Below are 72,089 nucleotides of genomic sequence, written 5' to 3'. Positions count from 1 at the left end.
TGATTTTGTAACTTAGTAGTTATTGTAGTTGACCATGGTCAACATTGATGGTAAACAACATCGGATTGGCATTTTAACAATTCTGATAGGTTTGGTTGGGGTCCCGAGTGACTCGAGGTCGTTTTGGCACTTATTGTGAAAAATTAAAAATTTGAAGTTACGAACTCTGAAATCTTTGAGTTTTGATGTGTGATTCTTGATTCTTGATGTTCATTTGGTATTTTGAGCTTACAAACAAGTTCATATAAAGTTTATATACTTGTGTGAATGTTTGGAGCGGAGCACGGTGGCTCGAGTGAGTTTTGGAGTGGTTTCCAGCTATTTTTACATAATTTGCAGCAACTGTTGTGCTGGTGGTGCATTGTGCATCGCGAACGCGTAGCTAGTCTTGCGTTCGTGAAGGGGAAATTGGGGAAGGAGTGATTAACACTACGTGATCTAGGGCGATTTCACTGTCACTACCTAAAAATCCCACATTTACGTTCGTGATGGCACCTAGTCTCTACGACTAGGTAAGTCTATCACACAACAACATCTGACAAGATATAACAATTTAATATTAAATAAAATTGAGTACAATGGCCCAAAACAAAGCCAATATCATAATACAACTTTCATAATCCCAAAACCCGGTAATACAAAGTCATAAGCTCTACGGAGAGTACACAAGACATTCCAAAATACAATACTATTTTGGATTAAAATCAAGCAGTAGCATAAATAAAGTAAGATGGTGACTCTGAGGCCTGCGAACGGAATGGTAAGAATACCTTGAAGTCTCCAACTGCACAGGTACAAATCTCAAAACCAACACTATCTGAAGTACCTGGATCTGCACAAACAAAATGTGCAGAAGCGTAGTATGAGTATCCCACGGCGGTACCTAGTATGTATCAAGACTAACCTCGATGCAGTAGTGATGAGGTAAGTCAAGACACTCACTAGACACAAAATCTGTGCAAGATATTAGCATAAAGCTAACAGTGGAAAGATAATCACATAAAGCTAACAATAGAAAGATTATTAATATAAAACGAACAATGGAATAATAGAAATAACAAATGGCAACAAGAAGTAAATAGGTAATAAAGAAACAAAATAATCAAAACACAGTTAAGGTATGAATAAAATCAATTAAAGAAACAAGTCGTTCCAACACAACATATAGTATTCATTGATCTAGAGAAGGCCTATGATGAAGTCCTAAGAGAGGTTTTATGGAGATGTATGGAGGCTAGCGGTGTCTCGGTGGCTTACATTAGGGTGATTAAGGACATGTACGAGGGAGTGAAGACTCAGGTGAGGATTGCGAAAGGAGACTCGGATCATTTTCCATGAAGATGGGGTTACATCAGGGATCGACTCTTTGCCCATTTTTGTTTGCCTTAGTGTTAGATGTGCTGACATGACACATACAAGAGGAAGTGCCATGGTGTATGCTATTTGCTTATGATATAGTTTTGATTGATGAGACGCGGGGAGGAGTTAACGCTAGGTTGGAAGTTTGGAGACAGACGCTAGAGTCTTAAGGTTTCAAACTAAGTAGGTAAACAAACGGAGTACTTAGAGTGCAAGTTCAGCGATTGGATGCATGAAGAAGAATTGGAAGTGAAGATTGGTAATCAATTCATACCCAAAAGAGATAGTTTCAAGTATCTTGGGTCTATTATTCAAGGAAACGAGAAGATTGACAAGGATGTTATTCAACGTGTTAGAGCGGGGTGGATGAGATGGAAGCTCGCCTCGAGGGTTTTGTGTGATAAGAATGTGCCATATGGACTTAAGGGCAAGTTTTATAGAGTGGTGGTTAGACAGAATATGTTGTATGGGACTGAGTGCAGGCCCGTGAAGAAGTCCCATGTCCAGAAGATGAAAGTAGCTAAAATGAGGATGTTGAGATGGATGTGTTGGCATACCAAGAAGGAAAGGATTAGGAATGAAGTTATTAGGAACAAGGTAGAGTGGAATCTATAGAGGACAAGTTGCGGGAATTGAGGTTGAGATGGTTCGGACATGTGAAAAGGAGAAACATAGATGCTCCGGTTAGGAGGTATGAGGGGTTGTCCATGGCGGGTTTTAGGAAGGGAAGGGGTAGGCCTAAGAAGTATTGGAGAGAGGTAATTAGGCAGGACATGTCGTTACTTCAGCTTAACGAGGATATGACCCACAATAGGAATATGTGGAGGTCGATGATTAGGGTTGTAGTTTGACAGATAGTTGTGTGCTCCTCCTAGGCTTACTAGTAGTACAAGGATTATTTTTGTATTATCTTATCATGGATCTTTATTATTACATGTTGTGTCATTCGCGCTCGTTATCATATTACATTGTTGTTACCATTGGTTGCTACTTGGCTACTTTATCTTATCTCCACTTTTCCCTAAGCCGAGGGTCTATCGAAAATAATCTCCCTATCTTTATAAGGTAGGGGTAAGGTCTGCGTACACACTACCCTCCCAAGACCCCATTTATGGGATTACATTGGGTTTGTTGTTGTTGTTGTTGTTGTTAAGTCGTTCCAACACATGATTTACAACAAGAACTACACCGAGGCACCACACCTCATAATCACTAATCATTAGCCACAATCACGAATCTTACACACATGGCACATCATGCCAACATTATCAATCACCTTCGCACGGAAAATATCTCATGCCACAACATAAGTCTCACTCGCATGACAAAGTCCATGTGCCACCACGTACGTCGTATCTGTGTCAATTGCCAATAATATGTCCAAAGGATTAATTTAATTAAAGTAAGTCATGATGACAATTTAAATAAAGTACGTGTCAAATGAGATGATGAGTTTATTTTAGGAATCAAAAAGTAAAATAAAGTAAAATTTATACAAAGTAGAGCATCAAATGAGATGATGAGTTTAGTTTAAGAATCAGATAAGGTAAGGTAAAATGACAAGTTAAATAAAGTAAAGCATCGAAGAAGGTAACGAGTTCAATTTAATAATCAGTTAAAGTAAAGCGTGATAACAATTTAAATATAGTAAAGCGCTGAGTGAGATAATGAGTTTATCTTAAGAGTCAAATAAAGTAAATCATGATAGCAATTTCTTTATTTAAAACTGTTATATTACCAACAACTCAATAGAATATGAGATAATGACTCCACGCAAGTAAATTCATCTTGACAACAAATTCACCAAGTAACAACGGAGGCACAAATTAGCACATAAATACAACATAACAAATCACGACAAATGCATGATTCACACCAGAAATCACAATCGTTCCGACACAATAATAACAACAAGAGTTGCCTCGAGGTACCACACCTCATAATAACAATACACAAGTCACAAATCACAAATCACAAATCTTTCATATATCGCCGTGTGAGCCTTGCATTTATTTTAAAAATATTTTTTCGAAATAGCTTCACGCGGTTTACCCCTCTTATCTCGCCGCATGTGCTTCAAATGAAGTAATTCCCCTTTCTAGCATTACGCGCATAAATTCCCCTTATCCCGCCGCATGCACATCAATATCACCACCCTTATACCGCCGCATGCGCATCTCATCACAACACAATAATTAACTCGCACCACATGTTACCATATGCCACAACATTTCCACAACAACAATACCAATTCCAAAACATTTCTCGAACCACATTACTAATGCAACAATAATACATAGCCCACTTCTCAACAACAAGGTATACAAGTCTCAACGATAACACAAGAAAACAGAAGAATAAACTAAATCATGAAAGATATTCCATGAAATAACAACTACAAATAAATTCATAAGAAGAAACTCAATAATGAAAGATAATCCATGTATTAACAACTTCAATTAAATGCATACAAGAATAAACCCAGCAATGAAAGTTAAAACATGCAGTAACAACTTCAATTGAATACATGAAAATAAACTCAACAATGAAATATATAAAATGTAATAACAACTTCAATTAATGCATATAAGTAACCTAAGAGTCTAAATCGGATAATTTTCACATATAAACCTGTGTAGACACTCGTCAGCTCATGTACACGTCTTTTACATAATTTAAATAGTGCAATTAGACCAAATCCTATGAGGAAGTTTTCCCCACACAAAGTTACTCTCAAAAATAGCTTTTCCGTTAATCAACACTCAAAAATAGCTTTTCCCTAAAAATTCATCTCCGCACAGCTCAAATCTAATAAAAACGACTTAATATCATCAAACAATGCAAGAGAAACTAATCATTAATGAAGTCATGATCTTTACACAATTTCTCAAAAGTCAACCCCTAGCTCGCCCGGTCAAAACCCGAGTTCAAGAGTAGATCTCAACTACCCATTACCCTAGGAGTCCATATATGTATTTCGTTTTCAAATCCGAGTCCAATTCGACTCTCAAATCCCAAATTTTTATTTTTCAAAACATAGACAAAATTTACCAAAACTTCTCTTCGGATTCCATGGATTAGAGGTTAAATCTCACAACTAATCATGTAATATAATTGAAAATTGATCAAAATCACTTACCCAATAGTTGTACGTGAAAATCCCTCCTCAAAATCGCCTCCTATCGAGTCTAGGGTTCTAAAATATGATAAATGAGCTAAGTCCCGAAATTCCTCTATTTTGATTAGCCGCAGAAGTCGCAAATACGAACCCTCGCAAATGCAGCGTTTGATGAATTCAAGGAAAAGTCACAAATGCGACCCTGACTTTGCATTTGAAAAGCCAGGCCCTTCGCAAAAGTGATTGTGTGATCGCAAATGCGATCAAGCCAGTCCAGGTCCCCCCATCGCAAATGCGAACCATCCAGAGCCAGTAAGCCTTGCAATTCAGTTCCCACTTCGCCAATGCGAGGTCCATAAATGCGAACGGTGTCTCACATTTGAGAGACCTGAGGCTCCAACAATGAACCAGCAAAGATGAAGCAGCTCGAAAACACTCTGAAACACGTTCAAAACTCACCTGAGCCCTCGAGGCACTACACCAAGAATACAAACAAGTCCAAAAATATCATACGAACTTGCTCACGCGATTAGAATATCAACATAACATCCGGAACTACGAATCAGACATCAAAACACATGAAATTTCACAATGAATTCATGAATCGCTAGAAAAACAACCAAGCGTCTAATTCCTATCAAACCAACTCGGAATGACACCAAATTTTGCAGACAAGTTCCAAACAACAAACTTGCCTATTCTAAGTTCCGAAACCAAAATGTGAATCCGATACCCATAAAGTCAACCTACGGTCAAACTTAAGGAAGTTCTAAACCTCCAAATTGCCAACTTTTGGTAGAACACGCTAAATTAACTTAGGAACCTACGAATTTAAATCCGGGCATATGCCTAGGTCCAAAATCACCATCAGGACCTAACGGAACTGTCAAAACTTTGACCCGAGATCAAATACGCAAAAGTCAAACTTGGTCAACTCTTCTAACTTAAAGCTTCTAAAACGAGAATCATTCTTCCAAATCAATCCTGAATCGCTCGAAAACCGAAACCAACCATACACACAAGTATACATAATATGAATCTTCTTAAGACCTTACATTACCGAACTGAATAAAATGCTCAAAATGATTGGCCGGGTCGTTACATTCTCCCCCACTTAAACATATGTTCGTCCTCGAACGTGCCAAGAGTCGTCCCAAAACCATCAAATCATTGTATATACTCACCATGCCCATACCTATAGGTGATCTCATGTCACCCCAATCCATATAAGTCTCACAATACAATCTAACTGCAGACTTTTCTTGAACGTTAGCTCACAACCCTTACAGCCCAATCTCCAACTTCTGAAATTCATTATAAGACCCGATTCTCGCATTTATACGTTGTACAAGTCTGAAAAATCCGTGCCAATCCATAACCATATCCCAAGACATAACCACACGATATACCACATAGCTCAAATATGCATAGCAATAACTTCCGACCACAATAGCTGCTCAATAATAAATCCGGTACCGGCAACAAACCTCATATCAACTAAAACCTTATTCTGAACCTTTGTAAACTAATGATGAAAGAAACACGCATATACTCATAGCCACTCATCAAATCAACAAGTCATGGAGCTCTCTTGCCCAACAAGAACCATAGCCAAAAATCGAAGCTGACTAGTGACACTATTCTTCCAAACATACATTAATCAAATCCGATGGTACTCATTTCAGGTCCAACAACCTCACCTCACCCAATATAAACTGCTCTACCAACATGCCACACCAATCCTACCTAGGACCACATATCATGTAATCGGTGCACCAATTAAACAACAACTCGAATGTACCTATTGATGGAAAAAGAATCAAATGAGAAAACTGTCCCACAAGCTCAACGGGTATCACCACAAGGTGCAATGCCATCAATCCATTACACCAGGAGAAACCAAAACACACGAAACAAACACAAAAGCTCACATCCCATCATAATGCCGATATGATACGTGACCCAATCCAAATACCGGTCCCCATGCGACATCTCGAGCCATGATGCTCATAATCCATAGCCATATGCATATCAACAGCAAACACGCGAAGTGCACGACCATAACCATGGAAAACGGATAACACAATGTACCACAAACTGGAAAACAATAACCAAGGAGCAGTCAACCATGCAACACCCCAAGAGACATTCGCTCAAATTTCGCCATAAGGCCCAAACAGTATCGCATCATGTGTGTAAATAGTCAACAATCTCACAACTCATCGTGGCATAGAAGAGTAACACATGGAACACATCAGAACATGAATAAGATCCACTCCAACCGATATCACACCCTTCCATAATAACTGTGCTAAGTAGACAAATTCGACCCGATATAGAACACACATTCTCGTATGGCCTACCAGTGGCCTCCAAATCAATTTTGATCCTCCCGAAATAAGTAGATAATCTCAGAAAATCCCACAATAACATATCCAAAGGACACACACTCAGTCATCAACCTCTTAACATACCTTTACCATTCACAACCATGGAACAATCTGTCTTCGAGAACCCTCTTAGTCTTCAAATCCCTACAATTCCAGAATCTCCATATTCGATCCCAACTACACTACTTAAATAACTGACACATTCCTCATACACGATCATCCAACGAGATATACTTACATAATCCTTTTGTGCCACATAGCAAAACCTGAACATCAGCGACCGATCAATCAAGAGATTACAGTAATACTGGTTAGGCATCCACAAATCAAAGCACAATGCGCCTTTTGGAGTGTGCACATTTCTCAGGTGGTATAAAATAATGCTAGCATTTTTCTAAACATCTTAAATCATCCCTGCTATCAAGAACTCATGACCCCATACAGGAAAAAATCGTAACACGCAACATGTTCTTATGCCGGTAGCAGACATCGGGCTCAATCCGTAGTCGACACTATCAAGAACTCTTCAAACCCCGTCTGCACATAGCCAAGCTATCAGAACTGACTTTACCCAACTCAACCATGCCACGCAAGCCGCCAAACCCAAGAGTATTGCCATAAAACACCGATAAAGCATCACCACACCAAAGGAACCAATAACCTTTATTACTATGCTGACCCATTTCTTCGAATCCTTCTCGACTTGCCTTCATGTTAATACTTCTCCTTGTCGGTACACTAATATCCTAAACCAAATCTCACTGCAATAGATCCTAGCATAAACCATGTCGTCCCAAAGCCCATAAACTACTGTATTTTCTCTGAAACACCTAATAATATTGCAGCCGAGATACCCACTCTGAAGAGACCTTCTGTGAATCTGAAGTTATTTCTCTAACCCCTATGATACTGAAATGTAGAATTAATAAAGACACAGAAATACCGCAAGTCTCAGCACTAACCCATGTAAATTTCAGATCTTAGCCATTTACAATTCCGGGGAACCCTCAAATACCACATATATACCTCGGACTAGAACTAAAATAACACATGGCCATGCAATCTGATCTCCGATAGCAAACTCCCCCACTTGGGGCGAAGCCATAGGGCATAACATTTGATGATACACAATACCAACCTTCATAAGCTCGCCTAGCACCCATTATAAGATACCTCAAATCATCTATTAAACGCATATCCATCCTCGTGACAGCCACGCCCACTTCCTCAAGTTCCTTGAATGATAATATGTACCTTCCACTAAATAGAAGTCCCATACAAAACACATAACCTCTAATACCACCGATTAGCCTCAAATCAACATTCCCCCAAGACCCTACCACGATCACAACAACTAGGAAATCAATTAAATCTTTACAAGCTCATACTTACCAACCAGATACCAGAACCCACTGCATCCTACACATGAATAACTGAAATATCTACCAATACATCAGTATCCTCAGTCTGGACAACACCTCGAGACAATGATCAAGCATCCATATCCCCTTTATAGCCCATCCGTAACATCATAAACTATCGGTACATAGATGATACCGAGTGTGCAACATCATATATGAGTGGATGTAAGGGAATATAAGATATATGCTTCAATCTGAATCAACGGCATACGATAAGGAATGAAAGAAGTGGAATTTTCTAATAGATCTTTAGCCTCTCGAAGATAAGTATATATGTCTTTGTATTGATCCGTAAGACTCTACTAAACTTGCTTATGACTCGTAGAACCTAGAGCTCTGAGGCCAACTTGTCACGATCCAAAAATCCCACCATTAGGATTATGATAGCACATAGTCTCTACGACTAGGTAAGCCTATCACACAACAACATCAGATAAGATATAATAATTTAATATTAAATAAAATTGAGGACAATGGCCCAAAATATAGCCAATATCATAATACAACTTTCACAATACCAAAACTCGGTAATACATAGTCATAATATAATGACCCGACTGGTCGTTTTGAGCTTTTGCATTCAGTTCGGTGGTTTGAGGTCATGCAAAAATAAAAGGTGTACTATGACTTGCGTGTATCGTTAGTTTCAATTTTCAAGTTGTTCGGGATTGATTTGGAAGAATGATTCTCATTTTTAAATTTTTAAGTTGGAAGAGTTGACCAAGTTTGACTTTGTATATTTGATCTCGGTTCAGAATTTTGATGGTTCCGTAAAGTCCGTATAGTGATTTCGTACTTGGGTGTATGCCCGAATTTGCATTTGGATGTTTCTAGAAGGTTTTGGCACTAACTGGCAAAAATTGGAAATGTTGAAGGTTTGGAAGGTTGATAGGTTTGACCGAGAGTTAACCTTGTGGATATCTTATTCGGGTTGCAGTTCTAGAAATTGGTATAGGTTCGTTGTCTCGTTTGAAACTTGCATGCAAAATTTTAGGCCATTCCGAATTGATTTGATATGGTTCGGCATGAGTTTTAGAAGTTGAAAGTTCATTAGTTCATTAAGCTTGATTTAATGTGCGATTCGTGATTCAGATGTTATTATGTGTGATTTGATGCCTCGAGTAGGTCCGTGTTATGTTTCGGAACTTGTTAGTATGCTCAGATGGGGTCCCAGGGGCCTCGGGTGTGTTTCGATGGGCTACGAGCCATCTCTTCATATTTTTTGAAGTTGCTAGTTTTTCTGATGTCTCCGATTCATCGTGTTTGCGGAAGGATGTTCCCGATTGCGATGTGCACTGTGGGTGGCTAGGAATTTGCACATCGCAGTCGCAAGACTACAGTCTCGTTCGCGGAGCCTCTGGGGAGATGTTCATTGCATTCGCATTTGTTGCCTCGCGATCGCGTAGAGGCAGAGCTAGGGGGGCAGAGATTGGCTTTCACGTTCGCGTACCAGACCTCACATTCTCATAGGCTAGTTTTGCTAGGAGTCACGACGTGAGCTTCTGGCAGTGTTCGCCTAGTGTGATTTTGGGCAGCTGGTGATTTTATCTTCGCGATCGCGAAGAGGGTCCCGCGATCGCGAAGAGGAACCCCTGGACAGACTTATAAGTACTCTATTTTGAGGTCTTTTGTTATTTTATCACTTTTTAATTAGAGATCTCGCTTTTGGGCGATTTTGGAGGAGATTTTCACGATTTGGATTGGGGTAAGTATTCTTGACCCCGATTTAGTTATATTTCATGATTCCATCCTTGTGTTTTTCATGTAATTTATGATTTGAATTGGAGAAATTGGGGTAGTAAAATCTTTTCTAAAACATAAATTGATGATTTGAAAGCTGATTTGAGGTCATAATTTGATGATTTTGGTATGGTTGGACTCGTATCGGAATGAGTGTTCGGGTTTTGTGAGTTTTGTTTGGTTCCGAGGTACGGTCCCGGGGTTGACTTTTTGGTTTTCATTAAATATTGAAGCTTTATTATCCAGAATTATTTCCTATAGCTTTTATTTATGTTATTAAGTTATTTTAGCTAGATTCGGCTCGTCCGAAGATTGTTTCACATGGGAAGGGCTTCTTAGAGTATTGATTTAGCTTCTTTGAGGTAAGTATCTTGCCTAACTTTATGTGGGGGAAACTACCCCGAAGGATTTGGTTTAATTGCACTATTTGGATTGTATGAAAGACGTGTACATGAGGTGACGAGTATGTACACGGTCTTATGTGTGGAAATTGACCGTATTAGACTCTTAGGCTTCTTATATGCTTTAATTGAATTTGTAATTACATGTTCTACATTCCATTGTCTAGTTTATTCTTATATACTTTAATTGAAGTTGTTAGTACATGTTCTATCTTTTGTTGTCGAGTTACTCTTATATGTATTTAATTGAGGTTGTTATTACATATCATGCCTTTCATAGTTAGGTTTATTCTTAAGCAAGTAATTGAAGTTGAAGTTATTGAGAGCTATTAACCTATTTTAGTTGAAGGGTTTATTTTATGGAGTATCTTTCATTATTGTGTTGTTTCCCGTTTCATTCTATTAGAATTGAGGTTCTTATACATATTGTGGTTGAGCCACGGGCTATCTATTTTGGTTATATTTGTATTGTTGTTTTGGTAATGTTCTGGCCTATAGACACGTGTGGTACGAGTTGATATGTCGTGTTATTGTAATTTTGGCAAATGTGGATTTGTTGTATGGATTGATTGTTGCTATGCAGACCATAAGGGTGGTATCTCACTGTTGTTGATTGTGCGGAGTGATACAAGAGGCTATTGATGTACTGTCTGGGAGGAGTGATACCAGTGGCTATTGATATATTGTCTGGGCAGAATCATACGGGTGGCTATTGTGTTAATTTTTTAGGCGGAGCGATACGGGTGGCTATTGTATTATTGTCAACGCGGTGGGATAAGGGTGGCTATGTGAGGGATGATATGTGATGGCCTCGGGGCATATTATTGATGATATTCGTTTGGTGGTGTGACTTTCTTGTGTGTGTCATGCATATTACGCAATTTGTTGTGTTGTTTCCAATGTGCTACTCGATGTCACAGATATTACTTGTTGACTTGATCTGTGATAGTACACTTGCACATGCATACACTGCAAAATGCCATTTATACCAGTACAGGAGTATGATATTTGATGATCATTGACCATGTACATGCTTTCTCGTATATTTGCTTTCTCTGCGGTATAGCTGGACTGGTAGCCTTTGATCACACCGGGTGGTTTGTGTTATTGAGCTTGTGACCCTGCCGGACAGATTGTGATATTGAACCTGTGACCATACCGGGCGGGTTGTGATATAGAGCATGTGACCACACCGAGTGGATTGTGATAGTGAGCCTGTGACCATGTCGGGTGGATTGAGATATTGGCACATGAGTTTTTCGTGCAATACGTGAGTTGTCCATGCGGTTGTGATTAATAATGTGGCATGAGGTACCATGTGTATATGATATGTCATTTGGGACTGGTGATTTGTGGTTATGAGGTGTGGTACCTCGGGGTGGTTTTGTTGTAAACCTTGTGTGAGAACGACTTGATTATTGTCATTAGTTTTACTTAATTTATTTTACTGGTACTTTAAATGTGTTATGATTACTTTACTGTTTTATCACATGTTTATTTTCTTGTTGCTATTTTACTGATCCTTACTTCCATTATTAGCTTTATACTGATATTCTGCACATGTTACTATGTCTAGTAGGTATCTTGACTTGCATCTCATCACTACTCCACTAAGGTTAGTCTTGATATTTATTGGGTACCGACCATGGTTAACTCATACTACACTTTTATATATTTTTATGCAGATTCGGGTACCGGAGATAACGGACTCAGGCAGAGTTAGTTTCTTGATCGCGAGGATTAATGGTAGAGCTGCTTGGTCGTCGTAGTTCCTTAAAATCCTTTCTTTTACATTTATACTGTCAAATTCCTATCCGAACAGTATTGTATTTCTAGACATCTGTATGTATTCAGCTAGAGTTCGTGACTCTGTACTACCTAGTCTTGGGAATTATAGTGGTTATCACCGTGTTGGCATGTATCACTTTTAAATTTCTTATTTATATTAAATTCCGCTTTATAATATCATGTTTAATTGGTTTCAATGTTGTATTGATCGACTTACCTAATTTTAGAAACTAGGTACCATCACGATCCTTAAAGTGGGATTTGGGTCACGACAAGTTGGTATTAGAGCTCTAAGTTCATAGGTTCTACGAGTCACGAGCAAGTTTAGTAGAGTCTGGCGGATCGGTACGGAGACGTTTGTACTTATCTTTGAGAGGCTACGGAACTATTAGAAAATTTCACTTCTTTCATTCCTTATCGTACAACATTGATTCGGCTTGAAGCGTATATCTTATATTACTTTGCATCCACTCGCATATGATGTTGCGCACTCAGTATCAACTATGTACTAATTATTTATGATACAACGAATGGGCTATTGGGGGGGGGGGCTATGGATGCTCGATCATTGTCTCGGGGTGTTGTCCACTGAGAACGTGGATGTATTGGTAGATCTTTCAGTTGTTCATGTGTGGGGTGTGTTGACATCCAATTTTGTCCCTCCTTTCTTTTAAACTATTTCTTTAGCTTCTAATATCACTAATAATGTAAGAATAGTTATATCATCATCATCATCATCATTATTATTATTATTATTATTATTATTATTATTATTATTATTATTATTATTATTATTTATTACGTGTAATAGAATATCATTTTCCTTTATTTAATAAAATAGTAATATTTCTTTGACTCTACAGTTCACAAATATGATAGCATTTTATTTAACAATTACTATAATTTTAAATATAGTGATATTGAAATACCTCATAATTATTTTAAATACTATCAGTTATAACTTTATCAAGGCATATCTCATAATTTAACCATCCAATTAATATTAATATTAGTATTATATGGTATGGAATTAGCTTAATCTTTTACTAGAAGCATAAAAGAAACGATACAAGAAAGAAGGAAAAGGCCGAGCAATTCGGCCTAATTAAAGGCCTGAACCATTGAAGCTTAGCTGTCCATTTCGCTACAAGGCCCAATTACCAATCCGTCGGTCAAATTTCGTTCTAGCCTTTGCAACCCAAAACAAAAGACCCAAACCCCATAATATCTCATCAGTAGATGACGCCCCTTTCTCTCTTATTTTATTTGACAAAGTTCCATCTCCTTTCTTTCCATGGGCAGATTTTGTCCCTTCCATTTTTGTGAAATTCCTTGCTTTAATGTCTTAACTTTCAGAATCACATCTGCCATGGAGATTCGGTCAACACAAGAAGCCAAGATTCTTTTTTTTCAGAAGGTCAGATTCGGCCTCTGTATCAAGGATTCGGATCCGTTGAACGGATACTTTCTTTTTCCTCTCATCTGAATTTCTCAAACAGCTTTTGAAATTCAAACGGCTAGTGATTCCTAAAAATCCCGCCCAAGCCAAGAAACCTAATACTTTCGCCTATAAATACTCACTTTTGGATCCATTTTTAGCATAACTCTTAGCCGCCGCTCGATGCCTCATAAAAGCTACTGCTCTCATTTGTTCTTATAATTTTGCCTTGCCAAAAATCTTCTCTTTTCTTTTGTCTCTTGATTCTGTTGGTTTTAAATACAACAGAGGTGCTGCATTTTTTTGTTGACCGTTGCATCGTTTAACAGTCATCCGAGTTAGCAAGTTCGAGGTCGCAGTGTAGATCCTAAGCCAACGCCTCAGTTCGCTGCCCTAAAATAGGTCAGTGATTTTTCTCCGATCTTTTCGATTCCGTAGTTCTAAGCATGTTTATATCTGCACATATTGGAAAAAATGTTGTTACTTCCCTTTCGTTTCTTTTTCGACATTTGAAGTGCTTCTTATTAACCTCTGATGTAATTAATTTGAGCCATCATTCTGTGTTCGTTGTTTGTTAGGAATCATGAGTTAAGTATTCTTAGTTGTTGTCAATATATTAGAAACCATGTTTAGAACTTCTGCATTTTAAACTAAAGCGTTAATTGATAGCATGCCCATATGTATGCACAACTACGTTCTGATTATCACCTTTAAAATGGTTAAGACGCGAGTGTTTGAACTTATAATAATCGTTGTAAAAGTATAGGATACGGTTGTCTGTTCCATGAGATTGAAGCTGATTAAGGCAGTAGTCATCATCACGTCTATTTAATTAGATGCTATGTCCTAAGAATTCAGTTAAGTCTTAATGTTAACTAACTATATAAATTCTATATGCTCTTTCGAGTCTGATATATGAAACCCTACGCATTTGTTTAAAGTATTGGTAGTTTGAAACAAGTTGTCAGTGACATCTCGCTATTCAGTCATGCCTATAGGATTTATATAATACTACTAAATCTGATATTAACAAATAATGAGTGCTTGCAGTTTAGCTCTAAATGTTATAGAAAGTTTTCTTTGTGATATAAATGGGGTATAGGTGTAGTATTATTCATGTAATTAATCAGGTGTTTGAAAGAATTGTATGGGTTTACATTGAGTCTGCATTCTGTCCTCCTGGTCATTTATTTGTGGATATGTTGTATCAGGTTGAGAGAATTTGCTGTTCTAGCTTAAGTAATTAAATGTTATATAGAGTTGCAGTAGTTTGTTCTGATTGTTTGGAAGCATGTTAAATTAGCACGTATGTAAATGGGTACCTTTAAGACTTCTTAGTGGTAGGAATCATGTCCAGCTCTTTCCTTGGAAGTATTTTGGATAAATACAAGTAATTCCAAATGCATTCCTTCTTCGTTTAATTACCACTAACATTGGCAGTATGTATCCTATGTGAAGTTTTAAAATTTGTTTCAGATCTCTATAATCCTTAGAACACTCACCTTTAGTCAACTATTCAACGTTTTGCTTTGCTATTTTATTTTTCGTGCATATTAAGGGTTAAGCTCTCTTCTAATTCCACCCTTTACTTTATTTGTCTTTGCATGTCATGCTGGAGTTACAAAGAGTCTCAAAGTGAGACTCTCCACCACCATCACACGGAGTCAGTCACATTCCATCTTCTAGAGTCACCGGATAGCAAGAAAAACAAGCGAAATGCTCGTCTTTCTTATCTTCTCTTTCTTTTACGATTGTTTTATTTAATTTCTTGATGTCTGCTGATTTATTTGATTTGTGTTAATCTCACGCTTAACATGGGTTTGAAGATTGAGTCTATTTAATTATTTAGGATCTTCTTTTTTAGCTAGCAAACAGAGTACCTATTTTATCATTATTTTACCATATACTCTCTTCGTTTCAATTTACGTGAACCTATTTCCTTTTTAGTTCATGCCAAAAAAAATGACCCTCTTTCCTTATTTGAAAACAATTTACCTTTATGCAATTATTTATAGCCACACAAAATATTTGTGCCTCATTTTACATCACAAGTTCAAAAGTCTTTCTCTCTTTTCTTAAACTTCGTGTCCAGTCAAATGGGAACACATAAATTGAAACGGAGGGAGTAGTGTTTACCTCAACTTCTAACACTTCAATACAGTAATTTGACACTTTCACAAGTCGTTAAAATGAAGTCTTTCAAAAGATCCCGTTAACATCCTTTCTAACATCATTAAGTTGAGATTTTATAAAGTCCAAATGAAAATTGCTTTTCTTTTAACAAGTAGGAAGACTTGTCTCCAACCGTTCTTCCTTTGAGAATGATTTTAAATTATTGCTTTTATCATGTCAAAATTGATCTATTAAATATTCTCCTCAAAATCATCAGATTTTTTAATGGACTTAAATATTTTCCATAAGGTATAAGTAGCTAAGTTCCATAGAAGTTGGCCAATGCTGAAATCGAATACTCTCTTATTTTTCAACCGAGTTACAGTTAGCTATATACATTAATACTTTAGCATAATGTTTTTTATTAATTAACCTAAGTTTGGCCGGTTAACCGTATTTAATGGATCATATAGAGTGCTTAATACCTTCTCTATAAGATTAACTAGAACCCTTACCCATAGTCTAAAATTTAAGTAGACCATAAAATAGAGATAACTTTAAGCATTATTTAGCTAAAATTGGTGTCCTAATTCACCTTTAAAATAATTAGGTGGCAACTCTCTTTTTAATGAATTAAACCTCTAGAATTTCCTATAGGTTATATTCTAATTTGACCCAGTTAAAATGGGGTAAAATAGGGTGTAGTGGGTTATGGTATTTGGTTGGAGAGTACGAGCTTGAGAGGATTTGATTGATTGTCTCATTGTGGTAATCGTGGTAGGGTCATGGGAGAATGTTGATTTAAGGTTGGTCAACGGTATTAGAGGTTATGTGTTTTGTATGGGACTTCTATTCTATGGAAGGTACATATTATCATTCAAGGCACTTGAGGAGGCAAGCTTGACTGTCACGAGGTTAGATATGCGATTAATAAATGATTTGGGGTATCTTATGATTGGTTCTATATGAGCATATGGTATTGTGGATCATCAGATGTTGTGTCCTATGGCTTCACGCCAAGTAGGGGAGTCTGTTATCCACGATCAGATTATGTGGTTATGTTTTATAGTAGTGTTGGTCTGAGGTATATATGTGGTATGAGAGGATTCCCCGAAATTGCATATGGCTAAGATCTGAGGTTTGCATGGGTTTGTGCTGAGACTTGCAGTATTTTTGTGCCATTGTTAATTCTATATTTCAGTATACGGGGATGTTAGAGAAACAACTTCAGATTCACAGAAGGTCCCTTCAGAATGGGTATCCCAGTTGCGTCATTATTGGGTGCTTTAGAGGAAATATAGCGGTTTGTGGGCATTCAGAGATTATCTACTTATATTAGGAGGATCATAATTGATTTTGAGGCCGTGGGTAGGCCTAACTAGAATGTGTGTTCTACATCGAGTCAGATTTGTTTACTTAACACAGCTATTGTTGAGGGCGGTGTCATCGGTTAGAGTTGATCTTATTTGTGTTCTGCTGTGTTCCATGTATTATTACTCTTCTATGCCACGATGATTTGTGAGATTGTTGACTATCTACGCAAATAATGCGGTTGTGTTTGGGCCTTGTAGTGGAATTCGAGCGAGATGACTCTTGAGGTATGGAATCGTTGATTGCTCCTTGGTCACACATTTCATGTGTTTGTTGTTGATTTGTGTATGGTTGTTGATTTTGAACATTATGGTTCGTGGTATTTCATGTGGACCGGTGTTTGAATAGGGTCACGCATTGCAGTAAAGTTATGTTGGGATATGATCCTTTGTGTGTTAATTTTGTATGTTTTAGCTCTCCTTTGTGTGATGGGTTCATAGCGTTGCGCTTGTGGTGGTACCTGTTGAGCTTGCGGGATGATTCTCTCATTTGATCTATTTTCCGTTATTGGGTACATTTGCGTTGTGGCTTTAGGTGGTATTGGTGTGGCATGTTGTAGAGCAGCTTGTATTTAATGAGATGAGGTTATTAGACCTGGAACGAGTGCTATCGTATTTGATCACGGTATGTTTGGAAGAATAATGTCATTAGTCTGCTCAAAATTTGGCAATGGTTCTTATCGGGCGAGAGAGCTTCACGACTTGTTGATCTGATGTTTGGTTATGAGAAGCGTGTTTCTTTTATCATCGGCAGTGTACGAAGGTTTAGAACAAGGTTTTGTTCAATATGAAATTTGTTACCTGTACCAGGTTTGTTTTTGGGCAGCTATTGTGGTCAGATGTTGTGGCTATGAGTACCTTATGAAGTATATCATGTCACATCTCAGGTTATGGTTATGGCTTGATACAACTTGTTCAGACTTATACAGTGGGTCTACATGTTAGACTCGGGTCTTGTAAATGAATTCTAGATGTTAGGGATTGGGTTCTACGGTTTATGGACTAAGGATGAAGTAAGGATCTTCAGTTAGGTTGAGTTGTCAGTATTATATGGATTGGGGTGTCGTGGGATCACCCATGGGTATGTGTATAGTGAGGTTGTATAGTGATTTGATGGCTTTGGAACGACTCTTGGCACGTTCGAGGATGAACGTATGTTTAAGTGGGGGAGAATGTAACTACCCGACTGGTCGTTTTGAGCTTTTGCATTCAGTTCAATGGTTTGAGGTAATGAGTAGCTTCATATAGTATATTATGACTTGCATGCATGGTCGGTTTTGGTTTTCGAGTTGTTCGGGATTGATTTGGAAGAATGATGCTAATTTTTGAATCTTTAAGTTGGAAGAGTCGGCCAAGTTTGACTTTTGAGTATTTGATCTCGGGTTGGGGTTTTGAAGGTTCCGTAAGGTCTAGATCGTGATTTTGGACTTGGGCGTATGCCTTGATTTGCATTTGGATGTTTGTAGAAGGCTTTGGCACTAATTGGCGAAAATTGGAAATGTTGAAGATTTGGAAGGTTGATAGGTTTGACTGAGAGTTGACCTTGTAGATATCGGGTTCGGATTACGGTTTCGGGAATTGGTATATGTCTGTTGTGTCATTTGGAACTTGCATGCAAAATTTGAGGTCATTCCGAGTTGATTTAATATGGTTAGGCATGCGTTTTAGAAGTTGAAAGTTCATTAGTTCATTAAGCTTGATTCGATGTGCGATTCGTGGTTCAAATATTATTATGTGTGATTTGAGGCCTCGAGTAGGTCAGTGTTATATTTTGAAACTTGTTGGTATGTTCGGACGGGGTGTCGGGGGCCTCGGGTGTGTTTCGAATGGGCTACGGGCCATCTCTTCATGTTTTGGAATTGCTGTTTTTTTTATGTCTGCAGTTCATCTCGTTCACGGAAGGATGTTCGCGATCGTGATGTGTACTGTGGGTGGCTAGGAATTTTCACATCGTGTTCGCAAGACTACAGTCGCGTCCACGGAGCCTCAGGGAAGATGTTCATCGCCTTCGCGTTCATGTTCGCTGCCTTGCGATCGTGTAGATGCAGAGTTGGATGGGCGCCGGAGATTGGCTTTCGCGTTCGCGTACCAGACCTCTTGTTCGCGAGGCTAATTTTGTTAGGGGTCACATTTCGCGAGCTTCTGACCACGTTCGCGTAGTGTGATTTTGGGCAGCTGATGATTTCGTGAAGAGGGTCCCGTGATCGCGAAGAGGAACCCCTGGGCAGAGTTATAAGTACTCTATTTCGAGAGCTTTTGTTATTTTATCACTTTTTGAGTTAAAGAACTCGGGTTTGGGCGATTTTGGAGGGGATTTTCACGATTTGGATCGGGGCAAGTATTCTTGACCCGGATTTAGTTATATTTCATGATTCCATCCTTGTTTTTATCATTTAATTGATGATTTGAATTGGAGAAATTGAGGATTTTAGTAAAAACGTTTCTAAAACATAAATTGATGATTTGAAGGCAGATTTTGAGGTCGGGATTGGATGATTTTGGTATGGTTGCACTCGTATCGGAATGGGTATTCAGATTTTGTGAGTTTTGTCGAGTTGCAAGGTGCGAGCTCGAGGTTGACTTTTTGATTTTCAATAAAGATCGAAGCTTTATTATCCAGAATTATTTCCTATGGCTTTTATTTATGATATTAAGTTATTTTGGCTAGATTCGAGCCGTCCTTCACACGGGAAGGGCTTCTTAGAGTATTAATTTAGCTTTGTTGAGGTAAGTGTCTTGCCTACCTTTGCGTGGGCGAAACTACCTCGTAGAATTTGGTTTAATTGCACTATTTGGATTGTGTGGAAGACGTGTACATGAGGTGACGAGCATGTACACGGCCTTATCTATGAAAATTGACCAGATTAGACTCTTATGCTTCTTATATGCTTTAATTGAATTTGTCATTACATGTTCTATATTCCATTGTCAAGTTTATTCTTATATGCTTCAATTGAAGTTGTTAGTACATGTTCTATCTTTCGTTGTTGAGTTACTCTTATATGTATTTAATTGAGGTTGTTATTACATGTCATGCCTTTCATAGTTAGGGTTTATTCTTAAGCAAGTAATTGAAGTTGAAGTTATTGAGAGTTATTAACATATTTTTAGTTGAAGTTGTTGTTTTATAGAGTATCTTTCATTGTTGAGTTATTTCCCATTTTATTTTATTGTTATTGAGATTCTTGTACAAACTGTGGTTGAGCCGTGGGCTATGTTTTGTGGTTACATTGGTATTGTTGTTTTGGTAATGTTCTGGCCTATGGACACATGTGGTACGAGTTGATATGTCGTGTCGTTGTGATTTTGGCACATGTGGATTTGTTGTGTGTATTGATTGTTGCTCCACGGAGCATAAGGGTGGTATCTCCCTGTTGTTGATTGTGCGGAGTGATACAAGTGGCTATTGATGTACTATCTGGGCGGAGTGATACGAGTGTCTATTGATATATTGTGTGGGCGTAGCGATACGGGTGACTATTGTGTTAGTGTCTGTGCGGAGTGATACGGGTGGCTATTGTGTTAATGTCTGGGCGGAGTGATACAAGTAGCTATTGTATTAATTGTCTGGGCGAAACGATACAGGTGGCTATTATGATATTGTCAGCATGGTGGGATAAGGGTGGCTATGTCATGGCCTGGGGGCATATTATTGATGATATTCGTTCGGTGGTGTGACTTCCTTGTGTGTGTCATGCATATTACGCGATTTGTTGTGTTGTTTCTAATGTGCTACTCGATGACACTGATATTACTTGTTGACTTGAGCTATGATTGTACACTTGCACATGCATACACCATAACGTGCCACTTATATAGTCCAGGAGTATGATATTTGATGATCATTGACCATGTAGATGCATTCTCGTGTATTAGCTTTCTCTGCGATATAGCCAGACTAGTAGCCCGTGACCACGTGAGCGGTTTGTGATATTGAGCTTGTGACCATGCTGGGCGGATTATGATATTGAGCTTGTGACCATGCCAGGTGGGTTGTGATATTGAGCCGGTGACCACACCGAGCAGAATGTGATAGTGAGCCTGTGACCATATCGGGCGGATTGAGATATTGGCACGTAAGTTGTCCGTATGGTTGTGATTAATAATGTGGGCACGAGGTGTCATGTGTATATGATATGTCATTTGGGACTCGTGACTTGTGGTTATGAGGTGTGGTACCTCTGGGTGGTTTTGTTGTAACCCTTGTGTGAGAACGACTTGATTATTGTCATTTGTTTTCCTTAATTGATTTTACTGGCACTTTAAATTTGTTATGATTACTTTACTATTTTATCACATGTTTATTTTCTTGTTGCCATTTTACTGATCATTGCTTCCATTATTAGCTTTATACTGATATTCTGTACATGTTATTATGTCTTGTAGGTGTCTTGACTTGTACCTCATTACTACTCCACCGTGGTTTGTCTTGATACTTACTGAATACCGACCATGGTGTACTCATACTACACTTCTGCACATTATTGTGGAGATCCAGGTAGTGGAGATAACAGACTCAGGCGGAGTTAGTTTCTTGATCGCGATGATTCAGGGTAGAGCTGCTTGGTCATCGTAGTTCCTTGGAGTCCTTTCCTTTACATTTATATCGTCAAATTCCTATTCGAACAATATTGTATTTCTAGACATTTGCATTTATTCAGCTAGAGTTCGTGACTCGGTACTACCTAGTCTTGGGGATTGTAGTGATTATCGTAGTGTTGGCATGCATCACCTTTAAATTTCTTATTTATATTAAATTCTACTTCATAATATCATGTTTAATTAGTTTAACAATTGTTGTGATCGGCTTACTTAGTTTTAGAAATTAGGTGCCATCACGATCCTTAAGGTGGGATTTGGATCGTGACACATAAGCTCTACGGAGCGTACACAAGACATTCCAAAATACAATACTATTTGGGTTAAAATCAAATACTAGCATAAATAAAGTAAGATGGTGACTTTGAGGCCTGTGAACAGAACAATAGGTATACCTTGAAGTTTTCAACCGCACAGGAACAACTCTCAAAACCAACACGATCCGAAGTACCTCGATCTGCACACAAAAAATGTGCAAAAGCATAGTATGAGTATACCACAGCGGTACCTAGTAAGTATCAAAACTAACCTCGGTGGAGTAGTGACGAAGAAGTCAAGACACTCACTAGACACAAAATCTGTGCAAGATATTAACATAAAGCTAACATTGGAAAGAATGTCAACATAAAACTAACAACGGAAAGATTATCAATATAAAACGAACAATGGAATAATAACAACAACAAATGGAAACAAGAAGTAAACAAGTAATAAATAAACAAAATAATCAGAATACAGTTAAGGTATAAATGAATTCAATCAAGGAAACAAATGACAATTTAAATAATCAAGTCGTTCTAACACATGATTTACAACAAGAATTACCCGAGCACCACACCTTATAATCACAAATTATAGGCCATAATCACGAATCTTACACATATGGCACATCGTGTCCACATTATCAATCACCTTCGCACGACAAATATCTCGTGCCACAACATAAGTCTCACCCGCACGGCAAAGTCCACGTGCCACTACGTACATCGTATCCGTGTCAATTGCCAATAAAATATCCGAAGGATTCATTTAAATAAAGTAAGTCATGATGACAATTTAAATAAAGTACGCGCCAAATGAGATATAGAGTTTATTTTAGGAATCAAATAAAATAAAATAAAGTACAATTTATACAAAGTAGAGCATCAAATGAGATGATGAGTTTAGTTTAAGAATCAAATAAGGTAAGGCAAAATGACAAGTTAAATAAAGTAAAGCATCGAATAAGGTAACTAGTTTAATTTAAGAATCAGTTAAAGTGAAGCATGATAGCAATTTAAATATAGTAAAGTGTTGAGCGAGATAATGAGTTTATCTTAAAAGTCAAAAAAAGTAAATCATGATAATATTTTTCTTTATTTAAAACTGTTATATCACCAACAACTCAACATAATATGAGATAATGACTCCACACAAGTAAATTCATCTTGACAACCAATTCACCAAGTAACAAAGGAGGCACAGATTAACACATTAAAGCAACACAGCAAATCACGTAAAATACATGACTCACACAAGAAGTCACAATCATTCCAACACAAAAATAACAACAAGAGTAACCCCGAGGTACCACACCTCTTAATCATAATACACATGTCACAAATCATAAATCTTTCTTATATCGCCGCGTGAGCCTTACCCCACGTGCCCATATGCCACAACATTTTCACAACAACAATATCAATGGCACAACATTTATCAAACCACAATTCCAATGCCATAATAATACATAGTCTACAGCTCAACAACAAGGTATACAAGAGTCTCAACGACAACACAAGGAAGCAGAAGAATAAACTAAACCATGAAAGATATTTCATGTAATAACAATTTCAAATAAATGCATAAGAAGCAACTCAATAATGAAAGATAATCCATGTATTAACAACTTTAATTAAATGCATACAAGAATAAACCCAACAATGAAAGTTAAAACACGTAATAACAACTTCAATTGAATGCATGAAAATAAACTCAACAATGAAAGATATAACATGTAATAACAACTTCAATTAATGCATATAAGTAACCTAAGAGTCTAAACCGATCAATTTTTACATATAAGCCCGTGTACACACTCGTCACCTCATGTACACGTCTTTCACATAATTCAAATCGTGCAATTAGACCAAATCCTACGGGAAAGTTTCCTGCACACAAAGTTAGGCAAGATACCTACCTCAATTAGGCTAATTCATCATTCAAAAATAGCTTTTTAAAAAAAAATTCGCCTCCACACGACTCAAATCTAACCAAAAAATGATTTAATATCATCAATCAATACAAGAGAAATCATTTTCGATTAATATAGTCATGATTTTTACACAATTTCCCAAAAGTCAACTGCGGGCCCGCCCTGTCAAAATACGAGTCCAAGGGTAGATCTCGATTACCCATAACCCTACGAGTCCATATTGTGTTTTGTTTTAAAATTCGAGTCCAATTCGACTCTCAAACCTCAAATTATCATTTTTCAAAACATAGACAAAAGTTTCCAAAAATTATCTTCAAATTCCATGTATTTGAGGTTAAATCTCATAACTAATCATATAATATAATTAAAAATTAATCAAAATCACTTACCCAATAGTTGTATGTGAAAATCCCTCCTCAAGATCGCCTCCAACCGAGTCTAGGGTTTTAAAATGTGATAAATGGAGCTAAGTCCCCAAATCCCTCTATTTTGATCACCCGCAGAAGTCGCAAATGCAACCCAGGGTTTGCAAATGCGGAATATCTATCGCAAATGTGGAATCTGATGAATCCCAGGGAAAGTCGGAAATGTGACCCTGACTTCGCATTTGCGAAGTCAGGCCCTTTGCAAAAGCGATCATGTGATCACATATGCGATCATGCCAGTCCAGGTCCCCCCATCGCAAATAGAGAACAAATTGTTCGCAAATGAGAACCACCTAGAGCCAGTAAACTTCGCAAATGCGGTTCCTACCTCACAAATGCGAACAGTGTCTTGCATTTGCAAGACCTGAGGCACCAACAATGAACCAGCAAAACTGAAGCAGCCAGAAAACACTCCGAAACGCATCTAAAACTCGCCGGAACCCTCAAGGCTCCACGCCAAACATCCACTAAAGTCCAAAAATATCATACGAGCTTGCTCGCACAATCAGAACACTAAAATAACATTCGGAGCTACGAATCGGACATCAAAACACATGAAATTTCACAATGAATTTAAGAATCGCTAGAAAAATAACTAAGCGTCCGATTCCTATCAAACCAACTCAGAATGGTACCAAATTTATCAAACAAGTTCCATACAACAAAATCCAAATTTATCAAACAAGTTCCATACAACAAAACAGACCTATTTCAAGTTCCAAAACAAAAATCCAAACCCGATAGATATTAAGTCAACCTGCGGTAAAATTTAAAGAATTTCTAAACCTCCAAATCGCCAACTTTCGGCAAAACAAGCCAAATCAACCTAGGAACCTCTGAATTCAAATCCGGGCATACGCGTAAGTCCAAAATTACCATCCAAACCTAACGGAACCATCAAAACTCCGATCTGAGATCAAATATGCAAAAGTCAAACTTGGTCAACTCTTCCAACTTAAAGCTTCTAAAATGAGAATCATTCTTCCAAATCAATCCCGAACCGTTTGAAAATCGAAACCAACCATACACGCAAGTCATAATACACCATATGAAATTACTCATAACCTCAAACTACCGAACTGAATACAAATGCTCAAAACGACCGGTCGAGTCGTTATAGAGAAGAAGTTGTATGCTAAGTTCTCCAAGTGTGAGTTTTGGTTGGATTCGGTGACAATCTTGGGCCACGTGCTGTCGCAATAGTGGATCGTGAACGTGGAGGCTTGGGGGGCCGATAGTCTTTGCTAATGCAAAGAGTCTTTCACTAACATGATGGCCAGTTGGCCATTAGCCTTCACGCGTGATAGGTGCTTAGCGAACGTGAAGAGCACTTAATGCCCAGGTATATATTAGATGAAAAATCGGGGTTTAGTTATTTTTCACCATTTTTGAGACCTATATCACGGATTGAGGAGAAATTTGAGAGAATTTCCATCCCAAATTCATAGGTTAGTAACTTTAGCTTGTTTTTGAATTATTTCCATAATTCTACACAGCATTTTGTCCCTAAACCTAGTACTTTTAGGTGTAGAAATTGAGGTTTGGGGAAAAAATTTATGAGGGCTAATTTTGGAGATTTGGCCCTCGGTTTGAGGTCCAATATTAATGCAAATCACATATTTGAACTCGGGGGAGAATGGGTAAACTGTAATTGGTCTTAATTTTGGATTTTGATAATGTGTGTCTGGGTTGACCTTTTGTTGGCTTTCCCAAATTTGTTAAAGATCGAGCCTTTTTAATACTACGGTAGTTTCTAAAGCTTGTTTTGACTTAATTGAACCTTATTTGACTAGATTCAAATTGTTTGGCGTCTTGTGCTAAAGGCAAAGCTATGTTGGATTGTTAGTTATATTTTGAAAAGAGATAAGTATCGTGGTTAACCTTGATTTAATAGAATTAGGATGTTATTTGGTCTATTTGCTACATGAATTGTGTGTGTGGAATGACGTATATGCAAGGTGACGAGTGTATACACGTTGTCATTGGTCAATGCATGCGGGTAAAACTAGATTATTTTATGTTTTATTTATTACATACTCTCACATGTTCCGTGCCTTTATCTATTACATGTTTTACTTGTTCCATACCTTTATTTGTTACATCTCTTGCTTTTCACATGTTTTACTTGCTGCATGCTTGTACTTGTTCATGCTTTTACTTACTAAATGCCTTTACTAGAACATGTTTATACTTGTTTTAGGTCTTATTTTCCTGGCTATGTTGGGAATTGTGCGATCTTTTGATTGTTCGGATCCTTATTGGTTACATGAGTAAGATTATATCTAAAATTTGGGATTTTCCATTACTTCTTGTTCATGTCCATCTTTTCCTTAGTGAATTATGCTTATTCGTTCTCCTCGATAGTTATTATGGATTTGGCTATATTTGGATGTGTTGTTTGATGATTTCGTGTGAATTGATAGTAGGATCGGGTTGCCACAATAATAATATTATGATAAGAATCAGGTTGCTCACCGCAATAATAGTATGGCTATAGAATCGGGTTGCCGCCACAATGATGTTTGTCGGCGTTTGATCGGGTTGTGCGCCACAACGTATGTGTTATGTGATGTCAGTTTTTCTTGTGATATAAACTTTCTTTGTGGAATTTGTCTACATTGATTATGGATATCGTTCATTTTCTGTCGATTTGAGCCGTTGAAAAGGGTTTTGGTTGTGATATTTAGGAAACATGGTTATCATTACTGATATCAGATTCTTTTACTGTTTCCTGTCTTTTGTTCCTATTATTATTAATATTGTTATCTCTATTATTATTTCTATTGCTTATTAGTTGTACAAGACTTTATGGTAAGTGGCTCGTCATAGCCTCGTCACTATCTCGTCGAGGTTAGGCTCGATACTTACTGAGTACATGAGGTCGGTTGTACTCATATTATACTTCTGCACTTCTTATGCAGATTCAGGTGTGAGTCCTAGTATTTTTCAGAGGTGAGCATCCCTTGGATACCAGGGAGACTTGAGGTAGTGTTGTTTTCCCATCCGCATGTCACGACCCAAACCGAAGGGGCCGCGACAGACACCCGGTGCCTTACTCAACCGAGTACTAACGTAACATATATTTCTTATCATACTATCATGGGTAAATGAGACGGAAAGACCATCATGAGATAACCAGAATAAAACATAAGGGATTACTTGACATAGGATTACCCAACACGATATACAAACTTATACATGTGACATACGGGCCTGTAAGGCTGACATGATCATTTGTACACTCAAACCTTAGGACAAAAAGTCCATACAAGTATCCATATACATGACATCTGTCTACAAGCCTCTAAGATTACATAAACGTCATAAAGGTCAGGACAGGGCCCAGCCATACCAATCAATACATGTTCAAATCATACTGCCCAAATAGGTAACTCCGGAGCAAGTGGAGTGCACCAACCCCTTCCACTGAGCTTATAGCCTACTAGGAGACTGTCAACCTATCTATCAAAACCTGCGGGCATGAAATACAGCATCCCCAGAAAAAAGGGACGTCAGTACGAATACAATACCAAGTATGTAAGGCAGGAAAGCATAAATAAGAACAGTATTGTAAAGAAAGATAGAGAAGATACAACTTGTAGCATTTGAGTGCCTCTGAGGGCTACTGACATGAAATGCATGATATATATATGTATAAACTTTTAAAAACATACGCCTCTGTGGGCATCATTATCACCATATCCTACCCGGCCGTAATAGGCTCGGTAAAAACGTACCTGGCTATCACATGGCTCGGTAGAATCATACCCGACCACGTGGAGCTCGGTAGAACCCAACTGATCAGTGGTTGCACAATCGGTGCCATACTAGGCCGACTATAGAGCGTCTCGGTAGAGTAAAATAGATACATATATATAATACATGCTAGACTCTTGGAATCACGTTCTAAACCTTTTGATGTGATGTAAGGTCGTCACACCTTTGATTAACATTATGGAAATCCATACCATCAATATGAACCTCAATAGGATTCAAGGATCATACATACTTGCTTAGAATAACTTTATAAGAAAAGAACAACATGGACAACCGTAGTTGCTAGGAGTAGATCCGTTATGAAATAGCGTATCGTTTATGTTCATTTCACATTAGATCATGCCAGAAGAAATAAGGAAGTGCCTTAACATACCTTTGAAATCTTCTCTCCAATCGTCAACCAATCTAAAGCGTTGTAACTCTCATATTCCGAAACCAATATTCTACAAGAAAACGGACAGCACCTCCCCTATTTTCAGTACATCCCATAAGTTACTAAAAGTCACCAAACAGCCCAAACAACAACAATATAATTCACAATAAGCTCTCGGATTACTTCAACAACCATTTTAAGCAGGAAACTCGATTCATGTCTAATAACACTATATTTTGAATCCGTTCCCTTTTATTTATATTCAGGAAAATGTTCATAATAACAACACAATATACTCAGGTTATTCCATAAAATATCCAGCCATAAAACACTACAAGAACACCTCCCAAATAGTTTAACAATCAACAACATTACTAACAAGCCTTTCGATCGATATCTCACAAGTTTTAGCTTCAACGACTTAGACGTAACTTGGATAAACCCAAATACATGTATAGTATGAGGTTCCTTACCTTTAAATAGATATAACAACATGAAATATCCTTCCAACGCAGCCACAGGAACAAGGAAGCGAAACTAGCAATCAATTCGGGTTTCTCGGCGCTAGAATCACTTTGGAAGACTTGATATCACCTAGGGTTGATATGAAAACCTTGGGAGAGTATTTTACAGAGCTTAAACCACTTTAAACAACTCCCCACATGATATGGAACCACATGAAAATCAGCAACCACAAGAAGAACCAGAAACTCACTAGTGCCACCGGATTCCCGACGCTTGATTTGTGTTGTTTGCCCTTGGTTTGGGTCTTGGATCATGAGAGAACTTCGAGAGAAAGTTTTTAGGTGTCTAGGGACACACACACACACACACACACACACACACACACACACACACACACACACACACACACACACACACACACACACACACACATATATATATATATATATATATATATATATATATATATATATATATATATATATATATATATATATCAATTGCCTAAGTGGGTCCCATAGAGAGCTGCTTGCGCAGCCTCGTGAAAATGCGAATATATCTCTACTCCGATGTCGTATTGATGAATTTGGTAGGCTGAGCATCCTATAATTGCAAGTATATTGGGAGAAAAGCTTAGCTACAGTTTACCTAAGTTTCAACACATTTATGAATGTAACTTGTGATGACCTTTGCCAACTTTTGTTCCACAACTCGCTTGACTTCAAAACTCAACATAAGGCTATCGTACGACTAAAATAACTCATAACATAACCTCCTTATCATGTTAAGCACCCTATTCTCACCCCAAATGTACATGTTGTAACATTTCCAACTTGTCGACTTTCGACGAAACTTATTTTCTTCAAAAATTTTGCTTCTAAGCTTTCCAACACTCTTGGTACTTGTTATTCATGATCTTAAATATTTGTAACCCCCATGGTAACATAATTAACTTAGTTTATGTACTTCCAAAAAGGATCTCATTTCCGAGCTTACATCAATTGACTTACGACGTATTTTTGCATACAAAAGCATGGGGTGTAACATCGTTCCCCCCTTTGGAATATTCGTCCTCGAATGTTGAATGGTGAGCTTGTCAGTCTCATAACCTATAACTTTTATGAATACTTTAATACTATCCCATCTAAGCAACTGTTCTGTGAATAAATCCAAAGGCCAACGCATTCCCCTCTTTAGGCCTCTTTCTCACACCACGACTTGTGGTCGGAATTCTTCCAATCTTGTAACTGTTGCTACCTTTTGGCCTGTACAACTCTGCCCTTGTATGTGCGCCTATGCGACTCTTCTCTCATTATTCCTCCAGCTTTTAGCCAATATCTAGGCCTCACTTTATGAACTTATACATAACTATGACAAGTTGTCCCTCTAGGCATCTATAGGTGTATTGAAGTTCTTCACTTGGTACTTTGTCAAACTTACGACTATTGCTATATCTTGCCTCATAGCCTTGGTTATATATGCTTATGGCTTTACTAAATCTATGTAGGTTATACTATACCATAACACTTACTTCTGTTTATTATTACTGAGGTCTGCTACCCAACCCCAGGTTACTCTCTCGCTGCTTATCCTATATGTATAAATCTAATTCCTTTAATGCTTCCTCGTTACTGTTCATCTTAAGAATGACAACCTAATCTCATCTTATAAATTGGAACTTTTATCCGTCAATTGTTGATTCACCTTAATGTTGATCTGTAATCTAACACTGATAACTTGAAACTTCTCACGTAATATATTGTCACTAGGGCTCACGTCTCATCAGGGAACATATGAAGTTATTTTCCTGATCCACCTAGGGACGATACTATACTTCATTCATAGCATCCCAACATGATTCATCTTATGGGGGTATTCTAATCCCGTACAATTCATGAAATCCCTTCTCTTTGAATCCTTAATCAATCGAAAGCCTAAACATCATCCTCTTATCAATCACAATTACACCCTTATTTTACTACCAGCGCAACATTCCATCTCGTCTAAATGCTCCTAGTCCTAGACTCCTCCGAGTTCATTCAGGATATACTGAGCTTTCTATAACTTACGGAAACCATAAACTCTCTTGTTTTGATGGGCTTAATCCCGAGGCCTTACCCATTCTTGTCACCTTCTCACTCGCCTTTTCTTATCCTTACTCCAATCTATCTAAAACCTTTTCGCTCTACCATACTTTAGCTTGTGACCTACACATATCTATTTATACTACTCGCAATCTCCCTTTAAATTACTAGCACCATAGATTTCCTTTCGTGCCTTCTCAGTTGTCTTTAAATGTAAGCAATTACTTTTCCTGGTCGTTCAGCCATTTGTTGCATGAATACTTAGCATATCGTAGTGCCCACACATATTGGAATTCCATGCAACCTATATGATCTCGAATACTACTTTTGATTTTACTTCCCGATCATTAGTCACAATAGGTGCCACTTTTTTATGGAGTGCATACGATGTTGTTGTGAGACCGTTGTTACGAGATGATTTCTTCTTCAGTTTACTATGCTTAGGTCGAAGCCTTCTTCCTTATTTCCTCAGCTAGTATTTTGTTGTAGTACTCATGGGATTCCCTCTAACTCGTGTAAGGTTGCGAGCTTATTACATTGTATACCCGACGGAATTTTCGATGTTCTTACACGACTATAAATATCCTTAGTTACATAACTCAGTGCCCGTGTGCTCGTAGGGTTACTTCTGAACTCAAATTTTGATTGTCTCCCAAGTGGCACTATCTCTAATTTTAGTATAACTTAAACGGTACCTTTAACTATCCCATCTCCTATCTGAAAACTTTTATCACTATATTTATCTTTCATGACCTACTAATTTATCTATGACCTGCTGTCTAGCCATAACTAGGCTCTTCCTGAATCAACTACTAACTACACGTTGTTCCATTCTTATATATATATATATTTCGCGTAATCTGTTGGGTTATGTCCTTTGCCTTAACTTACCTATCACACTAGCTTCTTATATATCAAGTCTCCATTCGTACTTATTTATCAATAACATCATGCCGATGCTGCCTCTCCCTGGCATCATCCTTGCATAATGTCCTAGAGTCGTAACACATATGTAGGATCTGAATAAATGCAATCTAATCCCTTTTGCCATCTTACCACATTCTTCCTTTACCATTCCATAGTTACCTGAACCACTTAACTCTGACTTAATACCATATCACATCATCTTTCCCCCTTTAGGGGAGTACTAACAATTAATGCTATGAAGATTTACCTATAAATATTTTACCTCTTCATCTTTGGCGTCTTTTCACATCTCCACGAACTCTTACTCGCCTTGTGGTAACCCTTCTGTGCAAAGGATAACTGAATTTCTTATGCACGAGGGTGACACCTAGTGTAACTAGCACACTTAGTCCCTTAAGCTTAACTCTGCTCACAGTGCTTGCTTTAGGGAAGCGTCTTCCTGAATGACCTTTAAAGGTTATTCTTCTGTTGTCCATTCTATTATTGCCAGAATGTGATCTTTGAAATTCTCACGATGCCGACTATTATCAAATCCTTCGGTCCCTAATTCATGTTCAGTTTATCTTATTAACTAGCCCATACTGATTTCTATTACTCCGGGGGTCTAACATTTCCTTCTGGTAATCACGTTGGACTCACCAACTCATTTCTCGAAATGAGGATATGGCTTTAGGGCTTATACTCTTTTATTGTCTCAAGGCCTGTCACCTCTTGTCTTTTCCTTCACTTGACTATAGACTTTGTTATCCTGTCATATTTTGATTTACCGTTATCACCCATTTATTATATCTTACTCATAATGCTTCATTTACTCTCTTCTTGTTCTCCTACTAATATTTTTGTCTATCACTTTATTTTGGAAACTTCAACAAAACATCCTTTCGCTTTTAGCTCCCCTTGCTCCATCCACTGGCTATCGGGTCACCTAACATTCTCTCTTTACTAGGTACGGGAGCCATACAAAGGCAAATATTTATCCCTTCTAAGATTCCAGCGCCAATCTTCTAAATTTTTTGGACATTCTAGAATTCATATCTAACTGTACTATTCTAGAGTGCACCATCTGGGTGTCTCACAAAGAGAACTATTACCACATTTGCAATATCCTTCGGAAATGTCAGCTGACGCTAACAATACATCAACCATTGTGGGTTAGTCTAACCCCAGACGGATTCTGATATCCCATCCTTCTCTTAAACTATATCTGTTAGCTCCCATAGGGCATAATTGAGATGGGTGTTGTCAAGTGTATATATCTCTGTTACTGTTGAAAGTGACTCAAAATGCTTATATTTCTCTGCCTGAATTGTAAATACCGATAATATTTGCTAACCGGGTACCTCGTACCCTTCTTCACCTTGCTTCTTTTACTTGTTGAAACTTGTATCTACCTTCTGATTCTCTCGTTGCTTTTTACCATGAGGGTGGATAGATATTCATGCCTTAGGGCTCCTTATCAAGATGCTTACACGTCTTAGTACACACATGATCTGATGAAGACATCATATTTACTCATCATAAGCATGATGCAAAATCGAGTTCCTCTGACTCAACTCTTCCATAGCCATATTCAATCTCTTACCAACTGTCTTTCATGATGCAAGTATCGTTGTACTACGAATAAAATAGAATTTAGGAGTTTGAATTCTTACAACTGAGTCTACCACACAATCTAGAGTAAGAAAAAAGAGTGACAGTCCTAAATTCCATGTAGCCTCCTACTTATATGTGTGGTGCACAACACACCCATAAACAAGACTCTACTAGACATGGCTTGTAGACTCCCTAGGACAGAACTTCTCAGATACCAAGTTTTTCATGACCCAAATCGAAGGGGCCGCGAAGGGCACCCGGCGCCTTACTCAATCGAGTACCAAGATAACATATCTTTCTTATCGTACTATCATGGGTAAATGAGCCGGAAAGACCATCATGAGATAACCAGAATAAAACATATGGAATACTTGACATAGGATGACCCAACATGATGTACAAACTTATACATGTTACATACGGGCCTCTAAGGTCGACATGATCATTTGTACACTCAAACCATAGGACGACAAGGCTGTACAAGTATCCATATACATGATATTTGTATACAAGCCTCTAAGAGTACATAAACATCATAAAGGTCGTGACAGGGCCCCGCCATACCAATCAATACATGTCCAAATCATACTGCCTAAATAGGATACTCCAGAGCAAGTGCAATGCACCAATACCTTCTGCTGAGTTGATACCCTACTAGGAGGACTGTCAACCTGTCAATCGAAATCTGCGGGCATGAAATGCAGCGTCTCCAGGAAAAAAGGGACGTCAATATGAATAAAGTACAGAGTATGTAAGGCAAGAAAGCATAAATAAGAACAATAATGTAAAGAGAGATAGAAGAGATACAACCTGTAGCATCTGAGTGCCTCTGAGGGCTTGTAACATCTAGGTACCTCTAAGGGTTACTGACATGAAATGCATGATACATATGTATATATACATAAACTTTTAAAACATATGCCTCTGTGGGCATCATTATCATCATATCTTACCCGGCCATAATAGGCTCGGTAAAAATGTACCCGGCCATCATATAGCTCGGTAGAATCGTACCCGGCTACGTGGAGCTCGGTAAAACTCAACTGATCAGTGGTTGCACAATCGGTGTCGTACCTTACCGACTATAGCGCGGCTCGGTGGAGTAAAATAAATACATATATATAAGGCATGTTGGACTCTTAGAATCAAGTTCTAAACCTTTTGGTGTGACGTAAGGTAATCACACCTTTCATTAACATTATGGAAATCCATACCATCGATATGAACCTCAATAGGATTCAAGGATCATACATACTTACTTAGAATAACTTTATAAGAAAAAAACAACATGGACAACCTTAGTTGCTAGGAGTAGATCCGTTATGAAATAGCATATCGTTTATGTTCATTTCACATTAGATCATGCCAAAAGAAATAAGGAAGTTCCTTAACATACCCTTGCAATTTTCTCTCCAATCGTCAACCAAGCTCAATATGATCTTCTTACGTCTACAATGAGTAAACCGACTTCGTCATCATCATATAAGTGCTGTAACTCTCATATTTTGAAACCAATATTCTACAAGAAAATGGACATCACCTCCCATGTTTTTTATTACATCCCATAAGTTACTAAAAGTCACCATACAGCCTAAACAACAACAACATAATTCATAATAAGCTCTCTTATTTATATTCAGGAATATGTTCATAATAAAAACACAATATACTCAGGTTATTCCATAAATTTTCCAGCCATAAAACACTGCAAGAACATCTCCCAAATAGTACAACAACCAACAACATTACTAACAAGCCTTTCGATCGATATCTCACAAGTTCTAGCTTCAGCGACTTAGTCATAACTTGGATAAACTCAAATACATGTAGAGTAAGAGGTTACTTACCTTTAAACAGACATAACAACTCTAATTTGAGCTCATTTCACCACGAAATATCCTTCCAACACAGCCACAAGAGCAAGGAAGCAAAACTAGCAATCAATTCGAGTTCTCGACACTAGAATTACTTTGGAAGACTTGAAATCACCTACGGTTGATATGAAAACCTTGGGAGAGTATATTGTATAACTTAAACCACTTTAAACAACTCCCAACATGAGCTGGACCCACACCAAAATCAGCAACCACAAGAAGAACAAGAAACTCACTAGTGCCACGGGATTCCCGACATTTGATTTTTGTTGATTGCCCTTGGTTTGGGTCTTGGATCATGAGAGAACTTTGATAGAAAGTTTTTAGGTGTCTAGGGTCTGAAGAGAGTGAAACATAATGAGTTAAAACTGGCTTTAGGCGTTACACACACACACACACACACACACACACACACACACACATATATATATATATATATATATATATATATATATATATATATATATATATATATATGTGTGTGTGTGTGTGTGTGTGTGTGTATGTATATAATAACCGCCTAAGTGGGTCCCATAGGGAGCTGCTTATGCAGTCTCGTAAAAATACGAATATCTCTCTACGCCGATGTCGTATCGATAAACGCTTTAATACGTTGGAAACTAGACTCTTATATTTTCCATTTGATAGGATGATCATCCCATAATTCCAAGTATATTGGGAGAAAAGCATAGCTACATTTTACCTAACCTTTAGCACATTTATGAATGTAACTTGTGATGACCTTTGCCAACTTTTGCTCCACAACTTGCTTGACTTCAAAACTCAACATACGACTATCATACAAATAAAATAACTCATAAATAACCTCCTTATCATGTTAAGTACCCTAGTCTCACCTCAAAAGTACATGTTGTAACATTTCCAACTTGTCGACTTTCGACGAAACTTATTTTTTTCAATTCGTTTAGCTTCTAAGCTTTCCAGCCCTCTTGGTACTAGTTATTCATGATCATAAATATTTGTAACCCCCAAGGTAAAATGATTAACTTACTTTATGTACTTTCAAAGATGATATTATTTCCGAGCTTACATCAATTGACTTACGACGTACTTTTGTGTACGAAAGCATGGGGTGTAACACCGCAGACTCTGAAGTCCCATTCACTCTTGTTGTTACTATTTTTCTTGTATCACACAGTATTATATTTCATTTAAGACTATTTTTTTAGTACTCTTAGTAGGTCATGTACTTGTGGCACCAAATCTTGGGATGCTTGAATAGGCATCGTTTGTTTTAAACTTATTATATATGTATGTTTCTGAGTTTACTTTTATTATATATTATCATTATGTTGCTAACTATTAGTCTATTTCCATTATTTATTATTTTATGTTAGCTTGCCTAGTAAACGGTGTTAGGCGCTATTACGATCCCATTAGTTGGGATTTTGGGTCGTGACACATGGTCCTTTGTGCGGGCATCCCAAATTTAGTTCTAACCATCTAGGCTCACATTTGCACACTTCCTATGGATTTTCTACCTATGTTCATATTCCTACATAACAAAAAAAATAAGAACACTAATAAAAATGAATAAACAAAAACAAAAAAAAAACGGTAAAGTTGGGTAGCCTCCTAATAAGCGCTTGATTTATAATTGCGACATGATTTGAACCACTTTTTGGCTCCACCTCTAACTTATAAATGGAACCCCCATTTTAGCTTCAAGCTTTCAGCTATGATCTAGTGGTGGAGTACAAATCTAATTGGGCCAAGTAACCAATATAGTATTCTGCACTTTTTGGCATTCAGATGAGGTATGTAATTCTATTTCTCTGGCACGATAAATTCAAGAATGTAAGCACCTTATTTCTTGTTCGTTGGCTCCTCCAAAGACTCGAATGGCTCAATTTTCATGTCATTACCCAAACACAATGTGGAACAATACTTAGAGTGAGGTCCACTATGCTCCAATTCTAGAATTATATTATTATTTACATCCTTTCACCCGCACTAGAGTCATCAAGAACGATATTATTTGCTTTCTCAATTGACTCTAATGCAATTTTCTCAACTTCGGCATCACCAACTACTATATGGTCGAATGGTTGGAATTTTACTTCTTGCTCCAAAAATTGTGTCTCAAATTCTTCCTCAACTTTGTATAACTCGTGACTATTATTCACTGCAATTGAGTGCTGGATCGTATACACCTCAACCATTTCACTCACTTTAGCCTCCATTCTCTTGAATATTGCCCTGAGATTTTTAAATTCATTTTTACATTCATCAATTTGTTCCACTAATTGCCTCAGCATGTCCATAAAATGATCATTACATTCCACATCCTTCACTTTGTTGTTCCTAGCACAATCACAAGCAATATTCACATTATCATAATATAGGCTCAGGTGTAACAATCTGACCAAGTGTTTTGAGCTTTTGCATTTTGTTCGGCAGTTTGAGACTTTGAGTAGCTTCATATGATGCATTATAAGTTTCGTGTATGGTTGGTTTTTATTTTTGAGAAGCTTGAAGTTGATTTAGTAGAGTAATTCTCAATTTAGAAGCTTTAAGTTGGAAGAGTTGACCAAGGTTTGACTTTTAGATAAATAACCTTGGAATTGGAATTTGATGGTTTCAATAGGTTCCTATGGTGCATTTGGACTTGGGCATATGTTCGGATTTGAATTTGGATGTTCCTAGAAGGTTTTGGCTCTATTTGTCGAAGGTTGGAAATTTGAAGAATTAGATAGTTTATAGGTTTGACAAAAAGTTGAATTCGTAGTTATCAAACTCCTATTGTGATTTTGAGACCTTTTATAGGTTTATTTTGTTGCTTAGAACTTGTGTGCAAAGCTTTGTTCTAATCCAACAAGTTTGGTGAAGTTGGAATGTTTCAAAGTTAAGCGAATGATTTGATCTTCGATTCTTGGTTTTGATAATACTTGTAGAGTTTTGAGCCTTTGGATAAGTTTAGACAAGGTACTTAGATTTGTTGGTATGATTAGATGGGGCCTCGGGAGGGTGGGGGGGCTCAAGTGTGATTTAGGGTAGTTTCAGACTATTTCTATATGTTTTAGAGCAGCCGAGTTGCTTGTGTGTTGCAGTGCTTTGCAATCGCGGAGCGCGGCTCGCAATCACTGAGAGGGATTTTGGCCAACTGGGAATTTGTGCTTCACGTTTCCGGTCTACGTGACGCATTTGCGGTAGAGTGATTTAGGAGCTGGGATCGTCATGCTTCACGTTCGCAATGGTGGTCCACGTCTATGTTGCTTTAGGTAGATTGGTCTACGCGTTCACATAGCTACCTTCACGTTTGCATTGTTGTGGGAGAAGTAGGCCTCGCGATCGCATGGTCCTTTCGAGATCGCGTAGAATATATACTGGGTAGCAGGGTTTTGTGCTTAGCGAACGTGAGGCTTCTTCCGCGCTCACAAAGGGTTCTTCTAGGCAGAATGCGTAAGTGTTATATTTCGGGAATTTTACCCATTCTTTCACATTTTGAGCCCTAGTTTTGGAGAGGAGCAAATTTTCTTGAAGATATTTATACAAGGAAAGAAGGTGAGTGATTTCTGCCTATTTATGTTTATATTTCAAGAATCTACATGGAATTTTAAACTTTAATCGTGAAATTTTGAAAGAAAATTTGGGATTTTTGTCTACACTTTAAGAGAGTCTATTTTGGGGATTTGAGTACTGGTTTTGACTCGGTTTTGGAAACTAGTGATATATTTGGACTTGAAAGATTATGGGTCATCTAATTTAGTATTGTTTTCGAATTTCGGTCACGCGGGCCCAGATTGACTTTTGTTGACATTTTAGAAATTCTTTAAAGATCGAAGCTTTATGGTTTAGGATTGCTTCCTGTAGCATTGTTTGACTTCTTGGTTGATGGTGAGCTTGGATTTTTTTTATTCTAGGGAGCGAGGTTTTGATGCGATTTGAGGTTGAAGCTAGCCCGAAAAAAGGCAAGTCTCTTGGCTAACCTTGTTAAGAGGGAACCCATAAGATTTGATTTGATTGCTATGTGTTAAGGTATTGGGAGTGGTGTATATGCGTGGTGGAGAGTATATATACGCATACCAAGTTTATATTATGTCCGGGATAAAATTGATATACTTTATGCCTTATTTTGATTATGTACTCATCTTCATTCATGATTTATTTAGCTTATATGACTACATTCACTCTCTTATTCATGCTAGAGATCATGCCTAGGTTTTTTGATTATTTATGAAATCATGGGAGCTTATTCTTGATATGATGAATTTTTTGCGTCATTCGTGAATCTTTTATCTATTATTCTTGGACATATGCATACATATTATATTTGGATACTTGATTTGGGCTGAGACTGTGGCACGAAAGGCAAGGTCATGCAGTTGAAATGCAGTTATTGCAAAGGACATGTTGAATGGATATTTGATTATAAGTGAGCTATCAAGCTCCTTTTTATGCTTGGATAAGTATTTGTCCCTTCGGAGTCAGGTGATAACCCATATTACTTTGGGACCTATGAGCGTGGCTGATACATAGATTGTGTATCGGGTCAATACATGGATTTTGTATCAGGTTTCAGTGATAAATAGATTTTGTGTCGGGCTTTGATGGTACATGGATTTTGTATCGGTTTTGATGATACATGGATTGTGTATCGTGGTACATAGATCTTGTACCAATCACGGTGAGTGATAGAGTCTTGAGCATGCATAGACATCCCTTACTCATTTAGAAGCATTCATTTTAATGGTAACCGTTGCATTTTACCTATATATGCTAGTTCGGAGCCTTGACTTCGTTGATTTAGTATGACATCTTTAAATACCATATTTGAGCGGTGTAATGATTATCTCATGAATTGAAAAAAAATCATTTTTTATATCTTTCAACTGTCTTACTTCTTTCTGTTGTTTTTATCTGTGTTGAAGTATCATGATACCTACAGCCTCGCCACTACTTCTTCGAGGTTCGATTTGATTATTACTGGGTACCGATTGTGGTGTACTCATACTATATTTTTGCACATATTTTTGTACAGATTCTCAGGTGGGTTCTAAATAAGCCTCTTGTTGGTAGGAGGCTATCACGAACCCAGTTTTCCTTCGTAGGATATCGTGATTGTTGACAGCAAATTTTGACCCTCCCTTTTAAAATTAATTTACTTATAATTAATAATTTACAACAAATATTTTGAAAGTATTTTCTATTGATAAATGCATATTTCTACCAAATTAATTAAGTATTAGCTTTGAAATTAATCACTTAGTGTTAGTATTATGTAATTACAAATATACTTGCCATTTTAAGATTACTAAAATAACTCTTATATACATCACATATGCCTTATAATTAATTTAACGAATTACTCCTTAATTTCTAGTTAATTAGACTACTATGTTAATAATTTGAAATTAATGATAAAAATGAAGAATTTATAAACAATTAATTATAATAGTTAGTAATGTATATAATAATTATGATTTTACTGCATTTTATTAAAAATTATCAAGTTTATTTAATTTAATTATAAAAGGAATCAAAAGAGGCTAAGGGCTATAATTGAAATTTTCTATTAAAGATCAAGTTGATATCTTTTAAATCATCTCCAACCCAACACCCAAGCCCAATCCGGAAATACCCAGTCCAAACAATCTCTCCGTTTCTACATTGGCAATCCATGCCATCACGATTGAGCCAATCACAGCATGCCACGTCGCCTTTTCCATACCCTCACAAAAGAAACACAACTTATCCGAGCCGTCCATCCCACAGATCAACGACCCTGAATTTGTTTCCATTTCCCTTTTAATTTTAATAACCCCAACAAGCTTAATATTGGCCGTAGAAACCAAGGGATCTAACGACCCTTAAATTTCATCCATAAAAAATGTTTAATCTTGAATTATCAGGACCGTTGATCTCAAAGATCAATGGCCCAAATTCGATGTCCTAACTTTAACCTAGAGATAGACCCCCCTAATGTCTCAAACCCTAAAATCATTTTCTATTAACTCTACCGCCTCTCTTTCCTTTTTCTCTCTAAACTCTCTCGACTTGCCATGAAGAAATCAACCACAGACCTTGCACAAATTTGTGTAAGGTCACAAATCTAGACCCAGAATCATTCCTTATGCTTATCTATCCGTGATTCTCGCCGTCGCTTTCCTGTTTGTCATAGAGATTCAAAATCTCGAGTTTTCAGATCCAAACACAAAGATGAAAACTCAAGTCCTCAGATTTCCTTATGATGCGACCTCCTCATGATGATTATTCTGAACCAGAGGTCAAATGCAATGACCTCTGGACCTCTGGACCTCCGGTCTTTATCCGATAGATTCTTCACTTGTAACGGCTGTCGTGCACTCATGCAAGAGTCTCATTCATTTTTCTTTAGATTCACTCAGATTCACTCAGATTTTACCCTCTCTGCTATTATCATCGGCTCATCGTCAACTTCCACTATTTTTTTGAATCTTGTTGAAACCTAGATGCATTAAATTCCATTATAAAAGGAGCCTTCAATGCTCCCACCTAACATCAGACCTAAAACGAACACAAAAGTAACACTAAGATCTAGTAAAAGATTAGGCATTTTTTACTGATTTCTGGTTTTCTCTTTTCATTTATGAGTGCTTTCACTACTCATGCTTGAAGCTTTGGGTGTTAGGAAATTAGAAAGAATCCTCATTTTTTCTTCTACCCTAGAGAAGGTCAGTACACCTCCAACTCTTCTCTTTTGATTGTTTTATTCAAGTATCACAAACATGTTGTTGTCTTTTATTAATTGTGTTCGCTTATGAGGGTTGATGTTATTTTTTAGTTCATGATAATGTGTTGTTGATTTGTGATTATTCGTCATGTTTCATAATATCTCTAATTGGTGTTGATTAGGTCGTTATGTGACCTTAATGACTTTCATTTCAAAATCCAAATAGTCTACATGATTAAGTTTCCTTGATATGCCTTAATAACTTCTCATGTTTACCTAGGCTTCAGATTTTCTTTTAATAATTCTACGGTGATCTTTACCTCTGCCACACTATTCTCTGCATTCTGTTGTTCTGAAGTCGAGGTTGTTGTTCAATAATCCTAACTAGCACAGACATGAAAGCTCATTGTTTAACCCTTCATCATTTAGCTGAAGCGTGTGAGGTTTGAGTGTCTTAATGCTTTCCATCTTTATATCAGTGTTTGTTAACTTTAAGAGCAACTTCTGAGTTATTATTATGACAGTATTATGTTCATATCTAATTGTTCGATGCATCTGTATGAAACAATCTTATTAAGGTGAACTCTTATGAACATCAGTAACCCCTCTGCATATATTTTGTTATTATCAAGTTGTCTTTCATAAAACAGGACATAGTCATTTTGTTATGGTTGAATGATAACTGTTTTCAAGCTGAGCATAACTGTCTCATATTTAGATGGTAATCTTAGTCTGTATACCTGAGTTAAACCTGTTTGGCACAATATTTTCCTTGTCTATAACACCCTTTATGACATTGCTGACTTGGCTTTATAATAGGTGAAGCTCACCCTGTCTGTGTAAGATCATAACCTCATGTGAAGTATATATGTATAATTGAATCAAATGTTGCATGTACCTATTTTGTCTTCATGATCTCATTATTTAGAAATTGCACTTGGTCCTCTCTTTCCCTGCTAATCTGAGTTGAATCTGATCTGTAAATCCTAAGAGAACTTCCTATTGCTGCTGCTTGGGCATAATGGTTTACCTGAGGTTAATATTATTAGAAAAATGTGATTCTGCCCTCAATTCCAAAATGAAGTAAGACTAATAACATGTGATCCTATTAAGCATTTTTTAGGAATCCCATGTTTGAATCTGTAACCTACTGTCATACTAAGAGTCATTATTATGTTCTGGTGTCTTTAATAACACATGTAGAAGTTGCTAATTATGATTATTTGTCTGAATCCCTAATGATTGCTTTCAAATGTTCCAAGTAGCATTGTTAATATATTCATGTGCTAGTGGCAAGACCTGAGCTAACCAATCTGTGGTTTGTCTGCTAGGACAGGAGTATCTGTATTTCTGGGTTCCTGCATATCTGAATTGTGTGCTTTTTATCTATCCTAAAATTGATCCCAAGTGTTTAGGTCTTTTAGAAGTAACATTATAGTGTTCCTACTTCTATGTGTGTTGGAATCTAACCTTCAAACTTGTTTAATATGTGTTTATTCATTTAGTAACGAAAACAAAGTTATAAAATGAAATTGTTCTCGTGTCCTTATGTTATTCTGTCAAGGAGAAGTATACTTCTTTGTTAGGTTGTATTATGGTATTTGGTTTACATTGAAAGAGCCTCATTGACACTTAAACCCATGGGGGAAAATGAGTAGTTAGTGGTTAGAGGTATTTGGGAGTAGAGTTTAACACTAGGTTGGGCTGCTCTCCCCGGCACAAGCATTGCCCTAGGCCTTGAGACCCTTGGGAATTTTGAACCGTTGGGGGATTCATAGGGGACACCGACCTTGAGTGGAACTCCCTCCTTAGCCCTTGATTCAATGACACTTGTTATTCTCTTTAGGTTTAGTGTTTAATGACAACGAAAGGTTTTAAGTGTAAAGTATTTGCCATATATAACCACCACATTAGTATAAGTTCTCATGGTATTTGAGCATTGATAGTTTGTAATATTTTTCTCCAATTATTTACCTATGTGTTTCATGCATGGTTGAATATACAGAATATGTATCTAATGACCTTCTCTTTTCTTTACATGTACATTTATTTGGGCCTGCTGAGTTCATGAGGAACTCAGGCTCAAGTCCAGCATTGTCGTATTTTCTAGAAATTCGAAGTCAGCTGTAGCCGTCCCTATTACTGTTGGTCCTGCCTCTTTGATACCCAAATACCAGAGTCCAATATCCTCCTTTAACTCCTTTATTATTCACGGCTTCATTGCCTTAGTTTTACTGCCTTGTCGCAGTTTGCTGCATTCTTGTTGTTATTTTTATCTCACATGTACACAACAATTAACTTTTTCTTAAAGGATTTTGAAGCCCAAAAGCTTAGTAGGAGACAACATCTCCACTTTCAAAAAGGGAATAAATCAGATTAGAAACACAAGTTTTACCTTACAAAAGGAATCAAATTATTTCGAAAAAATGAAGTGTTGTCGCCCCGAAGGTCTTTTCAAAAATGGTTTTTCTTCAAGTCTGAAAATCAAGGTACATCTTAAGCTTACTCCTATAGTACCTTCATCTTATTAGAACAATATGCTCCTCCATGTTTTAGGAATAAGTGTTTTAATTTAGTTATCCTTTTCACATACTTTCTTCCTATATCTCTTTCAAAATCTCTTTTCAAGTATATATGCACTAACATTATTGTTCTCTATAAAACTCATACCCTTTTAAACTACACCCTCCCTTTGTATGAATTATGTCCTAATATACGGTAAGCCATATCTTTAGAATGCTAGTTAAGGCATAGTATAAATAACTGATTCCAAATCTAGTCTAAGTCCTATGGAGCTACTTCAGGTAGATTTTAAGGGGTGCCTAACACCTTCCCCTTAGAGGAACAAGAACCCTTAGCCATAATCTCACCGGTTAGAAGACTATTAAAGAATACAACCTTTGTAATTTAATAGGTACCCTAGTATACCATTAAATATTAGGTGGCAGCTCTTTTTTATCAACAACAGAGAAACCACAAGTTGAATCTTGTTTTGACTAGTGCAAAATAGGGTGCAACAACATGGCGACTCTGCTAGGGAATTTCACACTTAGGTTCTGACCTTAGCAGACTTAGACTAAATTTGGCATTTAGATTTATTCATACATTGCTTTAATTGTAGATAAAATTGCAATTACGTGCTTACCTACTTTATTTGCTCTTTATGATTATTGTCCTACTTATTTTTGCTTCACTTTTTTTTACTTCTTTATATAAAATGTCATCACATTTCTTCCTATCGAGTCTTGGCAGTACACTATCACACACAATGGCACGCGAGGGTTGTCTTTTACACCCCTCCGAACCTTCTTTTCAAAACTCTCTAGTTTCATAGAATGGCTTTGTCAGGTCATCTGACATAACTTCTCGTAGCCTTCAGTCCAACTCAAAAGTAGGAAATACTCTACTCTAGCAAAATAGGTCATACCGCATACAGCTTAGGTGAGTCGGCCCTTGGCATCGACACACGATTAGGAAATACACCCTAATGTCAATGGGTCATGCACCCAGCGACATGACTTATGTGGAAAGACAAACAAACCTGACAAGACACTTAAAGATCTGAATCAAACACTTACCAAACACCTTTCTTTTACCCACCTCAGAAAATTGAAATCAACCAAAACATCCCTGAGACTAACATGGTGATGGGAGCGCCACACAAGTTGAAGCAGTGGTGGAAGAATATTTTTCGAGAACACGAAGATGAGATTTGGACGCACCTGGGGGCACTACCCACTTTGCTAAGCATCCGAGAAGATAGGGTGCTCACTCGTATGTTGATAGGATTTTGGGATCCGATTAAGGTGGTGTTCAAGTTTGCCGACTGTGAGTTAGTACCGACTTTGGAAGAAGTCACTAGTTTCACGGAGCTTCCGTTCAACGGAAGGACACCAGTACTGGAATTTAATATGTCCGGTTACTGGTTCTTGGATGCTTTAGGCTTGGCCAATAGTCAAGGTTTGAGAAATATCGAGGATGGATGGGTGAGACTCGACCAGCTATTTGACAGATTTGGACATCGGAAAAGTTATGAGTGGTATTCGGGAGAGTTTCAATGTGACCAAGAAATGTGGGATAGTCTCAGGCCTATCATATTCTCATTAGAATTGTTAGGATTACTGTTATTCCCTCAGAGAAGGGGTCGAATAAACATCAACTTATTACCTGTGGTTCTGGCGACCTTCCATGGCAACCTTCAAGCTACTTTGGTGCCGATGGTTCTAGCTGAAATGCTGAGGGCTTTGTCCGCATGTGCATGAGGGTATGATTTCTTTAAGGATTGTAACTTGCTTCTTTTAATTTGGGCTACCGAACATTTATTCCAGCGAGAGGCCACCATTGACTACTTTGTGGGTGTCAGCAACATAATCCGCAGCCATAATGAGAGGATGAGACATTGGGTCTCCCCACATGGGCAAGAAGAGTGGAGAGAAATGCTGACCAATATGTGAGTAGAATGGATCAACTGGAAGTTATCATGGTTAGGTAGAAGAGCAATCTTAAGGACTCCTCAGAAATACTTCATTGAGCTGATCAAACCTGAGGGCATTCAATTATACTCACCCTTGCGGGTCCTCAGACAGTTCGGGATGATCCAGGATGTGCCTCTATGGACAAGGATAGTGTTGTATGAGGATGAGTACAACGGACAGATCCCGATCCCTAGGATAAGAAGGCCCGAAGGAAGATCCAGAGGAAGAACCAGAAGAAAAGGAGGCGATGGGGAACGACTCAGAAGATGGTTATTAGAGTTGGTTGATCCCCCTTGCCCCCTTTCCCACTTTGTACCCTATCCCCAGTTTTCTTTTACTTTCCTAAAGGGCAAGTTGTCCAAGCCCATGCAGTTCTATGAAATAGTGATGTAATATTTGTTCTCACTTAACTCAGTCCAAATTATTAATGAAAAAAAACATGCTTCAGATCTAAACGTATCAAGTCTAAATGTTTGTCAAACATCTTCGATTTAGGCCTACCTCTGGCAATGAGAGGTCCCCCCGATTTCTAAGAAATGTGCTAGCCTTAATGCGTGAATTAATTGCTCTGTGTGACTTTCTGATTGTATAAATGAAGAAACTGACTCCTGTTTCTTTTTCTTTTTCTTTCTTCTTTTTGTTTCTTTTGCTTTATTATTACCTCCCGAAAGAAAAAGAAAGTTGGTTTCTGTCGACCCGACACTGATGGAACCACCGTAAAATCTAAGATCAAAGGGAAAGATGTCAGCTGCAGAAAATCTGACTGAACATGCTCTGGTCATAGCCGACAGCCCGGGGCGATCGGGGGAGAAGGACGATACCAGGAAAGATGAACACGTGGCCAGGGTAGCCCAGGAAATGGAGTCCCTAAGGGAGGAAATACAACATATCAAGGAACTAGCGCATCTGGTCATGACAATGCTTCCTCAACCATCTTGTTTTCCTTCTTTGGATTCAATTCCTGACCACTTTCCTTCCACATCATGCCAAAAAAACAACACCCCAACTTCAGTTCCTACCACTCAGGTCATACCCTCCAGTAACCCCCGCAAACCCACCAAATCCCCCTATCCACATTCCCTACGAGCCATAGTATGTTTAGAAACCACAAACTCGCCCATCACTACCAATGCAACCCACACCCCTCCTCGTGATAGAGTCACTTTTACCACTAACCAACACATACCTGTGGCACATACCGCCGCCCCCATGAGCGATATGTTCACCCTGTATATTCCATTTCCGAACCTACCTTTACAGTGCCTGTCACGGTCAGGGTACCTTATGAGATTGACCAATATGCCGAGATGGAGAAGGAAGCCAGGCGTAATGAAGAAGAGTCAGTATGTGAGTAGCTGCAAAGCTTGAGAAAACAAATGAAGAACCTCCAAGTTGCCCGAGGAATTGAAAGTTTGGACTACGAGGATCTATGTATCCATTCGGATGCAGACATGCCAGCAGGGTATAAGCCTCCAAAGTTTGATATCTTTGACGGGACGGGTGATCCCCACGCGCATTTGAGGGCATATTGCTACAAGTTAGTCGGAGTGGGAGGAATAAGAAGCTAAGGATGAAGTTATTTATAAGGATCCTGATGGGAGAAGCACTCACCTGGTATACCTGACAGGATCCGCAAAATTGGAGAACTTGGTAAGATATGGCAGAGGACTTCATGAATCGCTTTCGATTCAACACAGAATCCACTCTCGATAGGTTCGCACTGGTGAACCTGCAGAAAAAACCATCCAAGTCATTCCAAGAATATACATGTCGGTACAGGTCAGAGGCCGCGAGGGCGCAACCTCCGTTGGACGATAGTGAATTAACCAAGTATTTCATTAGATCCCAAGAGAGGATATACTTCAAAAAAATGATGGGTATGATGGTGTAGAAATTCCCCGAGCTTGTCAAGATGGGAGATTTCTTAGAAGAGGGCATAAAATCCGGTAAAATACAATCCATGGCAGCACTGCAAGCGGCCAGCAAGGCCATCCAATCGGGGTCAATAGGTAGCGGGAAGAAGAAGAAAAAGGAAATCTCAGCAGTCGTCCCTTACTATCAACCCAACCCACTTCACACAAACACTTCCTACTCCCCAAACAATCATTCACCACCACCCACTTACGCTCCACTCTATAACACCCAACCATATTACCACCCTCAACCGCAATACAACCCTCCTCGAGCCAACAACAATCCGAACCCACAACGACCATATGCTCCTGTCCAAACCACTACTCACCAAAACCGCCCCGCTTATGCACCATGTCATCATCCCAACATTAAAGAGAGGGGTCCTAGAAATTATACCCCGATTGCTGAGCCTATGGCCCAAATGTTTGAGAGATTGAGATGAGTGGGATTGAAACATCCAGTGGAAGGAAGGGTTCCTGAGTATCCCTCCAAGTATTTTGATGTAACTAAAATATGCGTGCACCATTATGACGTGCCTGGGCATGATAATGAAGATTGTTTTAAGCTAAAAAATAAGATTGAAACACTGATCAAGAGCGGAGCAATTCAATGCACTCCGGTGCCGCCCAATGTGAATCGCAATTCCCTACCGAATCACTGAAATCAGGGGGTCAACATGATCACGTTGGATGAAGAATATGACCTAAAAGGAATGATTGTCACAGTAGGAAATGCAGAGGCTGCCAGGATCCCTCCCCAAAGGGCTCCAATGATTCCAGTACAAGTGAGTCCTATAGTGACAGTTCAGACTTATTAGAGACAACATGTCAATGCTACAGAAGATAAAGAAAGTCGGGAATACAAAACCGTCCCATAGACGTACTAGCAGAAGGGGAGGGCCAAAATGATAGACTATGCCGTAGCTCATGGTATGACTAGGTCTGGGAGATGCTACGCCCCTGAAGATGCCAATCGAGGGAACTTGGGAAGATAGCAAATTCAAATAAGGAACATAACAGACCCAGAAGCCACCGAGTTTTGGAAAAGAATGTCGATCAAAGAGTACTCCATGGTGGAGCAGCTGAAGAAAAATCCAGCACAGATATCAATCATGGACTTGATAATGAGCTCTAACAGTCATAAGGATGCCCCGTTGAAAGTACTAAGTGGGGTAAGTATACCAAGCAACACCACCATTGAGGCGCTGGCCGCGATAATTAGGAAAATGGTCGATGCAAATATGATCACTTTCAAGTTTCCTGTCGAAGGCGCAAGTCACTACAAAGCTCTTCATATCACTATCAACTGTGGGGACAAAGTGGTGTCCCAAGTGTTGGTCGACGAAGGGTCATGAGTTAATATTTGTCCGCTCTCTATCTTATATGAGTTAGGAATTCATTTGAGGGAAGTCAAGGAAAGCCACGTGAGGGTAAGGGCCTTTTACGGTTCGCAAAAGGATGTCATCGGAGAAATTTATTTGGCCTTGCAGATCGGGCCGGTCGAATTTCCCATATTGTTTCAAGTAATGGATATCTCTTCTTCCTACAACTTGCTGCTAGGAAGGCCCTGGATACACCTGGAAGGTGCCGTACCATCCACTTTACACCGAGTGCATAAAATTTGAGTGGGGATGTTAGAAGATCGTGGTCTATGGGGAATGAGGCCAGTCCGCTTATTTTGAGCACGTTGTCCCATTTATTGAAGGGCTAGACGGAGTTGCTTTCCATGTAGTGGAAATCATAATGACCACCGAAATAGAAGAGACTGAACAAACTTGGGAATGCAGTTACCTTACGGATCCAAAATGGCTATGAGGGAGATGATGAAATATGGATACGGATAAGGAATAGGGTTGGAAGCCAGGTCGGATGGGATCACAGAGCCAGTTGAACCTAATGGGAAAAAATGAAGGGCCAACATAGGGTATCAACCTCTAATGGATAAAGCTCATACCATTAGCTTCAAGAAAAAGGTTTTTGTGCCAGAGCATGTTCCAAGTCTGGGTCGAAGTTCAGTGTCAGAAGATGATATCATCGACAGGATGGGAAAGTTGTTCGTGAATATGATTGAAGAATACTGTGAAGGGACTAACATCAAGTCACCGACTATCAGGGATGCCGAACCAGGGGAAGAGCTGCGGAATTGGACTGCCAATCCATCTTTGGTTTGCCGGGAGTTTTGGTAGTATGGAACTGTAAAAGTTTTCTTTTGAAAGCACACGGTCAATGGAGGCCTACACCGTGTCTGTACCTATTTGTCATTTGCCTCTTTTGAATGCTTAAGACATTCCTCCTTTGATGAAATAAAAAGAATCATTTTCTCAAACATTGCAACTTTATTTACCACTTAATTTATACATAGCTTTTCTTTTCAGTAATCAAAATGCTAAAAACCCGCGTTCCACGATTGTGACGTGTAACGAAATTGCCGAGCGTAATGACCTAGATTACGAGGTGTATGACGAGAGTATGATGCCAGACTATCTCCCACAGGAGATCGAACAACTGGAGAGTCAGAAAAAGCCCAGCCTCGAAGAAACGGAAGTGGTAAATCTTGGAAGTGAAGAAGACGTGAAAGAAACCAGAATCATCATTCATCTAGAAGCCGAGCAGAAGGAAAACCTGGTTGAGCTCCTCCGACATTACATCAATGTGTTCTCATGGTCATATGACGCCATGTCGAGATTAAGCACTAATATTGTCTCGCATCGACTACCCACCAATCCTACAAACCCAAAAAGTTCAAACCTGATTTAAGTCTGAGAATAAAGGAAGAAGTAACCAAGTAGATAGAGGCGAATGTGGTAAGGGTCACCAATTATCCCAGCTGGTTGACAAATATCGTCCAAGTACCCAAGAAATACAGAAAGTTCAGAATATGCGTGGATTACCGAGATCTCAACAAAGCTAGTCCAAAGGATGATTTCCCTTGCCAAATATCCATATCCTCATAAACAACTACGCGAAGTATGAACTGCAGTCGTTTGTGGATTGTTTTGTGGGTATGACCAAATCTTGATGCACGAGGAAGATGCCGAGAAGACATCTGTCACCACACCTTGGGGAGTTTACTACTATAGAGTCATGTCGTTCGGTCTCAAGAACGCCGAAGCCACCTATATGAGGGCCATGGCAACCCTTTTTCATGACATGATTCATAAGGAGATTGAAGTGTACGTGGATGACGTCATCATAAAGTCTCGAAAGAGTTTAGAGCACTTGGACGATTTGAGAAAATTTTTTGAGCGCCTGCGAAGGTATAATTTGATGTTGAATCCGACAAAATGCACATTCGGAGTCCGTGCTGGAAAACTGTTGGGCTTCATTGTAAGCATGAAGGGGATAGAATAGGACCCATCAAAAATCAAGGCTATTTAGGAATTGCCACCATCGAAGAGCAAGAAAGATGAAATGAGTTTCCTGGGTAGATTAAACTACATTAGTCACTTCATAGCCCAGTCCACGGTAATCTGTGTGCCCATTTTCAAAGTACTAAAAAAGGATGCTGCACAAAATGCACAAAAAAGCCTTCGATAGAATCCAAGAATATATGTCAAATCCACCAGTACTGGTTCCCCCTGAGCCCGGGAAGCCATTATTACTATACTTGTTAGTCTTGGATAACGCCTTCGGCTGTGTGTTGGGATAACATGACGAAACTGGGAGAAAGGAGCAGGTCAGCTACTACTTAAGTAAGAAGTTCACGTCATGCGAGGACAAGTATACTGTGATGAAATGCACTTGTTGCACTCTGATTTGGATTGCCTAGAAACTAAGGCATTATATGTCAGCATACACTACGCATCTAATTTCTCGGCTCGACCAACTCAAGTACATCTTCCAGAAGCCGATGCCCACCGGAAAGCTAGCTAAATGGCAAATTCTCCTCAGCGAATTTGACATTGTATAAATAACTCAAAAGGCTATCAAAGGGCAAGCTTTAGCTGACCTCGTAGATAATCCGGTGGATGAGGATTACGAGCCACTTACTATGTATTTTCCCGATGAAGAAGTATTATTTGCTGGAGAAGATATTGCAGAATCGTACCCTGGATAAAGAATGTTTTTCAATGGAGAAGCAAACATCAAAGGAGTCAGAATTGGGGCAGTCCTGATTTTAGAATATGGACAGCATTATCCAGCATCGGCAAAGATAAGATTCCCTTGTTCTAATAACATGGCTGAATACGAAGCATGCATCCTTGGGATCAGAATGGCAGTCGACATGAACGTCAAAGAACTTTTGGTCATAGGAGATTCTGATCTATTGATCCACCAAGACCAAGGGGAATGGTCCACCAAGAATGTCAAGATACTTCCGTATCTACATTGTGTGAAGGAACTATGCAAGAAGTTCATGAAGATTGAGTTCAAGCACGTCCCCAGGATTCAGAATGAGTTCGCTGACGCCCTTGCAACTCTATCATCTACGAATCAGCATCTAGACAAGAACTACATCAACCCTATCGAGTTAGAGATCATGGATCAACATGCCTATTACTTCCATGTAGATAAAGAACCAGATGGTAAACCATGGTATCAAGATATCAGGAAATTCCTTACAACCAGAGGGTACTCGGAAAATGCTACTAATGGTCAAAAGCGAGCCCTCAGGAGGTTGGAAAACCACTTTTTCCTCAACATGGAAATCTTGTATAGGAGGACCCCAGATTTAGGTTCGTTGAGATGTGTAGACGCTGCTGAGGCAACCAGGTTATTGGAAGAAATACATGCAGGAACGTACGAACCCCAGATGAATGGGTTCACATTAGCCAAGAAGATCTTGAGAGCTGGATACTTTTGGATGACTATGGAAAGCAATAGTATCCGCTATGTGCAGAAGTGTCACCAGTGCCAGATTCACGGGGATTTCATCCGGGTTCTGCCGAATGAGTAAAACGTAATGGATTCACCCTGGTCATTCGTCGCTTGGGGCATGGACGTGATTAGACCTATAGATCATGTCGCATCAAACAGGCATAGTTTCATCCTGGTAGTTATCGACTATTTCACTAAATGGGTCAAAACATCTACTTACAAGGCCATCGCAAAGAAGGTAGTGGCAGATTTCATTCGGAACAACATAGTCTACAGATTTGGAATACCGGAGTCTATCATTACTGAAAATGGTGCTAACCTCAACAACGACCTCATGAGAGAAATATGCGAGAGGTTCATAATCGTCCATCGCAATTCCACGACCTATAGACCATAAATGAATTGGGCAATCAAGGCCGCCAACAAGAATATCAAGAGGATTTTACGAAAGATAGTGGACAATCACAGGCAATGGAACGAGAAACTATATTTCACCTTACTGGATTATCGGACCACCATGAGAACATCCACTGTGGCAACGCCATACATGTTAGTATATGGCACTAAATTTGTGATACCCGCAGAGGTCGAAATATCATCTTTAAGGGTCATCCAAGAGGTAAAATTGGACGACACAGAGTGAATACAGGTCAGACAGGAGCAACTCATGCTCATCGACGAGAAGAGAATGGATGCAGTATGCCATGGTCAACTATATTAGAACAGGATGGCCAGTGCATTTAACAAGGGAGTGAAGCCTCGCCAGTTCACACTGGGGCAATTAGTCCTGAAGAAAATCTTTCCCCACCAAGAGGAAGCCAAAGGAAAGTTCGCACCAAACTGGAAAAGTCCTTACGTAGTTCACCGAGCACTATCAGGCGGAGCTGTAATCTTGGCAGAAATGGATGGAAGAACTAACACGAAGCCCATCATCTCAAACACAATCAAGAGATACTATGTTTGAAGACAAATAGAGTTAGGTTTTTGCTGTAACAGAACTACGTTCAACCTGACTTTCCATGGAGGGATACGTAGGCAACCCACGTAGGGTTCGGTTCCTCTCCCCCCCTTTCTCTTTTGTAATAGAAAAACCAACTATCACTTTTGTATGTTGCTCGGGAACTACGCCGACTTGATTTCACTAGAAAGGAATACGTAGGCAATCCTCATCGGATTCAATCATCTTTTGTAATTGAACTACGTCCTGACCTGATTCCATTTGGATACGTAGGAAGTCTGAGTCAGACTCGGCCATTTCATTCTTAATCTCATCATTTTTGCATCAGTTGTAATCGTACTACGTCTTGACCCGATTCCATTTTGGATACATAAGTTGCCTGAGTCAGGCTCGGTCATCTTCTTCACATTTTATTATAATCCACGAACTAAATTCAGACCTGATTCCATTTTGGATACGTAGGCAACCTGAAAGGGTTCGGTCATAACCTTAGGAAAATCTTTGTAATGCATTAGTTGGAATTAAGGACGCAGTCGTAACGGCAAGTAGCCGCGTTGTCAGAAGCATCATGGAAGATCGACATCAACAGGACGAAGTTTTCAAGAAGATACGCTTACGTGTGGAGAACCTTTTGTAATATGGCACAATTCGGAACGACAACATTTGCCTTAAAAATAAAGTATTTTCAAAATGTTTTCTAAAATATAGTAAGTTGTTCCATCTACCGAACTTCGCGGTGCAACCATATCAAAGGCCGGGGCAAACCAATATTGTGGTCGACACAAACCAACTTCCCCGCCCCCACTAAGAATTTTTCTTTGAGTGTAGGGTCAACAAGGAGCAGGATGACCACACTGGGGAAAATGACGGATCTGCCACTTGCCTAAGATTATCTCTCTTTCTCATTTACTTGAATATTTCTGGCACAGCTAAGGCTAATTTTTGAATCCTTTGCAGGTACCTCGGAGCCAGACTGTTGATACAGGAATACCTGTACATAGCAAACCGTCTGCTCAAATAATTGGAGCACCTTGTACAAACAAGCCATCGGCTTTGCCAATTGAAGCTATGTATATAGCAAACCGTCAGCTCAATCGATCGGAGCGCCTTGTACAAATTGAGCGTCGGCTTCGCCAATTGGAGCCTTGTATAAATAGCAAACTGTTCATCTCGCCAACAGAACAATCTGCATCGCTGGTCTGTTGCATCAGAAGCCATAATAGACAGTCGCAAACCTTGTCACCGACGTTCTGCCAATCGATGGCTGCAGCTTAGCTTCGTAGTCAAGAGTATCTCTTGGGCATGCTTTTATTTCCTTTGCTATTACTTTGAATGTTTTGACATTTTTCTCATGCAACTTCAGGTATGATTACGGTTTTAAGCAATCACTCCCAAGAGGAGATTATTTCATATTCCAGTGCAAAGCTCTCCCAACAAGCGGAGACGCACTCTACAAATTAAGCTCTCCCAACAAGCGGAGACGCACTCTACAAATCAAGCTCTCCCAACAAGTCGAGACAATTCTCAAATGCTCCGACGGCTGCGGAACGGTACACAGCCCAGTTAACAAATCGAGTCAATATCAAGTATCCCACCATCCCGATCCCAAATAACCGCTCACCATTAGCCATGCATCATCATTCCTACATCATCCACATCGCATCTTAATATATTCTGCATTGCAATATATGGGTATGCATGCATTTCATTTGTTTTGTAGGAACAAACACCGCATAATGGAACTTTTCTAAGCAGCAGACCAAACTACAACGCTATAAGGGACAACAAACCCATTAGCGGGCCAAGGATCCAAGTTCAGGCACAAAATGACCAGTGAAACTCAAACTTTTCAAATCCTTCTAATCAAGCTGCAAAATTCAAGCTATAATCCTCCTTCTCACCGTATCGTCATAATACGATACTGGGGCAGTTCCTTCGAGTATTTCTTCCTTAAACAATCTTCACTCCAGAGCTACATGAGGCCTGATCCTCGTTAAGCTCGAGGTATGTAAGCAATTCAAAGCCAGAATTCGGCCTTAATTCTCCAAAATCCTCCCAGAATCTTCCTTAACTCCCAATCCTGCAATTCATAATCTCCGTGACATTCTTGTAATGCATGCCTAAAAGTCGAGACAAAATTAGCTTTGGTTCAATTTCTTTGCCCGAAAACGTTTTCATAGTCTCCGGTCAAAGAGGGGCAGCTGTTGACGGCCAATTTTGACCCTCCCTTTTAAAATTAATTTATTTATACTTAATAATATACAATAAATAATTTGAAAGTATTTTCTATTGATAAATGCCTAATTAATTAAGTATTAGCTTTGAAACTAATCACTTAGTATTAGTATTATGTAATTACCAATATATTTGTCATTTTAAGATTATTAAAATAACTCTTATATACATCACATATGCCTTATAATTAATTTAATGAATGACTCCTTAATTTCTAGTTTATTAGACTACTATGTTAATAATTTGAAATTAATGATAAAAATGAAGTATTTATAAACAATTAATTATAATAGTTAGTAATGTATATAATAATTATGATTTTAGTGTATTTTATTGAAAATTATTAAGTTTATTTAATTTAATTATAAAAGGAATCAAAAGAGGCTAAGGTCTATAATTGCAATTCTCTATTAAAGATCAAGTGGCTAATCTTTTAAATCGTCTCCAGCCCAACACCCAAGCCCAATCAGGAAATACCCAGTCCAAACAATCTCTCCCTTTAAACTTTGGCAATCTATGCCATCACGATTGAGCCAATCACAGTATACCATGTCGCCTTTCTCATCCCCTCACAAAAGAGACACAACTGATCCGAGCCGTCCATCCCACAGATCAACGACTCTCAATTTGTCTCCATTTCCTTTTTAATTTTAATAGCCCCAGCAAGCATAATCTTGGACGTTGAAACCAAGGGATCTAATGCCCCTCAAATTTCGTCCATAAAAAATGTTTAATCTCAAATTTCAGGACTGTTGATCTCAGATATCAATGACCCAGATTCGATCTCCTAAGTTTAACCTAGAGGCACCCCTCCCCCCCAATCTCTCAAACCCTAGAATCATTTACTATTGACTCTGCCGCCTCACTTTCCTTTTCCTCTCTAAACTCTCTCGACCTGGCATGAAGAAATCAACCACAGACCTTGCACAAATTTGTGCAAGGTCACAAATCTTGACCCAGAATCATTCTGTATGCTTTCATATTCGTGATTCTCGTTGTCGCTTTCCTGTTTCATCCTAGAGATTCAAAATCTCGAGTTTTTAGACCCAAACACAAAGATGAAAACTCAAGTCCTCAGATTTCCTTTTGTTACGACCAAATTAGAGCATGCATGAGCTCCTCATGATGATTATTCTGAACCAGAGGTCAAATGCAATCGTGGACCTCCAGTCTTTATCCGATGGATTCTTCACTTGTAACGGCTGCCATGCACTCAAGCAACAGTCTCATTTATTTTTCTCTCGGATTCACTCTGATTTCACTCTGATTTTACCCTCTATGCTATCATCATCGGCTCATCGTCATCTTTCACTATTTTTTTGAATCTTGTTGAACCCTAGGGGCATTGAATGCCACTATAAAAGGAGCCTTCAATGCTCCCACCTAACACCAGACCTAACACGAACACAAAAGTTACACTACAATTTCGTAAAAGATAGGCTTTTTTTTACTAATTTCTGGTTTTCTCTTTTCATTTCTAAGTGCTTTCACAGTTCAAGCTTGAAGCTTAGGGTCTTAGGCAATTAGAAAGAATCCTCATTTGGTATGCTGCCCTAGAGAAGGTCAGTACACCTCCAACTCTTCTCTTTTGATTGTTTTATTCAAGTATCACAAACATGTTGTAGTCTTTTGTTAATTGTGTTCGCTTATGAGGTTTGACGTTATTTCTAGTTCATGATAATGTGTTGTTTATTTGTGGTCTTTCGTCATGTTTCTGAATATCTCTAATTGGTGTTGATTAGGTTGTTATGTGACCTTAATGACTTTCATTTCTGAATCCAAATAGTCTACATGATTAAGTTTCCTTGATATGCCTTAATAACTTCTCATGTTTACCTAGGCTTCGAATTTTCTTTTGATGATTCTGCTATGATCTCTACCTCTGCCATACTATTCTCTACATTCTGCTAGTCTGAAGTCGAGGTTATTGTTCAATAATCCTAACTAGTATAGACCTGAAAGATCATGCCTTCATCATTTAGTTGAAGCACGTAAGGTTTAAGTGTCTTAATGCTCTCCTTCTCTATATCAGTGTTTGTTAACTTTAAGAGAAGCTTCTGAGTTATTACTATGACAGTATTATGTTCATATCTAACTGTTGGTTGCATCTATATGAAACAGTCTTATTAAGGTAAACTCTTATGAACATCAGTAATCCCTCTGCATATATTCTGTTATTATCAAGTTGTCTTTCATAAAATAGGACATAGTCATTTTGTTATAGTTGAATGATAACTGTTTTCAAGATGAGCATAATTGTCTCATATTTAGATGATAATCTTAGTCTGTATACCTGAGTTAAACCTGTTTGGCACAATATTTCCCTTGTTTATAACCCCCTTTATGACGTTCCTGACTTGGCTTTATAATAAGTGAAACTCACCCTGTCTGTGTAAGATCATAACCTCATGTGAAGTATCTATGTGTAATTGATTCAAATGTTGCATGTACATATTTTGTCTTCATGGTCTCATTGTTTGGAAATTGCACTCAGTCCTCTCTTTCCCTGCTAATCTGAGTTGAATCTGATATGTAAATCCTAAGAGAACTTCCTACTGTGGTTGCTTGGGCATAATGGTTTACCTGAGGTTAATAGTATTATGAAAATGTGATTCTATCCTCAATCCCAAAATGAAGTAAGATTGATAATATGTGATCCTATTAAGCATTTTTTAGGAATCCCATGTTTGAATCTGTAACCTATAGTCATACTAAGAGTCCTGATTATGTTCTGGTGTCTTTAATAACACCTATAGAAGTTGCTAATTATGACTGTTTGTCTGAATCCTTGATGATTGTTTTCAAACGTTCCAAGTAGCATTGTTAATCTATGCATGTGCTAGTGGCAAGACATGAGCTAACCAATCTGTGGTTAGTCTGCTAGGACAGAGATATCTATATTTCTGGGTTACTATATATATGAACTATGTGCTCTTTATCTATCCTAAAAATGTGATCCCAAGTGTTTAGGTCCTTTAGTAGTAACATTATAGTGTTCCTACCTCTATGTGTGTTTGGAATCTGAGCTTCAGACTTGTTTGATATGTGTTTATTTAGTTAGCAGTGGAAATAAAGATATAAAATGAAATTGTTCTCGTGTCCTTATATTATTCTGTCAAGGGAGAAGTATACTTTTGTGTTAGGTTGTATTGTGGTATTTGTTTTACATTGAAAGAGCCTCAATTGCACTTAAACACATGGAAAAAAATGAGTCGTTAGTGGTTAGGTTTATTTGGGAGTAGAGTTTAACTCTAGTTGCTGCTCTCCCCGGCACAAGCATTGCCCTGGGCCTTGAGACCCTTGGGAACTTGGAACCGTCTGGGGATTCAAAGGGGCATCGACCTTGAGTGGAATTCCCTCCTTAGTCCTAGATTCATTGACACTTGTTATTCTCTTTAGGTTTAGTGTTTAATGAAAAAGAAAGGTTTTTAGTGTAAAGTATTTGTCATATATAACCACCACATTAATATAAGTTCTCATGGTATTGGAGCATTGATAGTTTGTTATTTTTTGCTCCAATCATTTAACTACGTGTTTCAGGCATGGTTGAATATACAGTATATGTATCTAATGACCTTCTCTTTTCTTTACATGTACATTTGTTTGGGCCTTCTGAGTTTTTGAGGAACTCAGGCCTAAGTCCATCATTGCTGGATTTTCTGGAAATTCGAAGTTAGTTGTAGTCATCCCTATTACTGCTGGGCTCGCCTCTTTGAGGCCCAAATACCAGAGTCTAATCTCCTCCTTTCACTCCTTTATTATTCACTGCTTCATTGCCATAGTTTTACTGCCTTGTCGCATTTTGTTGCCTTCTTGTTGTTATTTTTATCTCACATGTATACAACAATTATATATTGGATTGAATGATACTTTCTATCTTAAGTCATATAAAAACTTAGGCAAGCCTTAAATAACATAGGATTAAAAGAAGAATTAATTAGTAACTAATCTCCCGTTCGCTAATTATAAATTATTTATATCATAAAAAAATTATTTTCACTAACTTTTTCTTAAAGGATTTTGAAGCCCAAAAGCTTAGTAGGAGACAACAGCTCCACTTTCAAAAAGGGAAAATCAGATTAGAAACACAAGTTTTACCTTCAAAAGGGAATCAAATTATTTCGAAAAAATGAAGTGTTGTCGCCCCCAAGGGATTTTCAAAAATGATTTTTCTTCAAGTCTGAAAATCAAGGTACATCTTAAGCTTACTCCTATAGTACCTTCATCTTATTAGAACAATATGCACCTTCATGCTTTAGGAACAAGTGTTTTAATTTAGTTCTCCTTTTCACATACTTTCTTCCTATATCTCTTTCAAAAGCTTTTTTCAAGTATATATGCACTAACGTTATTGTCCTCTATAAAAATCATACCCTTTTAAACTATACCCTCCCTTTGTAAGAATTATGTCCTAATATACGGTAAGCCATATCTTTAGAACGCTAGTTAAGGCATAGTATAAATAACTGATTCCAAATCTAGTCTAAGTCCTATGGAGCTATCTCAGGTAGATTTTAAGGGTGCCTAACACCTTCCGCTTAGAAGAACAAGAACCCTTACCCATAATCTCACCGGTTAGGAGACTAATAAAGAATACGACCTTGGTACCCTAGTATCAACAACAGAGAAACCACAAGTTGAATCTTGTTTTGACTAGTGCAAAATAGGGTGCAACAGTGATGGCACCTAGTCTCTAAGACTAGGTAAGTCTAACAAACAAGAGAAATAGAGGAAATATTACTAAAACCTCAAATTAAACCATTACACTATTATAATAAAACTGAACATTACACTAGTCAACATTTTTCTAAAACCTGGTGGAACAGAATCATAAGCTCTACAAGAAAGTACTAATAGTCTCATAATACAATACTGTTTTGAAACAAGAAACTAGAATGTCTAAAACAGAAGGTAACTCTGAGGCCTGCGGACGTCGAGCGGGTATACCTTGTATTCTTTAAAAGCCGCTACTCAATCAATATCTAGCGTCTGACACGGGCAGGTTTACTTGGATCTGCAAAAGTATGAGTAAACCAAAACGGTACCCAGTAAGTATCAAGCCTAAACAAGGTAGAGTAGTGACGAGGCCAGGTCAAGCCACCTACTAGGACATAATAAACAGAACAAAAATATAATAACGAGGAGAAATGGAAAATAGAGAAATGAACAATAACGAAGCAATTTAATATCATAAACTAATGACAGAATGGTAAGCATAAGGTAACAAGAAGAAAGCAATTAATAAGAACCACAAATAGTCAAATGCGGACAAAACTAGTAAGACAAGGAAGAATAAAAGCAACAAAAATTTGTTCAACCAATAAATTTTATCAACCTGAAATGAGCAACAGGAATCACAACCGAGGTACCGCCTCGTATTCACATTTCTCAATATAATAACAATCTTTCCTTATACCGCCGCGTGAGCCTTACATTTAGATAGTTTTTGAAAATATTTTTTCCGAAATAGCCACACGCACTTTATCCCGCCTTATGTCGCCGCGTGGCTTCAAGTAATTCCCTTACTAGCAACACGTATATAAATCTCCACTTATGCCGCCGCATGGACATTAACCCCTATCCTTACACCGCCGCATGCGCATCAATATCACAATACAATGACAACTCTCACCACAAGTGCCCATATGCCACAACTGGCCAAAGAATCAATAATACCAATGTTTCCACAACAACAAGCCCATGGCTCAACCATAATATATACAAGAATCTCAACAATAACAAAATGAATGTGAATTGCTCAAGAAGAACGATATCTCAACAATTAAAATCATCACCTCAACGTGATAACAACTTTTACAACTTCAACACCAATAACTCAACAAGAAGATAATCCACCAATTAACAACTTCAAGTAAAATTAATCCAACAATTAAAGATATAACAAGACAATAAGGAAGGCAATAATTTCAACTAAGGCATTTAAGAGCAAAGTATCAAGTAAGAGGTAGAACAAGTGTTAACAAAGTCAAATAAAACATGTAAGGGTAGACTAACACGTGTTAGAGTAGATTAACAATAAGAATTATAACATGATATGACAATTCAGTTAAAGGCATGGAAAGAGTCTAAATAACCTAAACCGATAAAATACCACATATAACCCATGTACCTACTCATCACCTTGCAGACACGGCTCTCACATAACACAAATAGCACAATCAATTCCAAATTTTAAGGGGTAGTTCTCCCACACAAAGTTAGGCAAGATACTTACCTTAACTAGGACAACTCAACCCTCGGAAATAGCTTTTTCCCTAAAATTCACCTCCACACGGCTCAAATCTAACCAAAGTGACTTAATATCATCAACCAATACAAGGGAAAACAATTACAATAAATAAAGCTTTGATCTTTTTAAAATTCTCAAAAAGTCAACAAAAGTCAACCTCGGGCCCGCCCGGTGAAACTCGGGTCCACAAGTAGATTTCGTCAACGTATAACCCCACGAGTCCATATATGTGTTTAGTTTTCCAATCCGAGTCCAAATCGACTCTCAAAATTCAATTCTTCATTTTTCAAAAACTTGACAAAATTTCTCAAATTTTCACGTTGATTCACTTTGATGTTAAATCTGAGATATATTCATGAAATATAGTTGGAAATTGATTAGAATCACTCACCCAATTTTTGTATATGAAAATCCCCTCTCCAAATCGCCTCCTACTGAGTTTAGGATTCTAAAATGTGAGAAATGAGACTAAATCCCGACTTTCCAGCCCTTATGTCCAGTTGCAGCTGTCGCAATTGCGACATAATGCGAACCCTCGCAACTGCGAAGAAACTTGGCAAATGTGGCCACTGACAGCCTAAGAGGATGTCGCAAATGCGACATTGGCTTCGCATTTGCGAAGCCTTTCTTCATTGCAAATGCGACACTTTTGTCGATAAAGAGAACTACCCAATCCCGACACTATTAACAATTGCGACCCAGGTATCGCAATTACGACACCTGAGACCCCCTGCTAGGATCGCAATTGCTATGCTGGTTTTCGCAATTGCGACACCTGATGCATCAGCACACCAGCAATTCTATTTTTAATCCAAACCATTCTGCGACACGTCTGAAACTCATCTGAGCCCTTAGGGCTTCAAACCAAAAATCCACACAAGTCTAAAAATATTATACGAACTTGCTCGTGTGATCAAAACATAAAAATAATATCTAGAACTACGAAGCGGACACCAAAACGCATGAATTTCAAAGTAAACTTCAAGAACTTCTAGAATTGCAACTAAGCGTCTGAATCCTATCCAATCAACTTCAAATGATACCAAATTTTGCAGTCAAGTTCTAAATAGTCGGACCTATTCCAAGTCCCAAAATCCAATTCCGAACTCGATAGGCAAGAGTCAACCTACAGTCAAACTTCTAAACTTCTAATTTCCAATATTCGGTAAAACATCACAAATCAACATACGAACTTCCGAATTCGATTTTGGGCATACGCCCAAGTCCAAAATCATGATACGAAGCTATCAAAGCCATAAAAATACCATTCCGGGATCGTTTTCACAGAAGTTAAAGTTTGGTCAACATTTCTAACTTAAGCTTCTAAGTCAAGAACCAAAGGGTCTAAATCAACCCAAAATCTTCTCGGAACGAAACCAATCAACCCCGTAAGTCATAAAACCCAAATTACACATGTGTGAAGCATCAAAAGGGGAAACGGGGCGAAAATACACAAAACGACCAGTCGGGTCGTTACATTCTCCCCCTCTTAAAACAAACATTCATCCTCGAACGTGCATAAGGACATACCTGAAGTGACGAAAAGGTGAGGATAACAATTCCGGTCTCCCAGGTCGCCTCCTCCGCTGGATGACCCCTCCATTGAAGCTTCACTGAAGCAATGTTCTTTGATCTCAACTTCTGGACATGTTTGTCCAAAATAGCCATTGGCTCCTCAATATAAGTCAAGTCCTTTTACAATTGGACTAAACTGAAGTCTAAAACATTAGACAGATCACTATAATACTTCTGAAGCATAGAAACATAGAACACCGGATGAATTGTATATAAGTTAGGTGGAAATGCAAGCTTGTAGGCCACCTCCCCCACTCTCTCAAGGATCTTGAAAGGACCAATATACCTAGGGCTCGACTTTCCCTTCTTTCCAAACCTCATCACACCCTTCATGGATGAAACCCAGAGCAAAACCCTCTCTCTGACCATGAATGCAACATCACAAACTCTTCGATTGGCATAACTCTTTTGCCTAGACTGAGCTGAACGAATCCGATCCTGGATCAACTTGACATTCTCCAAGGCATCTCGAAACAAATCCATGCCCAACAATCTAGCCTCACCCGGCTCAAACCATCCAACTAGAGAGAAGCGTCGTCTCCCATACAGGGCCTCATAAGGAGCCATCTGAATACTGGATTGGTAGTTGTTGTTGTAGGCAAACTCTGCAAGTGGCAAGAACTGATTCCAAGAACCCCCGAAATCCATCACACAAGCACGAAGCATATCCTCTAATATCTGAATGGTGCACTTGGACTGCCTGTCTGTCTGTGGGTGAAATATTGTACTTAACTCAACCCGTGTGCCTAACTCACACTACACAGCTCTCCAGAAGTATGATGTAAACTGTGTGCCCCAATTAGAGATAATGGATACCAACACACCATGAAGTCGAACAATCTCACAAATATAGATCTAAGCCAGCTTCTCTAAAGAGTAGGTAGTCACCACTGAAATGAAATGAGCCGACTTGGTCAACATGTCTACAATTACCCATATTGCGTCAAATTTCTTCTAATTCTGTGGGAGCCCAACAACGAAGTCCATGGTAACACGCTCCCATTCTCAAGTCTTTGAAGCAAACCGCCCGACCTGATGCTCATACTTCATCTACTAACAATTTAGGCACTGAGCCACATACTCCACTATATCTTTCTGCATTCTCCTCCACCAATAATGCTGCCTCAAATCCTAATAAATCTTAGAGGCACCTGGATGAATGAAGTACCGCAAACTGTGGGCCTCCTGAAGGATCAACTCCCGTAACACATCTATATTGGGCACACATAACTGGCCCTACATTCGCAACACACCGTCATCTCCAATAGAAACCTCATTGACGTCGTCGTGCTGTACCGTGTCCTTAAGGACAAGCAAATGGGGGTCGTCATACTGACGCTCTCTGATGCGATCATATAAAGAAGACTGAGAAAAAATGCAAGTAAGAACCCGACTGGGCTCCAAAACACCCAATCTAACAAACTGATTAGCCAAGGCCTGAACATCAAGGGCTAGTGGCCTCTCTACTACTGGTAGATATGCCAAACTGCCCAAACTCTCCGATTTTCGACTCAAGGCATCGACCAACATATTGGCCTTCCCAGGATGATATAGAATAGTGATATTATAGCTTTAAGAAACTCTAACCATCTCCGCTACCACAGATTAAGTTCTTTCTGCTTGAACGGATGATGGAGACTGCGGTGGTCGGTGTAGACCTCACATGGGACACCATCCAAATAGTGCCGCCAAATTTTCAATGCATGAACAATAGCTGCCAATTCCAAATCGTGGACCAGATAATTCTTCTCATGGACCTTCAACTGCTGAGATGCGTAGGCAACCACCTTATCGCTTTGCATCAACACCGCGTCGATCCCAACACGCGACGCATCACAATATATAGTGGATGACCCCAAACCCGTAGACAACACCAACACTGGGGTTGTAGTCAAGGTAGTCTTGAGCTTTTGAAATCTCGCCTCACACACCTCAGGCCATATGAAAGGAGCACCCTTCTAGGTCAATCTGGTAATAGGTGTAGTAATGGATGAGAAACCCTCTACAAAATAGCGATAATACCCGGCTAAACCAAGGAAACTCCAAATCTCAGTGGCTGAAAATGGTCTGAGACAACTCTAAACTGCTTCAATCTTCATCATATCTACCTTGATCCCCTCACTCGACACCACATGACCCAAAAACGCCACCAAATCAAGCCAGAATTCACACTTTGAGAATTTTGCATACAACTTCTACTCTTTCAAGATCTGGAGCACGATCCTCAAATGCTGCTCATGATCCTCGTGACTACGGGAATACACCAAGATGTCGTTAATAAACACAATGATGAATGAATCAAGATATGGCTGGAATATACTGTTTATCAGGTGCATAAATACTGTTGGGGCGTTTGTCAACCCAAATGACATCACAAGGAACTCGTAATGACCATACCGAGTCATGAAAGTAGTGTTCGGGATATCCAGATCCCAAATTTTTAGCTAATGATACCCTGACCTCAAATCAATCTTTGAGAACACTCTAGCACCCTGTAGCTGGTCGAATAAGTCATCATAGCGCGGTAATGGATACTTGTTCTTCACTATAACCTTGTTCAACTGTCGATAGTCAATACACATGCACTTAGAACCATCATTCTTATTTACAAATAGAATTGGAGCACCCTATGGTCAAATACTAGGCTGGATGAAACCCTTATCAAGCAACTCTTGCAACTACTCCTTCAACTCTGCTGGTGACATATGATAGGGTGGGATAGAAATGAGCTGGGTGCTCAGCAACAAGTCAATACCAAAATAGATATCCCTATAGGGCAGCATGCTCGGAAGATCTGCTGGAAATACATCTGGGAAGTCTCTCACTACCGGAATTGACTCAACGGTAGGAGTATCAAAACTAATATCTCACAAAGGCTAGATATGCATCACACTCCTTCTCAACCATTCGTTGAGCCTTTAGAAAGGACACAACCCTGCTAGGAACATAATCAAATGTACCCCTCCACTCTAACTGCGACAAACCTGGCATGGCCAATGTCACAATATTTGCATGACAATCCAGAATAGCATGATAGGGAGACAACCAGTCCATGCCCAACATTACATCAAAGTTTACCATACTGAGTAATAATAGATTAACTCTGGTCTTAAAACCACCAATAACAACTAAACACGACCGATACACATAATCTACAATAATAGAATCTCCCACAGGCATAGACACATAAACAGGAGAACTCAAGGAATCACGAGATATATCCAATTATGGAGCAATGTAAGATGACATGTATGAATAAGTGGGTCCCGGATCAAATAAGATTGATGCATCTCGATGAAAAACCGGAACCATACCTATGATGACTGCATCTGATGTGACCGCCTCCGTCCTAAATAGAAAAGCATAGAATTTGGCCAGGCCTCCCTCTCTAGGGCGATCTCTACCCGCCTTACCCCCACCTCTAGCTGGCTGTGTAGGTGGAGCGGCAACTGGAGCAGCAACTATCGCCTGTGTAGTCTGTGGAGGTGCACCCTCCTGAGTCTGGGGTAGTCCCTCACCATATGTTAGGTATCGCCATACACAAAGCAAGCTCTCGGTGGGTGTGGTTACTGAAACTAGCCCTAGCCCTGGCCTAGTTGGCTAAACTGACCACTGAAAGAACCCCGTGCAGAATGTGCACTAGAAAATGGCTGAGAAAAGTGTGCAACCTGAGACCTCATAATAGCCGGAGTACCACTAGAAGCTGGAAGTGTTGAATGAACTGGATGTCTAACGTAGCCTCTACCATGATGGGTTGTAGCTGTAGCGTGGCCACCACTAAATCCTCTCATAGCTCGAGGCCTTTTGGCCTCCCTGTCCTCTCTCTCACGGACCGGCATACCCTCCAACCTCCGCGCGATCTCTATCACCTGTTGATATGGGGTATCTGTCTCCAACTCTCGATCCATGCTGAATCTAATACCATAGTTGAGCCCCTCGATGAATCGGCGGACTCACTCTCTCACTGTAGAAACCAAGGTAGGTGCATGTCTGGACAACTCACTGAATCTACTGGCATACTCTGACACTGTCATAGTACCGTGGCGCAGTTGCTCAAAACTCTATGCGCCATGCATCCCGAAAGGTCTGGGAAACAAACTCTCTCAAGAGCATCTATGAAAACTAACTCCATATAAGTGAAGCTGCACTAGTTGGGCTACCCTCCTCTTAAGCCCGCCATAACTAATACGCTGCTCCTGACTGATGAAATGTAGTAAAATCAACTCTGCTCGCCTCCACAATACCCTTGGTACGGAGAATATGGTGGCACTTCTCTAGAAAAACCTGCGCATCCTTTGAAGCTAGGACACTGTAAGTAGGAGGCTGATATTTCTTGAACCTCTCAAGTCTAAGCTCCTCCTCCTTAGATGCCACTGCCCTAACCTCGGGTTGAACCGGAATGACAGGCGTCGCTGGCATAACTTCTAGGACCTAATCGACATGGACCCGCTAGTCTGGAGTACGGGCCGTGAGAGTGTGAGCTCCACCCCTAACCTGAGATGTGGTTGGTGCAAGTGGAATTAACCCCGCCTGGGATAGAGTACCGAACATGCTCAAAAAATGTGCTAGGGTCTCCTAAAGTGCAGGGGTGACAACAGGTGCCTCGAGTGCCTGCCTCCCAACTAGAGCTACTGGTGGCTCCTTAGTCGCAGCTCGGGCAAGTGCTCTAGCTGCACCATGTGCCCCTCCTCGGCCTATTCCCCAGCCCCTGCCTCTCGCAGATCTAGCAGGGGACATGGGTGTCTAATCGATAGATCTAACAGTGCGTGTCCTCACCATCTGTGAGAGAATAGAAAGACAGATATTCAGATTTCGAAGTCAACCAATTCGCACGATAAGGAATCAAAGAAGTGGAATTTTCCTATCAGTTTTGTAGCCTCTCAAAGATAAGTACAGACGTCTTCGTTCCGATCCGCAAAACTCTACTAAACCTACTTATGACTCGTAACACCTATGAACCTAGAGCTCTGATAGCAACTTGTCACGACCCCAGTTTTGCTCCTTATGATGTTGTGATGGCACCTAGTCTCTAACACTAGGTAAGCCTAACAAAGAAGAGAAATAGCAAAAATAATAATAAAACCTCAAATTAAACCATGACACTATTATAATAAAACTCAACAGTACACTAGTCAACATTTCCCCAAAACCTGGTGGAACAGAGTCATAAGATCTACAAGAAAGTACTAATAGTCTCGTAATACAATACTGTTTTGAAACAAGAAATAAATAGTAGAATGTCTAAAACAGAAGGTGACTCTGAGGCCTGTGGATGTCGAGCTGGTATACCTTGAATTCTCCAAAAGCAGCTACCCAATCAACCTCTAGCGTCCGGCACCGACAGACGTACCTGGATTTGCACAAAAATATGCAGAAGCGTAGTATGAGTACATCACAATGGTACCCAGTAAGCATCAAGCCTAACCTCGGTAGAGTAGTGATGAGGCCAGGTCAAGACACCTATTAGGACATGATAAACATAACAAAAATATAATAACAAGGAGAAATGAAAAACAGATAAATGAATGATAACGAAGCAATTTAGTATCGAAAACTAATGACTGAATGGTAAGCATAATATAACAAGAAGGAATTAATTAATGAGAACCACAAATAGTCAAATACAGACAAAACTGGTAAGACAAGGAAGAATAAAAGCAACAAGAATATTTTCTGCCAATAACTCTTTTAAACATGAAATTCACAATAAGAATCACAACCGAGGTACATCCTCGTATTCACATTTCTTAATTTCAATCACAATATTTCCTTATACCGCCGCGTGAGCCTTACATTTAGATAGTTTTTGAAAATATTTTTTCCGAAATAGCTACACGCACTTTAACCCACCTTATGTCTTTGCTTGGCTTCAAGTAATTCCCTTATTAGCAACACGCAGATAAATCCCACCTTATGTCGCCGCATGCACATTAACCCCTATCCGTATACCGATGTATGTGAATCAATATCACAACACAATGATAACTCGCAGCACAAGTGCCCATATGCTACAACTGGCCAAAGAATCAATAATACCAATGTTTCCATAACAACTAGCCCTTGGCTCAACCACGATGTATGCAAGAATCTCAACAATAACAAAATGAATGTGAATTGCTCAACGAGAATGACACCCATGTCCGGTGGTTTGAGAAAGAAAGTAGAGACATTCAGAAAGAGGACTACGCTCTGCAGGTGGGAATTATTTTTTATCATGTCAAGACAGGCTTCTTCCGGGACCGTAACATGGAGACCAAAAAGTTTTGACTTACCACCACGCCTTGCTATTCCTTTATTACTATTACATTATGTGGTTAACTATATCAAAAAAATCCATATCGTCCATCCAAAAAACGTGTCTCAATTACAGCCAACTCCCCTTTCCCTGTCTCTTTCCCTATAGAAAAACCAGCCCTGACCTAACCTCTCCTTGACTTGCCAAAGTCTTTGAGCCTATTCTATTATGAAAGTTCCACACATGGATCTTAACAATTAACAACTTCACCTCAACGTGATAACGGCTTTTACAACTTCAACACCAATAACTAAACACGAAGATATTCCACCAAATAACAACTTCAAGTAAAAGTAATCCAACAATTAAAGATGTAACAAGGCAATAAGGAAGGCAATATTTTCAAATAAGGCATTTAAGAGCAAAGTATCAAGTAAGAGGTAGAACAATTGTAAACAAAGTCAAACAAAGCATGTACGGGTAGACTAACACGTGTAAGAGTAGATTAACATTGAGAATTATAACATGATATAATATTTCAATAAAAGGCATGGAAAGAGTCTAAATAACCTAAACCGGTCAAATACCACATATAAACTGTGTACCCACTTGTCACCTTGCGTACACGGCTATCACATAGCATAAATAGCACAATCAATCCCAAATTCTAAGGGAAAGTTCCCCCACACAAAGTTAGGTATGATACTTACCTTAACTAGGCCAACTGAACCCTCGAAAATAGCTTTTTGCCTAAAATCCGCCTCCACACGGCTCAAATCTAAACCAAACGTGACTTAATATCATCAACCAATGCAAGAGAAAATAATTACAATAGATAAAACTTTGATCTTTACAAAAATCCCCAAAAAGTCAACAAAGTCAACCCCAGACCCGCTCGGTCAAAACCCGGGTCCAAGGATAGATTCTTACTACCCATAACCCCATGAGTCCATATATGTGATTAGTTTTCCAATCTGAGTCCAAATCGATTCTCAAAACTCAATTCTTCATTTTTCAAAAACTTGAAAACATTTCTCAAATTTTCACTTTTATTCACATAAATTTGATGTTAAATATAAGATATATTTATGAAATATAGTTTAAAATTGATTATAATCACGTACCCGATGTTTGTAAATGAAAATCCCCTCTCCAAATTGCCTCATACCGAGTCTAGGGTTCTAAAATGTGAGAAATGAGACTAAATCATGACTCTCCAGCCCTTTTGTCCAGTTGTAGTTGTCGCAATTGCGACATGGGTTCGAAATTGTGATCCCTCGCAATTGCGAAGAAATCCCCTCAAATCCGGCCACTAACAAACTAAGAGGATGTCTCAAGTGGGACATTGGCTTCGCATTTGCGAAGCTTATCCTTGTCGCAAATGCGACACTTTTGTCGTAAAAGTGAACTACCTAAATCCTGACACTATTCGTGATTGCGACATAAGAATCGTAATTGTGACACCTGAGACCCCCCCCCCCCCCCGGCTAGGATTGCAATTACGATGCT

At 38.7% G+C, this 72,089-nt stretch overlaps 1 protein-coding gene and 1 long non-coding RNA gene across 2 annotated transcripts; both read left to right on the top strand.

Moving 5' to 3' along the window:
- The first annotated feature begins 13,445 nt into the window (after nucleotides 1-13,445).
- Nucleotides 13,446-21,876, top strand: LOC107796929 (uncharacterized). The gene is made up of 2 exons (XR_001650550.2): nucleotides 13,446-14,057; nucleotides 21,524-21,876. It is a non-coding gene; the product is annotated as an uncharacterized LOC107796929 (long non-coding RNA).
- Nucleotides 21,877-52,569: 30,693 nt separating this feature from the next.
- Nucleotides 52,570-53,406, top strand: LOC142173407 (uncharacterized). The gene has a single exon (XM_075238991.1). It carries the CDS (start codon nucleotides 52,570-52,572, stop codon nucleotides 53,404-53,406), a length of 837 nt encoding a protein of 278 aa, XP_075095092.1.
- The last annotated feature ends 18,683 nt before the right edge of the window (nucleotides 53,407-72,089 follow it).

The sequence above is a fragment of the Nicotiana tabacum genome, chromosome 19, assembly GCF_000715075.1.
Source record: "Nicotiana tabacum cultivar K326 chromosome 19, ASM71507v2, whole genome shotgun sequence".
In the NCBI taxonomy this organism is placed as follows: domain Eukaryota; kingdom Viridiplantae; phylum Streptophyta; class Magnoliopsida; order Solanales; family Solanaceae; genus Nicotiana; species Nicotiana tabacum.
The sequence above is the reverse complement of the archived record's forward strand: the minus strand, read 5'-3'. Positions and strand labels throughout refer to the sequence as shown.

What these genes read in the sequence shown, in the direction of transcription:
- LOC142173407 (XM_075238991.1), top strand. Translation starts at nt 52,570, where the DNA reads ATGTTTTTCAATGGAGAAGCAAACATCAAAGGAGTCAGAATTGGGGCA.